This window comes from Passer domesticus, chromosome Z (genome assembly GCF_036417665.1).
Source record: "Passer domesticus isolate bPasDom1 chromosome Z, bPasDom1.hap1, whole genome shotgun sequence".
NCBI lineage: Eukaryota > Metazoa > Chordata > Aves > Passeriformes > Passeridae > Passer > Passer domesticus.
The window spans coordinates 10,893,767-10,965,230 of record NC_087512.1 but is presented as its reverse complement, the minus strand read 5'-3'; the positions used below and the strand labels follow the sequence as shown (position 1 = coordinate 10,965,230).

The window sequence follows — 71,464 nt, the reverse complement described above, 5'->3', positions numbered from 1 at the left end:
AAACCTTTACTTTTGAGTCTTGTCATAATCAGAGGGGTCACTCCCACTGGGTATTAACACAGGTAAGCAGATCACCTACATAAATGACTCTTTAAAAGATGGTCCTGCTGCAAAAGCAGCTGGAATGCATATGCTGTGGGCACACTAGCTCTTTGCTGCACCTGCACTGGCAGTGTCATGTAGAATCTATCGTATCTTGAATAATTTTGTATCTAAGGAAGGTGGTTCAGAATAAATTTCTCTGTGGTATTCCTAGGCATGTCACCCTACCAAGCAAGTGGAACAAACAGACCCTCTTGACTCTCCAGTACTTGGGGCTAATTTCTCTCCTACATGAAGAGTTTGCTTGAACTGGAATAATAACTTTTCAACGTTACCATTTGCCTCCATAGTTTTCAGTTAGAATGGCAATCATTCTCTCCACAGATCCCAAGATAGCCCGGTGAATGATTACTGGTCTTGTCTTGTCATTGCCATCATGGCTGTAAAGAAATGCTTTTGTAAGGCTTTTTTTCTTGACACAACCTTATGTCTGTAAGTGTCACTGAAGTGAGATTACACAGAAACTAAAATCATCAGCCTTTGTGCTTACCTGACAAAGGTGAGGTTAAATCTGACTGGCAGCTGGAAGTCAAGCTGAATTGTAGCACACTGGTGGTAGCGGCCAATGGCATCCTTAATCTGAATGTCGATCTGAAGAACAAAAAGACATGATTTTTACAGTTAAAAGACAAGCATTCCCCTCTGAAAGCAAATTCATTGTTTTGAGATGGTGTCACTCAATGCAGAGGAATTCTACGCAGTTTAAACAGCATCATTTTACTTCAGCCTTCATTAGGCTTTAAGTGATTTGCAGGTTCTGATGCAAAAAATGTTAGAGCTAAAACAGAGTGAGTAACTAGAGAGATAATATATCAGGTGAGAACTACATCTAATGTCTCAGACATTTTGTGAGTTTCAGTCTGGAACTTTCATGGGCCTTTTCACTGAGTTAGTACATCAGAACATAAATGCAGAACTGAACACGTCTCCCCACAAATGAGATTTCTTCAGCCTCAAAGTGGAAAATTTGCATTTCTTTATCATACAGTATTTGAAGACTTTGTAGCTTGTGTTACAAATTCAGAACATGAACAAGGGACAAGAATCTGCTAAATAGTCCACTTACCAGCAGGAGCTCCTATCAATCAGTGACACTTGTTCTGACCTACGAGTCAAGCCTGTTCTTTCTTTAGTATCTAACACTTAAATTCTGAGTACACTTTTGATACAACTCAGACAGAGAAGACTTACAGAAAAGAATAGACTTAGAGTGTCTGACCTTATTTATTTATTACATTGCTCACTTACTCATAATTTTACCATTATATATCAGGCTATATATTAAGGCAGTATGCCTTATTTTAATTTGTGTAATAAATGAAGACATCAGCATTTTAACAACTCAAGATCTAAATGTCTTTCAATCTTGCATCTAGAATTCGGTTTACAGAATTCAGCTAGCCACCAAAGAGCTTCTAATCAAAATACAATATTTACAACCTAATTTAATTTCAAATCCAGACTGTATGAAGAGCAAGCGTAAGATTAATTAATGTTAACAAAGGTTCATGTATATTTGTCTTCCTTCAATCAATATGGAAATTACTAAATATGAGCTGCTATACCACATTTTACCTAAAAAATGACACAAGCAAAACTGATTCAACTGGCATACAAACACAGAAATCAAAACCAGTTTACTAGATGAAAACACAAATATAAATGTAGTGTAGACATATTAGGGAAATATTTAAAAGGCATTTCATAATACTTTGTGTCCTAATGTGCAAGGATAACAACAAAGTTTCTAAAAAGCTCTATTTAATCTGTCTAAACTGAGGAGACTGTTCTTAAGAAACCCAATAAATTCACATGATCAATGCATGGGGATTTTTAGATTAACAAAACCCACCAGTAACTCAAATCAACTTCAAAACTGTGCAGTTAAAGGAATAAAAATTTGTTCAACCAGTAAGTTTACTTCTGATTTTCTCCTGACTTGGATTTACTTACTGCTGAAACAATTATTTCCAATGCAGTTCTCTGCGAAAACAGGTCATACAGTGCCACCTTGTGTTTATGTCACCCACCAGTGAGCTGTTTAAGCAGTAGACAAATAGTTTATTCATGTTAAATTAATTAAATTACTGTTAAAGCAGTTAAAACTATGAAAACCAGGATCACAGAAGATTATTTCTCTCTCAAGTATGTTAGAGTTTATGTATCTGGAAAAACAGCAAATTTCAGTCAGACAGCATCTTAAAAAGGGCTAATATAAAAAAAAATTCCTTCTTCCTCATCCCAGCCTTTTACCTTACCCAAACAGCATTAAAAGCCAAATCCAGCTAGGGGTTAGCAACATACTAACCTTAGGTCCATAGAAAGCTCCATCACCAGGGTTTAACTCCCATTTCTCACCAAAGGCATTGAGGCTGTTTTCAAGTTGCTGGAGATAAAGGACACACACACTCAGTGTGTTTCTTAACACATTATAGTTTCAGCTCAGTCTGCTACTACAAATAGGTAACCCTACCAAATTCTCAGTACTTCTCAGTTACTACTGAAACACATTTATTTTCCTGAAAAAGGGAAGTTTTGGGAGAGCACCAACTTAAAAAAAAAACAAAACAAAACAAAAAAAAAAAAACAACAACCCAAAAAAAAACCCAAACACCCCCAAACCGACCACTGTTTTAATTTAAACACACAGAGGCCAAACAAGCATTAGCTAAAATACAATAACTTTTTATCCTAAATTCAAAGTTTTTAGTTGAGATGTTGAGATGAAATCTGCACTGGTACACCAAATGTCTATTCCTGCCCTATCTTCTCCCCAGCACTGCACCTGCAGTGGCCAATTCCATTCCTTTCAGCCTCAGTTTTGGGAGATGGCTTTAAGTCTTATTACACGGGCTGCCAGAACTGATTATCTTTCTCCTTTATAATTTTCTTAAATTTTTAATTATCAAAAAAAGACAAGGTGAAAGAGGTCATTTGATGCTTGAAGACTGCCTCTGCACTGAGAGCAAACTATTTACAGCAGGCAGACTGAAGGCAGTTATTGAAGTTACATAGCTCATGCCCAGCCCAGCTTCACTGTACCTCCCAGAAGGCAGTAAGCTCTTACAGAAGATGCAGTTTTACATCACAGAAAATAATAAGAATACTGCTTTACCTTTTCAGCTTGATTCCACACTTCAATATCTCCCAGGTACTTTTCAGGACGAGTGGAGAGATTCAGCTTAAACGAAAATCCGAAGACATCATACACGGTACGCAAGAACTCCAGACAGCTCTTTATCTCGTCTTCAATCTGATAACAGAAATCATGTCTCAAATAGGAAATTTCAGTTTACCTGACTTTATACGTAGTTTCATTTAGCAATAGCCCCCACCTGCTCCATAGCACAGAAGATGTGAGCATCGTCCTGCTGGAACCGGCGTACTCGGGTGAGTCCTGTGAGAGCTCCCGACAGCTCGTTGCGATGCAGGACACCAAAATCTGCCAACCGCAACGGCAGCTCGCGCCACGACCTCGGGCGATGGTCAAACATAAGGCTGCAGGAAAAGTTTATTGCTTGAGGCTTATTCAGAACCAAACTTCTTAAAAAACAGTCAGGGAGAAGCAGCCAGGGATGAAGCACATGCCTGTAACGCCATCTTAATGTGTAATATGGACAGAGCCATCAGTCTTGTCCAGATTTGTCAGGAAAACAATCTCCTTCAACAGCTGGCAGGCCTTCCCCTCTTCACAGAAAGGAGATAAAACAGCTCCTAAAACTGGGCTTCAAAAGCTGAATGCCCGAACTGCTACAAAACTGATAATGCCCCAGTAATGATGGGGTCACTTTAATGACATGACATTTCTCAGTGTCTCAAGTGAAGAGAGCATGTACACAGCAAGACATATAATTACATCATTCCTGACAGAATGAATAACTGAAGGTAGCCATCTTTATAACTACCAAGGCAAAGGAAGCAGAGTGGGTTTCGTTTGGGCTTTCTTTTCAATCAGCACAATCTCTGGTATGCTGAATTTGCTATGTATTTACCAGTGTCCTGGACAGTTCATAGGCTTCAGAGCAAAGATTTCTTTCTCCACTTCAAAGGAAAACATATTTTCACTGTAATGCTGCCAGTGTCCTGAAGTCATCCACAGTTTGCTATTGAAAACATTTGGAGTGACAACCTCCTGGAATCCACGTTTTCGATACTCACTCTGGAACAGGCACAGTATATAAAATAAAGAAAGAAAACAAAGGTAAGTACAGGCTTCAATCTGCAGCCAAAAAAATATAAAATTGATGTAAAATTGACGCCATACAAATGTCCCATGACTTAGGAAGGGAATGGAGGAAGAAAGACACAACTTGAAGCTGAACATGCCAGGATACATCCCTTCCACCACCCCAAACAATTTCTCCAGTAGAAAGTAAGCAAGAAGAACAAGTTTCCTCCCTGCAAGCAATGCAGCAGTCTCTAATTACTCCATGACCCCACATATATTTCATTGCAGCCCATATATACAGTAATAACACAGACTTCAATTCTTACAGCAGGAAGATCAGAATTATTTTCCTACATATATTTTCAAAACAAATAGGTCTTCAAGAGCAAATTAAGTATGTTTACCAAAACAAATCAACATGCATCAATGGAACAGCAGCTCTACTATTAGATGTTGAAGAATTCCTATGACAAAGCACCTTTATTGCAGCTTTAACTGCATATATAAAGTACTGATAAAACATAATTTCACAGAGATTGTGACAAGACCAATTCAAAGAAACAAGGTTACTTTAGTCCCATGGCTTATACAACCAAAAGATAAGTTGAAATGAAGGGCTATTAATACTGTTAAACATAGCATGCTGTTATGTATTTTTAAAAATCATGCAATTTCTCCTACAAGATTTCTAAAATTTATTACTTACCCGTATAAATTCAATTAATGTGTTATAAATGTAAGCTCCTTTTGGCAAGAAAAAACAGCTACCAGGGCTGAGCTCATGGAAGAAAAACAGTTCTTGGTCCTGCAGGAAAATAATACTTTAAGAACTCAGTATTTGCACCTTGCCTTTTTCACTTAACATTCACAAATTAATTGCTACTGACTGGTCATCACTAACAAGAGTTTCAAAATTAAAAACATGGGAAAAAAAGCAATATCCAATACACCAGATGCATTTTCACCAGCATTTTCGTGTCTGTCAACAGTTACAGGGGAAGAAATTTTTCAGTGTCCTATTTCACTCATTACTGATGTGCCAAAACTTTACTCTTAACTCCCAACTGTGCCCTCACAGTTCCCTCTACACATTTACTTGTCAATGTTTAGTTCTGCTTCTGCAGCTCTCTAATTATCTGCACATAAACTGAATGTGTGAACTACAGCTGGTTAATGCTGCTACAAACTGTGTATACACCTGCGATCTGCATAAGGGGAATTCTTCAGAATTCTGTCATAATGTACTAGCAGCAGCCACTTCAACCCTGTTCAGAACTATCAGTTAACTGACAGGGCTTTCCATCTCAAAAAACAAACTCAAAAACAGCTAACCAAAACTGTATACTGTAAACTCAGCTGTATACTGCAGATTCTGAAATCATGTAGAAGGAAAAGAACTGCATGAACAGGCTACAGCAAACTGTGTAAGAATGAGCAGTGCCAGCAAACTGGAGCATTCATGGGCTGCAGACTGAAGTCTTAATATGCTGTTCTGATCAATGTGTGCAGTAAGGATGTCACTGTGTTGAAAGCATAAAAAAGTTATTTACTGTAGCATTTTGAGGCTCCTGAGAAAAGCAGTTGATTTCTCAACCTACCTGAAAATAAAACTGTGTCAAACCTTGGTTGGGGCAGCAAGTATAGGCTATCTTCAAGATGCTTTTAATTAAGGGATTATATCCACACAGTGCTTTTGGAATACATTACTAGAAAAGCTGTCTCACCCTCCCAATTTTTCTGTGATCTCTGCTTTTAGCCTCCTCCTGGAATTTCTCCCACTCCTTCAGCATTTTTGTATCTGGGAATGAAATTCCGTAGATCCTCTGGAGGGATTCCATATCAGCCTTGCCTTCCCAATAGGTAGAAGAATTCTGAATGCAGAAAGAAACAAAACATTGAAGAAAGGGAAAAGCCTCTATATTTTACTACTTCTGCCTGCTATGACAAGGCATACAATTATTAATAAATCATTATTGTGGAACAACTAAGTCATAAGGAGATGCATAATGTGAAATTCAGAGCACTGACTGGAAAAATCCCTAAAGGTAAATACAGTAAACAAAAATGGTTTCAGGCTCTTGTCTTTTTTAAAAGCCTATCTGCTTTGTAGCTATCCTATTCCAACTGTTTATTCACAAATAGCTATAATCATCAGCTAGACAAACACTATAAATTCTAATTAACACCGTTCAGCCAAACCTTAAACCAAACTCACACTCCTGTGCTGGAAGTACAGGTCCTGGACATGTGGTTGGGCTTCACACCATGTGAATATCATTCTAGTATACAACCCTTTTACAATCTGTAACATCAAGTTTTTGGCCAGGTTACCCATTTCACAGTACATTCCTGGGTAAGCCTAAAGGTAGGAACACGTCCAAAGTGATGCAGTGAAAACATTTGTCTAAGGCAGATCCTGCACCTACCTTATGAATTTTTATGGTCTTTATCTTGCCAGTATGTCTGACATGAGGCCCTCTGCATAAATCTATCAGGGGACCACACCTAAGAAAAAGAAAGCACTTATTTGGTATATTTAATCCTAGAACCATAAATCCAGTAATATTATGATCCATGCATAATTACCTGTATACTGTAGTAGTTGGGGTATTGACCTTCTCATTCAGGATGCGACACTTGAATTTATTATACTGAGAAGAAAAGTAGCACACATACTTGTTAATTCCTTGTTAAAAAAAGACAAGTGGCCAACAGTTTAAACTACTTGCAAACCTGATGCTATGTTGCATCAGAACAGGCCTGCAAGAGACAGACAGGAATACAGACAATAGTGGAGCAAGGTGCCCTGAGATCAGGGTGTGCAATTTCTGTCCTTAGAGTTTTGAAAGCCCAACTGGACAAGAACAGGAAACTTGACCACAGTGTCCCCATGTCTGACCCCATGTCCTGTGCATGAGACTGGACACCTACAGAGGTACCCTCCAACCTGAATGATGCTATGATTCTCCTGATGTCCTAACAGTGAAAACTCATTAATGTCTACCTCAGGAATGTAAAAAAATTATTTGCAGCTAGATACCAGAGAGAAAGGGTAAGGTTTTAGTGTTGCTTGCACTCTTTTAGAAGTCCTTGTTCTAAAAAATGTTTTATGAAGCTTTCTGAATGCAGCAGCAACATATGCAGTCACAGTATCACCACAGACAAGGTAACACAACATACCTGCATAGATAATATGTTGCAAACTTACATTTCTGTGAAGTTAATAAGTAAATAAAGAATGTGGCTTCACAGAATTTAATTAATTCACTCTGGGGAAGAATGAATATTCTCAGTTTTAGAAAATCAGAACGCCTACTTCCAAAAACCTACAAATTACTTCCTTTTTCTTTTTTTATTTTTTTTGGTTAAACATCACAAATGAGTTTATAAAAATATATCACCTTAAAAAGTTAATTTTATATACTTTCTTCTACCACTAATAATGCATGCCCTGAAGTTACAAATACTTGCATGAGGTTAGAAACAATGTTCTATAACAACCCACCTTAAACATTTCAAGCAGTGTTTCCTTCTTAACTTCCAGTCTTTCAAAGGCTTGTTTTTCCTTCATTATCTTTTTGCATAATGTTTCCAAAGCAGAGAAGTCATTACTTGATACACCCCTAAAATAAACACACACGGAGAAGTGAGTAATTTTTTTTGCAATTTGTGATCCTGGTGCAATGCACCAACCTGTAGTCGGGACGTCCTGCAAAAACACAAAGCCATCTGCAGCAGTACATATGACTCTGTTCTAGGAACAAGCACACAGCAAAAATTTTGCTGTGATTGCCACCCACCCCCAGCTTCTAAATAAAGAAAAATACAAAACCTACCCTTCCTCAAGAAACATGTCATAATAAAATCCATTTTCTATTGGTGGGCCATAGCACAAACAGCCACCATAGATTCGTTCCATAGCTTCACCCATTATGTGAGCACTTGAGTGCCAGTAGACCTAACAGAAGTAAAAAAAGAAGGGATCAGTCTGAATACACATGAAGCATTTCCAATTGTTTAATTTAAAACCTCTTCTGAAACGCCTGCTTTCAAGGATACTTAAGGCACATCCCATGTTAGAGCAGTGTGCAGAACAGAAGTGACCTGGCCAGCAGCACTCCCATCCCCAGCATCAATGTTTCCAAAAAGCAGCATTTCTACTGGAAAACTGTGCAAATGGAAAACTTACATTCCGGTAGCAAACAATTCTTACTTTCAACTGTTGCTGACATGATTTCATTATTATCAAGAAGTCAAAATATTAATTCAGAAAATTTTTTTTCTACGAACTCTAATCAATCAGATCTGCATAACAATCAAAAGATGTGCTTTCAACATTAGGCTGTAGTTCTAATCCAGCAATCTTATGTATAAGAAATTCTGCACACTCCATCTTGTAGAACACCTGATCTTTTAAGAGTTAGTCTGCCATCTTCTAGAACACCTGAGGTTTTGACAAAACCAGATCATTTAAGAGTTAGTCTGCCTTGGTTAGCACAAATTGAAGTCATAAATTGGGAGCTGTCATTTAGCCAATATGAAAACCCTAGGTTTGAATGTAAGACTTCTGTGATGAGTTTGACTGAAAGTTTCTTGTACCGATTTTGTTTCTAAAGAACCTAATCACAAATTTACTGGCTGGGCACATTTATGTGACTGAGTAGCCAAAATAAAACAGTAGATACTTTTGCAAACACAAATAAAAAGCGCAGTCTACTCAATACTTTTATGATTCTACATAGAAAGTATTTTTGTAGTCAATTTTGTTCCCAAAATCAGTGCTGAAGACATCAATTCAAAAGACCTATTTTACATTAACATGAAGGCTGAAAATACAAAATTTTAACAAGAACTACAGCAACAGCAAGCAGACTTGGCCACAAGTATGCAGCAGAATGTAAATTACCTGGAATTCCACAACTCCTCTGGTAAGCTCTGGTAAGGAGCTATGAGGAAATGCAGATGTACCTAAATCACAAACCTGTTTTTTTAATCTTCTGAACACAGTAAATATTTCAATAACTGCAAGAGGTTGAGTTAAATGTAAACCTCAAATAGAAAACGTTTTGGTAAGATACTCACTGCTTGGGCCTCTTCATCCTCGAACTTTAGCAGCTCCAAGGAACAATCCCCCTCCAAAGGACGGTCTAGATCCCAAACCACCTTGTTCACTTTGGCAACAACCGTGTTGTCAGCTAATCCCTGACTACAGAACAAACACACAAGTACAATTGTAAGAAAGTACGCTCTATTTCGAAATCAGCAAGCAGAAGTTCCCAAATTTGCACTCCAGTTTGAATGAGACTTCAGAGTGCTCAGAGTGGATATAATGTCATAAATGAATTCTAAATAAATGACCAGTTTAGCCAGTCCTGAACACTCATGAAAAATCCCACTTCTATTTTAGGAATATGGGAAGAAATTTGTGCTATATACTTAACCTTCACACATATCTGTCTTAGAGACAGCATTCTCCAAGGACAAACCTTCACAATCCTATTGCAATATAAGCAAGAACCACTCTCTTAAAAGCTACCAAATATCACTTTTGACATAGTAGCTTTACTGTTTGTATCCACTAGGCAAAATACTCTTTTCATGATCGCGAATTACAGAAGCAAAGGAGGTTCCAAAAACATAGCACCTTATTATGGACTGGCAAAAAAAAAAAGGCATTTCACCTTTAGGAATCACACAATCTTTGCAATTTTAACTGTCAGGGTGTTCACTGTGTATCATTCAAAAATACTCCACAGCAGTTGTAAGTAACCTGGAGATGTGCAATGCTTTTTTTAACAGATATCTCCCATGCAAATTAAAGTGAAGAATACCCATATTGTTAAATTTCTCTGTAATCAATTGAAACATCATGCAGCAGTCATCTTCCTCAGGTCAATGCAAACTGGTTTGCAGTGCTAACATTCCATCTGGTAATTTATTAGCAAATCAGGTCTTAATGCAACAGCAGTACTTGGATGGAAAAATATGCTATTAGAATGTGTCCAAAATACCTCAGCTTCATTCTTATTTAATGTTAGAAACTGCATCTTTATAAGGCAAAAGAAAACTGCACTCCAAAACTAAAACCCAGCTGGTTACCTTCAGTTCATTTCATCCAAGATGCTTTGAGAAGAACTGAGATAAGTGACAAAATATACATTACCCATCCCCTTAAACTCACTGTTTATGAAAATGATTGTGTGGCATCATAGAACAGAAACATACCTAATTCCACATGCAATTTCATAAGGAGTAGTCTTCCAAGATTCGGCATCAACCTGCTTGCCATCAGGTAATGTAACTTTAATGGGTTTACTGTCATTTGCAGCTCTTTCTGCAAGGAGCGCATCATGTTCAGCTTTAAGTTTGTTGTACATCTCCAAACGCTCATTGATAAAAGCGGGCCAAGGATTTAGCTGTATATAATAAAGACAAAAGAAAATGATTAATCTGATTATTAATCTGACAGCACATCATGTCAAGAATGCCAACACAACAGATACGCTTTTCATAAGCAACTATGTCATATCTTTATGTGTGCTACATGTAACAAATAATCACCATTATTTCAGGTTAGATAGTATTAATTATGTCATAATTTAACACGGCTTCATCTTAATGAAATCTGTATCATTGGACACCTGTTCAATAAACCACATGCTGCCAAACAACTACACAAGGACAAAAGCCAACTAGAAAAAAAAGTAAACTCAATATAAAACAAGACTTTTCTTATTAGGTCAAAAAGCCGAGGGAACACTCTAGTCTGAGCCACCCAGGCAGGAAGCGACTCCAGTTTAAACACGTGTAATGACGTGGGACCATCCGCCCGGGCACAGCCACGCACTTGGCTCAGGACGGCTGCTGACTAGCAGCTGGCCCTCTGCGGACTCAGAGGCATCTGTGTTTACCCACCACGAAGACGAGAGCATCTTAAGCAGGCTTTCTTCACCTCGGCAATCGGCTGCCTGCTTCCCGCTGCAAAGAGGCACAGGGAAAAGCACAACCTAACCCAGAGCTATGGGAATCCGAGCTGTTCTCCTGTTACACCAACGCAACTTAACGTAAAAAAGCCAACAATGGCACTACAAGGCACGCTGTCGGAGGTGCAACTGTAATGCCTGACAGAACACCCCAGAAGGACAAACTGCAGCAATGGCAGCAGCGCACAGCGCAGCAACGAGGACTCCGCATCCCCCCGCCCCCAGGGGCTGCTCACCTCCGACCGCCCTCCATCGCCAGCCCCTTCCTTCATCTTCTTCTTCCCGCACTCTGCTTTCTTCTCTTCCCCAGCGTCCACCTGCGGAGGGCGAGCACCGTTTAGTCACGCCCCGGCAGTCCCTCACACCTGAGGTGCTTTAACTCCCCCGTGCCCCACACACCGCGGAAAAAAACCCGATCTCCTCGCCCCGCACAGCCTGCCTGCCCCCAGCTCCTTTTCTCTGGAGCACACCCCACAGCCCCCCAGAGCCGAGGAAATGCTGGGAAAGAGGCCCGGCTCCCCCCGCCGCCTGCCCGCGGTGCCGGGCCGCGGTGCCCACCTGGCTGTCAGCGCCCGCCATGGCCGCGGAGCCGCCCGGGAAAGGGCGGGCAGGCGCAGGCGCCGCTCGGCCCGCGGCTGATGCAACCGGGGGCGGCCGCGCCGGCCCGGCCCCAGCGGGAGCGGAGCGGGGGAGCCGAGCGGCGTGCTGGGGCTGTGCGGGGCCGCCCTGGGGTGGTGCGAGTGAAGGCGGCCCGGCACAGGGTGCGGCGGCCGGACGTGGCCCATGCTGTGTCCGCGCCCGTGAGGGCGGCGAGCGCGGCCCGGCCCTCGCGCAACCGCTCGCTGCTCGCTGTGGCGGGAAGAATCACAAAGTCAATTAACTTGGAAAAGAACCCCGAGATCAGCAAGTCCGACCTGTGACCGAGCGCCACGTTGTCAAGTAGACCACGGCGCTAAATGCTATGTCCAGTCTTTAACACCTCCAGGGACGGTGACTCCACCACCCCCGGGCAGCCTGGTCCAGTGTCGAATGACCCTTTCTGTGGAGAAATTCCTCCTAATGTCCAGCCTAAACCTTCCATGGCGCAGCTGAGGACGGTCCTCTTGTTCTGTCAGTTGTTGCCTGAAAGCAGAGGCAGATTCCCAATTAGCTACACCCTCCTCCTCCTGTCAGGGAGTTGTAGGGAGTGGTCAGGTTTTCCCCTCTGAGCCTCCTTTTCTCCAAACGCTCCCCGTTCGCGCAGCTGCTCCTCATCGCACTTGTGCTCCAGATCCTTCCCCACTGCCACTGCTCTTCTCTGGACTCACTCCAGAACCTGGGACACCAGCCTGCCATTCCGCCTGACACAGATGTTCAGTCAAGGATGGACCAGTGATTGGGAACACTCTTTGCAAAAGAGAGTAAACAATAAAAATTGAGTTCACCACTGTCTAATTTCCCAGGGGAGGAGAAAAAAAAAAAGTAGAAAAGATTCTGAGGTGGTTGTGTCACACTTGAACTGCAGGAGCCCCTGCAGCTGTCCCAAGGGAACAGCTCAGTGGCTCGGAAGCTACAGACACTTCTAAGGAAAAGATGCGATATTCAGGCATGGCTTTTGTTCTGCAGCCATCTTTCCCTCCTCTCCTACTGTTTTCAGCTAACAATAATAATGACATTTTCACTTAGGAAGGTTACTGTCTTGCAGCACAATCTCATGGTGGCTGGGGACTCCTAGAGTGGCCAGTCTCAAGGCCTTTCATGTGTTTGGTAATTTTAGACATACTAGTATGCCAGTGAACTCGCCCAGCAGCCTGCTTTAAGCAAGATGTTCATTATCCATATAATAATGAACATCTTGCTTTGTCAAATCAGTATCAGATTTCATCTGAAATCCTGGCATAACATCCTTACTTTGAAGATAGTAAATCATGGGTTAGGTCTTGCCTTGGATTTCTGTTGCCAGCAGAGGACCCAACACCACTTCTACCTCCTTCTACCTTCTCTTCATCTGCACCAGTGATTGGGGAATTTAGAATGTCTAAAATGTGCACAGATGGATATTGGGCACCTCAAACTCCATGGACTTAAGTGCTATGAACCAAAGGTTGAGGGAAAAAAAGGATGTTTTATATAGCTTTCAAATACTTGTTATGTAGTGGTGAAGGATGGTTGAGAGAATGTCACTGGGCTATTTGACCACAAGTGTAGGGGCTTAAAAAATAATGAAAATATTTTAATCTATTAGTTAAAATATGAAAATAGGAAGTTGTAGTAAATAAAGACAGAATTAAGCCTAGATTTGGATAGTTCATTTGTTGTCTGAAAATAAAGTATGAACACCATACATATTTACTAAACAGCAAAAACATTTATTAAACAACTGAATTTAAGAATATATGTATGATATTTTGTAGAAATACAATGTTTAGTAATACAAAGGACATTTGTTTTATAATGCTGTTCTTTATATTTGCAAGTCTCCTAAAATCTTTTTCTGTTGGACAAATTACAAGTGGCTAGGAGACAGAACATTGCAAAACTTATCGATAAATGATGTAAGGCCAAAATGGAACAAAAACGTATACTGATGCTGTTCAAGAAAAAAAACTATTAGGTATTTCAAAAGAAATTGGGAACCTGTAGAACTGTCTCTTGTGCCAGAAGATGGCAGCAGAGAAACACGCTGATCTGCTGAGACACAAATTCCGCTTGCTCTTGGCTTTAGGAAGTAGGTTTTATGGCAAAAAGCACAAAACTAAATGAATGTTTTATTGACTTCGCTCTTAAGCAGTGTAATTAAAGATGTGCGACTAAATTCAGCTGTGCTCTAATAGTGTAAATTGATTTCAGTGTGCTTTAATGATTATCAGGAATGAACAGACGTTTCACGTTCATGAGAAGTTTGTTGGGAAAAATGTGGTCAGAAATTTGTAGTGGAATTGCAGGGTTACTTGGCTTATATTTCATTTAGGAAAGCTAAAGATCAAAATGAAATCAAAATGCAAGTAAAAATTTGGAGCCATGAATGTAACACATTTACACCATTTACTTGCACCAGCTGCTCAAGGGAAACCATCTGACTTGTAATACAGCACTAGGCAATCTGTAAAATGTCTGGGTTTGTTTATATTTGTGTACATTAAATCAACTCTATTCACTGCAGAGTATTTACTAATTTCACAAACTCTGAATTGATTTGAAAATAAAATTGCATGAATGCCAACCATTTATGTTGATGGCTCAAAATATATAATTTGAATTCCAGGCCTAGTGGATTTTCGTAAGTCCACTTCAAGCAAAGAGTTATTATCTCAAAATTAAGAAAAAAAACAAATGTGAGAATCTCAGGTTTAAAATTGAAATACTTTTTTATACTTTTCTCTTGTATTAATTTCCTATGGGCTAATGCAACAAAGCAGTAAACTTTTTAGAAATCTAGTATAAAAGCCTTAGAAATGTATATTCAGAAATTGAAAAATATGTGAAGGTAAATAAAAAAATTAATTTGACATTACATTTAAATATTGTGAAAATAACTGAAGCCTTGATTCGAACTGCAACATGCCAAGAAAATGAAATCTAAGCCATGGCTTTTGATATTACTTCAGCTTCTGGTGACTTATTATTAAATACTTACCTTTTTAGCAGCGCAAGAAACAACTGATATTTCACACACACAAAAAAAGAGACAGTTTTGGTTTGGTTCTATGTCCATGGTGGCTTTGTGTACAGCCACCACCGTGTGTAGTCTGGCAATCTTCATGCACCAAGAGGTTTGCCCAAATACTGGGCTTGTTCCTGCCTTTTCCACGAGAGATACATGTTTGTGCATGCTGGGGAGGAAACCCTCACTAACAGCAGAAGTCCCAGACCTTTGTAAACTGAAATCACATGTCACAGAGACAGCCTCATCCCACCTCTGCCCTCAGGATGCAGGTCCTCTCTTTCTCCTCTTAGCCACTGTGTACCTGCAGCAGTGCAGGTAATACGTTCAAATTACTCAGGGTCAGTTTGTTCTCTATGATCAGGCAGGTTTTTTGAGAAGAACGCAATAAGGCTGTGTTTGGTAAAATCCGGGAGACAACCAATTTCATCCTCATATTTACAGATACTGAGATCAGAGGTTACATATTCCAGATGAAACTTCAAACCTAATCTTTATATTTCACTCCATGACATCAGACAGGCATCAGACTTCTACTAGGAATCCATTTAATCCATTTAATCCATTTAAAGGAGGGAGATGCTAGGTGATTTTTTCTTCCCTCCCTCCCTGGCTTTTTCTCCCTTCTGTAAAACAAGATTTGGCTTTCTGCTTCTTCATAACAAACATACTCATGTCTCATTTTCCCTGCATCCCAATTTTACCCCTAGTTCACCTGGTTGAATGTTTTAGCATTTAGCATGTATAGCTGAGCCAGCAATATTTGTTTTGGATACTGATCTCATAAAAAGTAGTAGCATGCATGTAGGTGTGCATGCATCCCAACAAACTCAGCTCTTTCCTGTGTTCTTTTTGTAGAGCTTAGACTTGTAATCTCAGAGGGTGCGTTGTTAATCCATTAATTGATGGATCTAGGATTAAGATACTTTTCTAGACTCCTACCTGCAGGATGAACTGCCCCTGCTTCCTAGCATAACAGCAGATTCCTCCTATTGTATGATTCTGTTTTCCAGTAGGATTTGCACTTAAAACTCTTGCTTTCATTTAAAGCTTTTATTTTGGATACCAATCTCAGAAGAAGATGTGCTGTCTGCAGATGTGACTCCCACTCTGGTCTCCACTCTGTCTTATGTCTGGGCTGTGAGATGTGGATCCCGAGCCCTTGCCTTCCATTTCCTGTTTGTAGGTTATCAAACAGTGAGGCACGAGTCATTTTACAAGGAAAATTAAATGTTAGCTATTTTGTGTAGTGAGGAAGGATGATAAACTAAGAAAAAAAATTAAAATCACATGTCCTTGACTTTCTTTAAATACCACGTTAAAAATCACATTGGTATATTTTTTGCCAAACTTCTGGATCTTGGATGCATTCTTGGTTTTTGTAACTAAGTTAAAACTAGCTTTTACTTTAACTGAGCATCACCAAGATATTGCACTATGTACAACTTTTTTGGTTATATATGTAATTTTTCAGAATACAAACTACTTTATTGTTAACATTTTGTTCTTACCCCCCCAAATTAATATATTATATGTTACATATTCTATGTATATACATATATACATATATAACATATTTTATGTTATATATTATATATTATACATTATATATTATCTATCATATATTATATATCATACATCATATATTATATATTATATATTGTATATTATATATTATATATTATACATTATATATTATATTTTATATATTATATATTATATATTATATATTACATTGCTGTGTACAGTGTATAGTATATAGTATACATTATATATTGTATATATAAAATATTATTCATTCATCAGAATTCAAAGTCTGAGAATGTGGGATTTGACAGATATGTTTGTAATAACGAAATTCCCTTTTTTTTCTTATAGATATCACTGATATTTTTTCCCTCAGACTAATATTTTCTTTTTCTGTAATGGCAGATCATGGATATATTTATGTAATACCTATACAATTAGAAGATACATTTTATAATTTCTAAAATTTAATAAATAATTAGCACCAAAAATAAAGAAAAAAAAAAGAAAAGAAAGAAAAACAAACCAAAAAAAGGCAAAAAACCCCACACCAAGAAAACATTTTCTGATACTCTTACCAGAAAATGCACTGATTTTCACATTACTGAGATTGAGATGCTCCTCCATCTTCTTTGTGGGTGAAGTCCTCCATGCCATGGCATGACATGGCACATGGAGGAATTACTCTGCATGATGCCATTAGAAGCAGGAAATTCTTTTTCCAGTAATTTCCTGGGTACAGTCCATAACCTTTGATTTTCCTGACTCAGTTTCTTATACCAGGCAATATCTGTCACACTTCATAGCACTAGCAATTATCTCCAGATACCAAGGTATAAAAAATGCTTGAATTATCTTGTTCTAATGCTCCATCTGACAATTTTGGGAGGAAATTGCAGACAACAGAGGGAAGTCAAATATTGCATTCTAGGATTTTTTTTTCTCTTTGACCATATTTTTCATTGCAGTAATGTCCTAATTTCACACATTTCCAGAAAAAACTTATTTTATTTGAAAAGTCTGTTCTTAGTTTCTCTTTTTAGCTATGACTCAAATGTTCTGGTGATGTTCTCAATAACATCCCTTTTTAGTGATGTTTCGTGGACACAATCCAGTAACATTGCTTCAAATAAAGGAACACATGAAAGCTGATGAAAAGAGGTACATCATAACTGTGAATTTTGTGTCCTTTTCACTTGGAAGTATTTGGAACATTACTAAAAGTAATACTAAACTGGAAAATTATTTCAAAGTTTTATAACTACAGGGATAGAGGACAGAAGGGACTCTATTCTTAGGTGCTGGTCAGAGGAAAAAGATATTCCAAGGGGACATACAAAGTTTAAATTATTCACAATTCACCTAGAAGGATGGGATGGGATGTCTTGGCAATAGCATGGGACAGAAAATTAACTCATCATATCTTTGAAACATCTGCTCCATATGGAAGGACCACAGCATATCTTTTCAGTCTTTTCTTTCCTAGAAAGAAAAGCAAAATTAAGCAAACTTAATATTTTAAACTGTCTCAGGAAACATAATTCCAGATGGTTCTTCCTTCTCAACTCTCCAGTCTGTGATTTTCTCAAAACAATGGTGCTTAAAACAAGGACAGTATTCCTGCAGAGCAGAGAGGACTATGGCTCAGTCCTGACATAGAGCACTTCATTTGATATTTGAGCTCAGTATTGTGCCCTTGCCTTCAGTTGGTGGCTTTTTAGGATGAGCAGCTCCATTCCATACTGTGTCCTGTTCTTCTGTACATTTCCCTGAAGTGAAAAGCACTGAGCGGTAGCAAATTGTTTCTTTGATTTCAAACTACCTCTCCAGTTCATTGATTTTTGATATGTCATAGATTTTTAACATATACTCTTTCCTCCCTCATTAACAGCTAATGACTTTTTGGGCAAGAACCAAACACAGAGTAAAATCAGGGTAGAACCAGCTTGAGATATCCTTCTAGTTTAACACAGTTTCATTCAATCATGGAAGTGTTCAGTAATTAATACAGCCTATATTAATTCAGACCTTTTTGTCTCAATAAATTCAACTAGTTGCACTTTTCATTGCTCCCATGTCTCCCTGACGTCTCTCCATTAGTTTGGCATGATTCTGGCTCTGTCTTCTTGTTGATTCTCCCTGATAAGGAAAGCACTGCATTATTCATTGTACACAGCCCATGTTGCTACATAAAGCCCTCATTTCACAAACATCATAGGTTCAATCACTCCTTCAAACAATGGCACAGTTTAATATTGACACCAAGGGTTAACCACAGGAGAAGGAAATGTAGTAAAAGATACATATTTTCTACTTTTTTTGTGGATTTTATCATCTGTATCACCTGAGCCTAATATGCCATCCCACGTGCAGCTGCCTTGGGATAAGAAATTTGTTATTGCAGCTCACCTGGAGCTGTTTTCTCCACCAGGAGATTATCACCCCCTCCAGCCTTTTGGCATTTCTTCATGAGGATCTGCTCCCTAGCCCGGTTTTAGTGACCTAGTTTAGCAGAAACACCTTTTGCACTCAAATCAGGCTGACAGAATGAGGGTAAGTAGCAATTACACACACACTTGTCCTGACATATCTGGAAGGGCAGTAAAGTCTGGCAGCAGAAACCAGCCAGAAAGCCCCATTTTTCACATCAGCTATTGCCAGAATGGGCATGGCCTTAAGTCTTTTTTTTTTCCTTTTTATTTTTTTAACTCATGGTAGTCCTATTGATTTTGGCAGTTGTACACAATAACCAAATAGTCCTGCTTCAGCTACAAATTACTTTGGTGTCTTGCTCTTCTCTGTCCTGTGTTGGACCAGCTCCCAGCTGCCTTTGAGAAAATTAAATTGGCCAAACACATCTGCCTAAAAAGATTTATCTGGTGTTAAAAGAAGAAGAATATAACAATTAAGGTTGAAGAAAAAATGAATTTAACCCCAACATTTTCTGTCCTTTTTTAATGTGAAAACTGTTGGGGAAATTTAAGAGGAAAAAGGAAGGGAAGAATTGCTTACTTCTTCTGAAAGATGTCTAATTCCTGCTAACATTTCCACCACTCCATATGTTTGCTGGTTCTGTCTGCTTTGGCAGCAGAAGACATGAGGAAGGTTTTTTTTTTTTACAAATATAAGGTATTCTTATGTCCTTTTGACCTAGTCTACAAGTGTACATACAAGAGAACCAGTGAAATATTTTTGAGCAGGTTTTTTGTGTGTGTGATAAAAACACTTATGCTGTCAGCAAGGGCAAAATATAAAACAAATGGAAAGAACAAGCAGGATCTTAAGAAATACATTGTAAACTGATCATAAAGAATATATCACTTTCCAGAGGTCTCTGTTATCAGAGTGCAAATAGAAGCCACACTTCCAAGAGGCCTTTCTCTCTCTGCATAGAGCATGAGGACACCTCCATTTCTTCCCACTCTGCTTCTGCCAGAAGTGATCACTGCTCAGTTCCTGCCTTTTAGCAGGAACTAGAACCTGTGAAGCACTGTTCACTTTAATTTTTGAGCCCTTATCCATCTTGGTATAATTAAATTATATTGACTGATGTGTGAAATGTCCAGTTTTCCATTAATTGTAAGGTCTCCTTTTCTGATTTGCTTTGTTGTATCTCTTTATTGACTGTTGGCGTCTCACTCTGCTCTGCACTTTGTCTTCCTCCATCAACTCATCTGTTCCTGAAGCTTTTGGCCTCAGTCAGTAATCTCATTTGTTCCCGTTCCTGTGATGTGATGACAAATGACAACTGTTTATTCCACCAAGTCCATACATTAATTTTTTTAAACCACATTAGTGCTTTAATAAACTGGAAATTACAGAACTCATGAAGCACAAGTTTATTTAATATAATTTATTTTTATTTAATTGAATATTTAAAATATCTTTGTATCAGCTCAGTAGAATAAGATCTGTCAATAGGATTAAAAATTGTTTTTTCCATGCATTCTTAATTAAATCATTAACTAACATGAAAGCGAAAAGACATACAGAAATCTCAGTACAAATTTCCTCTAAGGACTTCCTGTCTCTCATCTCTGGCATCTTGCTGCTCTTGCTCTGCTGTGCCAACACAACCACAAACCATATCAATGAGCTGATTTAGTTAAAAAAAATAACCCACATTTTGCCTCAGAATACTTCTAAAGATCAATCAGTTCCTGGGACGATATTACTGTGTAAACTGACACATCCTGCAGAGCTGAATATCCAGACAAAGCATAGATGTCTGGTTTCTTTATGCTGTGAGACTTCTGTTCCTCTTATATGGGAATACATGTGAAGGTAGACTTTGGAATAGTTCCTGTCTTGAGATTACACATAACAGCAATGCATCTCCTTGGTTGTCAGTGGTCTGGGATGTCTGATCCCAACTCTATTTCTGAGGGACACCGTGATAGTATTTCTAACTACTCTTTTACAAGCAATAACCCTACCTATTGTAGGGTTACTTGATCTCAAGCAGAAAAGATCTTTTTCCTCTAAAACCTTTAAAATCCTTGGGACAGAAATGCCATTATATTGGTAAGGTACAACTGGTGTTTGTATTTCACCACTCGCTCTTTATGTCAAACCATGACAGAGCTGTTTGATGGAGGCAGATGCACATGAGGAGCAAAGTGGGCACTATCCAGTGCTGACCTATCTAAGACATGGAAATGAAAGCAAAAGTGAAAATCACAGGAACAGCTTGGATCCAAGCCAGTTCAGTTTAGTTAAATCCAATTTAGTTTAGTTAGCAAAAGAAGTCTGTTCTATACCCAGACATTATCCATATCCAGATATTGTCTCTAAATACAAAAATTGGTTGCCTGAACAAAATGAGTATTTTCTAACATAATCCAGTCAGAAGAAGAAAATTAGTTTAGCAGAGAGGCAGTATGACTCAAGGTATTGTAAAAGGTTACACCGTTAAAAAGAATGCAATAGTTGCATTTTTAATATTACTATCCTGACTACCAGTACTTGCAAAATAGGTAATGTAGGTATACATTTTTTAAAGTGAAAATAATAGCAAAACCATCTTTTTTAGAAATAAAACCTATCTGGAAGGTTGTGATATCAACTTCTCACCATTATGTTCTTTCATAGGCTTCAGTGGAAACACAAGTGTTCTGTAAAAGACTAATGACTAATGCAACTAGTCTTTGCTGTGTATAAAGCTGCATTTTGCCCATGTTGCATTTTGCCCATGTTGCATGTTGTCTGGAGTGGCAGGTAGCAGAAAAGAGGTACTGTTCCCCTTAAACATTCATGACAAGTTTAACCTTTATTATTTATGGAAAAGAATAGAGTGGGGGCTGGTCTTTTTCATCCTAGCATCTCATTAATAAAATAGAAATGACATCTACCTGCCTACCTTTACTTTCTGTTGTGAAGTGGAAGCTGTTCAGATAGCAACAGTAGCAAAGTGTTATTACTATGCATGTATGTGCATATATATATATGTGTGTGTATGTACATTCATGTTTTTTGTGCACTTTTGTGACCTTGTAGCTTTTATATATCCACAGAAGTTGGTGTCATTTACAAGGAAAAAAATTCACATTTCCATCTGTTTTTTTAGCATCAGATTGGCTCATCTTGGGTTTTCATGCTGCAGTATTTTCACCTGAAAACCATGTGGATTTTTTACATAGCAGATGTATATGAAGGTAAGGTCACAGAACACAAAAAGAGACACAAGATACATCATGATGCATTTAGAAATCCTTTAGGTGCCTCCCAAAAGAGTATAGATTCCTGAAAATAAGAAGATAATAGATTTCTTGAAAAACAGGGAAAGAGTTTGCAAGTCTGAGTGGCTGGATATATTTGCAGTATAGGCGCTGTTAAAGCATTTCATCTTTTCAGCCTGTAGGTGGGACTGTGTTTTCAGCGAATCCATCTGTGAAAAAAATTCTGAATTGGCATCAGGCAGCTCCGGCTGCTGCTAATGCTAGCTGGAGCGAGTCAAGTGATTCTTGACTTGTGTTTGAGTTATTTCTGGGGAGAAAATAGCCTGTGTCCGAAATTACTTTAGTCCTTAATGGGCTATTCTGAAACCTCTCTTCTCACTGCAGTCTGTGGGCATTCTGCCTGCTACAAATCTGCAACTGCAGGATTTGTTCCTATTAAAAAGCATTTATGTAGCTGAAAAAAATAATGTCTGTGGAGAAATGTTGAATTGATAGCCATGGAAAATACTGTAAGTGAACTGATGATGGTGTAGTAAGTGACATTTTGAATTGGGATTAACAAGTAAATTCTCATGAATAACTTCTTGGCTCAGAAAAATAAGTCCATCACAGACTGGGATTCTTCTTCACAAAAATACTTAGGGCAAAGGGGAACAGAAATGTTTATAGCACTCTAGGCCTACAGAGACCTGACTCCCATAACATTGAATGCAGTTACTCAGGTGAGCAACAGCCACATACTTTGGGCCAAATGTTTTTATGAAAACACTGAAATTGGACTCTGATGCTACTACTGCTACACAGTACTGGCTAGATGCCTTTTGTTTCTTGTTTTGCCTCATGCTGGCCCTGCTCCTCTGCATCCTCTGCTTCTCCCACTCTTGTTCATTCCCAGCAGTACTTTACCTCACAAGGAGCAGCCCGTGTAAAGGGGCAGCAGCCCTGTGATTTATGGGCTTACTATCTCTTCTGTTGTGTTTACATAGCTTATACTCAAATAAGACAGCTAGGAGAGTATGGAGCTCACATGTAAAATGAAAAAGATATTATGCTGGGGGAAGGAGGAAATCAAGAGAGATTCGACCAGATTTTGGTGCTGTAAACACATCTGTTGGGTCACCATAAAGCAATGACTACAAAGGTCAGCATTTCAAACTGTGTCTTAAGAAAATGTTTTTGCAAGCTTTGTGGTAAAGATGGCTGGTGTGTTGTATATTGTAACATTCTGCTTAATCTCCTCTATGTTATATGGAGTCATTTACAACAAAAAATGCCTGACATAACTTACAGCACAGGAACACACAAAACTAGCTTTGCCAGGGTGGATGTTTATGTAATCTTCAAGAACACTCTGAAGTTTGATTCAGTAATCAAATAAAACTATGAGAGGCACATTTCTGAGAGACACTACCCATCTTTGAATTTCTGAGCTTCTTTATTTTACCGAGCCTTGTTAGATAAATGTTGATGATTATTTCTGTACATCATGTTATCTGCTGTTTTCATTCCACTTCTCGGTTGTAATTGCACAAGCACTTTGAGCTTGCTTTATTTAATTGAGGCATCTTAAAGGTGAGCAGATGGTCACCACAGGAGTGCAGGTTTCCCATTCACAGCCTGCACAGTGAAGGCAGCAACAAAAGTTAAGTTTACACATACTGCCCTGACAACGACCTCTGTGCTGAGCTAAACAAACCCCTTCTGGAAAGCCAGGAGCAGTTCTCTCCCCTTTCAAACAGAAACCTGGCACTCTCTAGCAACCATAAAACATCAAACTGTGCAGCCCTGCTCTGGCTTTCAGGATGCGTGCTGCTACCGGGCACACAAAGCTCCACAGAGCACCATCCTTTAGGATTTGCAGTCAAAAAGCATCAGGTGTTCCAAAGCCTCTTTCACAACACATCTTTCGCATTTCACATCACTTTATTCCAGAAAAGGCTAACAAAATCTAAAGCATAGCAGCTTTAGGCCAGTGAGTAGAACTCAACAGTGATGCTCTTAGGACTAGGCAGTGTTGCCCCAGTAATTCCAAAAGATTTTTTTTTCCCCAGTAAAATAATCTCAAGACCTCTCCTTCACTGACATTAACCTCTGCTGCTTGGGGCACGAAACTGAATCTCTCGATACAGTGGGAAATGACAAAACACGGTATCTACGGGGCACGGGGGGGCTCAGAAAGATCCCAAAGGGACACAGGCAGGGGCCACAGATCCACTGTCAACTTTCCCGCAGACTAATGGTGTGCATGGGCACCTTTCCGGGTGAGGATGGGAGTAGGGCAGCCGGGCTGGTGCCCTGCCGCAGCGAACGTCAGGCTGCATCCCCTGGTGCTGATGCTGCAGCCCCTCCTTCCCCAAATCCCCCAGCCCTGCCGAGCGCCGAATCCCTGAACCCTCGGGGTGCCTCAAAAGCCTTCCTCAAGCAGTAAAGGACATCTTAAGCGGTCTGTAACAACCCCCAAAAAATATTTAAGAAACAAATGGAAGTGCAATAGGATCCTTCACTCCCCGGGCCCGACTGCGGGGACTCGCTTGGCAAGGGAGGGCAGCAGCCGAGCAGGAAGGTAGGCGAAACACAAACAGCAGTGCCAGATGTGCGCGATAAGGACACCCCCCGCGCGGGCGCGGAGGTGTGCGGGGCGGGGGGGCCGCAGGGAGGGGGCGGGCGGAGGGAGCGCCCGGGCCGGCTCCTCCCTGCGCACAAACCCGGCCGCGCCGCGCCGGGCGTGCGGAGACGCCGCCGCCGCTCCCGCGCTACTTAAGCGGGGAGGGCGCAGCCCGGCAGCCCCGCGGGGGGATCCGGCGTGTGGGGGGAAAGTGATCGTAGTAATAGTCGTCCATCTATAAGAGAACGAGAAAAGCAGAGCCGAGATGCTCCGTCCGTGACCCGCCAGCGGGGTGGGGAGGGGCAGGTTGTGAATCCGCCAAACACCTGAGAAATAAAGCACGACCGAACAATTTCGAGGCGGGCGGGGAAGGGGGGGCGAAAAGTTTGCCGGAGCTCGGGCGTCTCCGGGGGGGCGGGCGCGATGCCGCCCTGGCTGCTCGGCAGCCTCTGCTGCGTGCTGGCGGCGCGGGCGGCGCTGGGCGGCGGCCCCGCGGGCGAGGAGGAGGAGGAGGAGAAGCTGATCCGGGTGCTGGTGCTGCTGCCGCAGGACGACGCCTACCTCTTCTCGCTGGGGCGGGTGCGGCCGGCCATCGAGTACGCGGTGCGGAGCCTGCGGGAGAGCGGCGCGGGTCTGCCGCCCGGCTACGCCTTCCAGCTCACCTACGAGGACTCGGCGTGCGGCAACCGCGCCCTGTTCAGCCTGGTGGACATGGTGGCCCTGCAGCGCCGCCGCCCCGACCTGCTGCTGGGGCCGGTGTGCGAGTACGCGGCGGCGCCGGTGGCGCGGCTGGCCGCGCACTGGGACGTGCCCATGCTGTCGGCGGGCGCGCTGGCCGCCGGCTTCGGCGCCAAGGGCGGCGAGTACTCGCACCTCACCCGCGTCGCGCCCGCCTACGCCAAGATGGGAGAGATGCTGCTGGCCCTTTTCCGCCACCACCAGTGGAACCGGGCCACGCTGCTCTACAGCGACAGCAACCCCGAGCGCAGCTGCTACTTCGCCATGGAGGGCGTCCATGTGGTGTTCCAGGAGGAGGCTTTCCACATGGCCGTGCACAGCTTCGACGAGACCAGCCGGCACCTCGACATCGACGACGTCGTCCGCGCCCTCCAGACGGGAGAGAGGGGTGAGTGGCGGCGGGGTGCCCGGCAGGGCTCCTCCGTGGCGTTCGGGGCGGCTGGGGCGGTGGGAATGCCGCGGAGGGAAGGACCTGCGGGAGGGGAAGAGTCACGGCTTGTGGAGAAACCCGCTGCGGTGCTGCGACGGCAGCCCGGAGCCAGGCATCCCCCGACGGATGGGAACAGCAGCCCGGAGTGAAAACTCTGCCCACAGAGGTAGAGTTTTGCCTCCCGACGGCGTAGGGAGCGGCTTGCCCTCGGGGACCACCTTAGGAGGACTTTGTGGCGTTGTAAGAAATCAGCTTTCTGCTGGCGGTCGGGTTTACCCAAATTATCCACGTCTGCGGAGCAGCAAATCTGTTGCTTACTCTCTGAGATTTTTGCAGTGACACTGTGTAAGTTCAGGGACTAAACAAAGATGTTTTCTTCTCACCCCGCTGTGCCTGGCAGCGGGAGACCTTTTCACGGCTTCTGCCCCTCGAACCCCGTCGAGTACCTCGTAAATAATAGATGCATTTAGGGGAAATGGCGATTTCAGAGAATGTGTGCATGCGAAACACCTGAGTGCTTGCCGTGAAATTGTCACCAACAGTTAGCAAGACACCGTGGAGATAAATGGCTTGTAAAACATCTGGGACAGTCATGTCTGGGCCGAATGAACTGGCTTTGCATCACAGAGCAGCAAAGCAAAGTGCTTTGGAACATGCAGTTCTGTAGTTAGATGTGCTTTAAAGTAAGATATTGCCTAGCAATGTGTAGCTATATAGGCTTATCAGAAACATTTATCCTGTTAGAGGGTCTTAACCAGCCACAGACTTCTCCAGTAAGTAATGCAAAAGGAAAATATGTATTCTAGGAGTGAACTGGAGGGTGTAGTTAAAGTCCTTAGGTATTTTCCAAGAAAGCCATGGGTGTACAATGCCCTTTGTACAATTCTTGCATATCTTGTTGTAGAGTGTTAAAATAGCATCAGAATTGGGAAGATAAAGATCGTGCTGTGTGTGGCAGGCAGAACTGGTACTATGGTGCTGTAGGCTGTGGATGGAGCAGCCTTGCACTGCTGGTGTTACGCTGCTGTGAAATCATTAACGTGCTGGAGTGTGTGAGAACTGAGGTCTAACAGTATAGGGCTTTTAATTCCCTATTCACCGAAGCAGGTGCTTTAAATAGAGCTTTCCTTTTAAGTATCATTTGGGGAAATAGAATGAATGGAGAGAAATAAATGTGTCAGTGCTGGAGGAAACCACAGTGTGGGGAAAGATGCTTGTCAAGTGTGTGTGTGTGGCTTTCCTGATGCTGAGAGAATTACAGCATGCTTACGGCAGGAAAAGACAAGTGTTCACCCCAGCCCCACTCTTCACACCATGCTGACAGTCAGACCATGCTTTCAGCCTGGTCTGAAATGCTATGCTGAGTTGAGACATTTGATCTTTCACAATTTTTGCAACTTGCAAATGACTGAACAGAAGCAGCCCTCTTCTTTCTCCCTATTGTGCTCTGTGGGGTCCCTCCTTCCATCTCACCACTTTATTTGTTCTCTGACTCCTGCCGCTCAAGTGGGGCCCTCCAGCTTCCACTTGTGCCTTTCTGACCTTAAAGACTGCAGGACTCACCTGGCAGATTCCTTTGGCCCTGCTGCTCATGGCATCCTTCAGGTTACCACAATATTTTAAGAGTTCTACACCATGTGGAGGGTGCATCAGATGAGGTCTGAAGATCAGTCAAAGTTTTTATTTGTTCTGGAGACTCACTGGAGATCCCCCCAGCAGGACAGCAGGACTTGTGGGCAGCAGCACACTGTCCAGAGCACTTTTTAGAAATATTTTTCCTTGGCTGGTTTCCAGTTTTTAATGACTCCTGTGTCACCTGCTGTGATGCTGTCCTTGGCTCTAAGTCCTGACCTTCTCTGGCTTTCAGAGACTGCTGCTGTTTGGGGTCCCACCTGACAGGTCAGCCTTCTCTGAACTCCCTTACGGGAGTGGGCTTTTGAGCAGATACAGGATTCTTCCTTGAAACTCTCCCACAGCTGGGACAGAAACTGCCCCACCAGCTGTCCTGTGGGAAGCAGGATGGAGGCTGGCCCCAGGGGTTAGGTTGCTGCTGGCTGGGGGTTTGCACTGACCTCTCAGATGCCTGGGAGGAAGAGGCACAGTCAGCCATTCACTCCTGTGTACCAGGGACTGTGTGTTCAGTCCCTGGAGCCATGTGAAATGACTGAAGTCTTGGAGCCACAAAAAATAGTGATGAAAATATTATAATTAAAGTTAAGTGCTTGTCTAAAATTAGTTTGATTAGTAGTTCAGGCTTCTTTATAGGCTCAGGTAAGCCTGCTGCAGAGTTCATGTTGTAGGTCAGGTTTACTGTAAGGTTCACAAATGCAGGCCTGTGCTTAATGTATAAGCACGTAGTCCAAGGTATGTGTGCAGCAATATATACCTTACACTTACTCCTTTAAACTGGAATTAAACTCTAAAGTCTTTTCAGGAAGAGCCAATAATCCTAGTCAATAAATTCAGCATATTAGTATTAGAATTACTTCCTGTGGTCTGTGTGTGTTATAGTGGTGGGAGAACACCTTGTATGGGTTTGCACATACACGCTTGTATGTACACCATGGTAAGGTACAGACGCAAATTAAACACATAATTTGCATTTTTTGAAGATTGTGAGAAACATATCCATAGCCTATTTGCTTCAGAATCTTGAGATATGTAATCTTTCCTGCTGGGTTAGAAACCCCTTCCAAACAGTTAATATTACTTCCCTTACATTCCTTTAAAGGCATACAAAATACGATTTAATGTATGTTAAAGTAGTTCCCCACACACTCTCTTTCTTTTATTCCTTTTGCTCAACGTCTTTTATTGGTGTTGTGGGAATCCCTTTGATTCCATCTACAGATTACAGTTTTATGATAGAAGTGAGTTACAAAGGCAGAGTCAAGGAAGAATTGGGAGGGCATCAAGGAAACATTTCAAAAGGAAATCTCTCACCTATACTGAAATTAAGAACAGTGAGACAAATTCATTCCTGATGTGCATCTGGAAAATATTTGGTCCGAATTTTATTGTAAGAAAATTTTTTTCTTGTTCGTTTTCCTTCATGCTAATATACTTCACAATGATCATGAAATATGTCTTGCTCTGTTGCTCTGGAAATTATTATATTACTCTGCCATAATCAGTAGGACAGAGCTATGCATGGTATAATTCTCCTGAAGCGTGGGGTTGTACTTTAATATGACTCACCCCAGCGGCACATCTGGAGGTTTGTGCCTGTGATGGCATCCAACCAGAAAGGCGATGGGAGAAGATTCATTGTGTGCGAAAAGATTTGGCCTGTTTGGCGTTTTCATTTCTTATAATAGAAAACACTTCCACCCAGAAGAGCTGAATGTGGTTTTGATTAATTTTTATTGTTGGGTTGAAAATATTTGCGTACATTATTGCAGCTTTTGAGTCCTGCCATGCGTGACGGCGTTCTTGGAAACGTGCGTGCAGTTGGTTTTGAATCACCATTCTGACAGGATCTCTTATGTCTCTGCTTTAGGATACGGTCCTGAAGCACACTCTGATAGCAGGATCTTCATACCTGTAGTCTTGTAAACTGGTGTAAAAGCTTGTAGTGTAACTTGCTCCATGTGGGAGTTTTCTCCCCGATGTTGAAGACCTCACCTGTTGGGAATCTCCTTTCCTTTTGCAGAAGGAAGGAGTAGCAAGGGCAGAAGTCCCCCTGCCCAGCAGATCTGGGAAGAGACCTAGCAACCACAATCATCACAGTGGGGGTCACGGTGCCCACACAGGGGAAAACCTGTGGGCTTGTAGGTCTCATCGTAGCAGCAGAGCCTCTGCTTAGCTGTTGGCCCAGGATAAATGGGGCTCTGTGGTGCTTGTACCCACCTTTAATCTTCATACTTATACAATGCAGCTTGGTTTTTCCATTTATTAACATTAGGCATCCCATCACAAGCTGCCTAGGCTTATTGCATGGTCTCTGGAGTGGAAGTCATATTCTGGAAAGATTCATACCATTGTCCCTGCTGCACAGGTGCTGCTCTCCCTTAATTGCAGGGAGGCAGCGAAGTCTAGGCCAGATACCTACATATTAGGTAGCTGAGGTGTAGGAAATTCAGTCTACATCAAACTGTTCAATGGAATGGAAATTGAAAGGGTAAGTCATGGTATCTCCATCTTCATCTTATGTCTGCTTAGAAATAACAACAGAAGCTTGTGCTTGTGGTCTAGTCTACAAGTACATGTAAAGAACTTTGGAGCCAGAACTTACGACATTCTGCAGTGGTAAAAACCCAGATCACACAGAGGATCTATTTAATTATCTTCAGAGGAGACAAGGAAAGAGGAAGCCTTTCTGTGTTCACTACCTGTCTTGCCAGCTCTTTGGGAAATCAGCTTTGTTTGCAATCTGTGTTTTCATGTTTGTTGCAAAACTGTGGGGACAGCTGGGGTCAGTGTCTCTGGCAGCATTCTTGCTTCACAGGCTGTTCTCTGAAGTTCTTGAGCTGCTTCTTATCTGTATTTCTCATTTTCTTCCAGTTGTAATCATGTGTGCCAGTGGTGACACTATCAGGAACATCATGTTGGCTGCTCATCGGCAAGGAATGACCAATGGGGACTATGCTTTCTTCAATATTGAACTCTTCAACAGCTCATCATATGGTAATGTTTTTCTTGCCCAAGTGTGTTGCAAAGTGTTTTGTAAGCGTGGAGGTATTTTTAGATTTGTTAGCCTCAAAACACATAGCACTGAGTCCCAGAAAACACCACTGTCTCTCCCTGTTGTTGCAGTTATCTTCCACTTGGGCTATGGTGTTACAGGAAATAAAACAGACCAAGTGGCTGTAGTTGCTACTGGGTGGGTAACAAGATGCCAAATATGCTACAGTAATTAATTTTTGGGGAAGTAGCACCCGACAGAGACATTGGTTATGGTGTGGGTACCCCATTATGCAGTGTGTTCTCAGGTCTAGGTGACTTACACCATCCCCAGCCTTGTGACTGCTCTCAGGGTAGGGGCATTCCTGGCAGCCTGGTGACCTGTGGGCTGAGCAGATGGCTGGAAGGAGTAATTAGCAGCAGCCACCGTTGTGGCTGCAAGGTTTGGGTCTTCAGAAATCACCTCTGTGCTGGGACACTTACACATCTAATTTATTTATCTTTTTTGATCGCAGACTCTGTCTGCAAAAGTATTCAGACATGCTGTCTTAAAGGGAAGGCACTGGATGGGACACAGGCAGTCCAAATTTTCTAGAGCAGTGTGAATAAAAGTGGCTGTTTACACCCATAAGTAAAAGGAGTCATTTTTGTCAAACTAAAATATGACTTCAAAATGTAAATTAAATGCATTTTCTTTTTGAAATATACCTAATATACCAAAACCTGTGTACCAAAATATAATTGTAACTGCATGTTGCATCAGTGCATGGCAGGGACTATACCTGCTCTCAGCTGGTGCAGCTGTCTCACCTAAATTCAAAGTAATATTGCAGCTATGTGTTTGTTGAGGTCAAACATCAGATGGCTGAAGCGGGGGCAAGTTTTGTTGAAGTATAATGTGGCTCTTAAAAGGAGCAGATTCTTTTGCAGATGTAAAGAAAATAATTTCATCCATGCAGACTGCTTAAACTAATCCACTACAATAACATTTCAAGTTAAAAACTAGTAGAAGCTGAGAAAAAAGGCAAAGTGTGGGGGTTTATATTCTTAAAGCTGCAAAGTCTGTCCAACAGAAACAACTGAATTTAAAAAAGGATAATTTTTTTTTAATTAATCTGTTAACTGGAAGTTCTTTTGCATAAGCTTTCTGTTATTCATCTACTACCCCTGAAATTATTTCGCAGTGAACATCGCTGTGTGACGCACTGTTTAATGAAGGTATGTAACTGTATCAATTCAGAGATCTAGATATGTACAGAAGTACAGATTCTGCTACATATATCAAGACTGGCTAAAGAATGCCAGATTTTGCCAGGTAAGAAGTAAATCACTCAAGTATCTAAAACATGAAGTTGTAGGTCAAGATCACAGCCAATGTGGGAGCCTCATTACTACCCTCCTTTGCATCACAGGTAGTCCAGTGTTCTTGTAGCTTTTCTGAGGGATGAAAAATGTCTGGCTTCTGATGTAGAGTAAAAATGTGGCATTTCCTGAAATTTGGTTTAAACCAATTTTCTGCTTGTGGATATGTTTCCCATGTAGTGTGAAATGACTGTGCACCAGAAGTTGACTTTTGCACACATAGTCATTGCATGTGAAAAGCAAACACAAGAGAAGTGTAGAGAAATGCTCCCAAAAATCCTTTTTCCCAGTGCCTGGTGATACTAGGTTTTGTATTTCATAAAACCTAAGGGTGGGTGTGATTGGGCAATTGGCACTGTGTTTGTGTTCAGATGACTTTATTGCAGTTTGTTGTTGCCCTCTGTTCTGAATATTTCTAATTTTTCAGAAGACCAGGCTTATTAAATGCCAAGACTGCAATAATTGTACACAAGTGTTGTAACAAGATGACCTCCCACAAAATACTCCATGAAGGAATTTAAATATGTAAATTATTCTAGGAACGCTGTTATGCAAGTGAACCTTCCCCAGTCCCAGTCTCGGGATTTAAAGAAGAAAGATGTATAGTGTCCAGGACAGAAAGTTATGTTCTACTGGCACTACCACTTTTTTTATTTATTTATGTATTTTCAATGTCTATAATCTCATGCTTTTTAGCTGTGTCCATTTGCAAATGCAAAGCTATAGCAAAGCCCTCCGTGCTGTAGTCTCTGCTGTACTCCTTGAATCCAGCACCTCCAACATGCAGGTGCCCAGCTGGGGCAGAAGCTGTTCAGCTTTGAGGCTTCTGCAAGGCTTGTACTCTTTTGGGGAAGGTAGCAAGGTGTTCTTGCCTACAACTGCGAGATGTACATTTCCTTCTCTGTGAAAGCAGTGAAGAGGTCAGGTGCAGGCTCTGCAGGGGAGAGAGTGGCCAAACCAGGCAGTGGGATGTTAGCTGCTATCCAGTGTCTCCATTGGGTGTGATGAATATGGTTCTGTGTAAGTGATTTTGACCTTGTGTTGGGAAATAAATACCTCAACCAAGGCATATGTATCTAGAACTCCTTCCTAAAAAAATTATATCACTTAAAAAAGTAGCAAAGTTCCTGCTGTGTCTAAAGATTACAGTCCTAGGTGGTGCTGGGCTGTGGTAAATAAGGCTTTCCAAGGGTGGACAAGAGATGTGGGAAAGGTGCTCCTGTGTCTCCTGCCTTGTGTGGGGACTGACAGGAGCTGTCTTGGACCCAAAAACTGCAGGAGAAAGGGCTTATCCCCCAGAGTAGTGCAGGGCCTTTACTCCTTCCCTTGTGCTCTCTGAGGAAGCAGAGCAAATCACCAGTTAAGTCCCAGCAGCAGTGCTGGGAGGACAAAAAGCAAGCTCTGTTTACCTGCTTCAGGTCCAAGAGTTTGTTCTTGCAGCTGTGTGATGTAGCTGGGAAGCACTGTGCAGGGAGCACCGTGGGTTTTTCACCTGTACTCCATCTCCCATTATGTCTCTACAACTTGCTTTTCCTTGTCCAATGACACAATGACAATATGGTCCTCAATCCAAGCAAAATAACCACATCTTCTCTGATTTCAGGTTCCTGTGTGGCTCTGGGTCACCTTGGGAATTTAGCATTAGTTTTGTCTTGGCTCATTTAGCCATAATGGGGTTTGTTGCTGTTGTTCAAAAAATAAAGGCTGTCTAGCTTTTAATTACTTGTAAACATTTAAAGGCTCACTGCTTAGGGCTACCACTGTTCCCTCTAACCTTTTTTAGTTATCATTAACATCAAATAGCACAAAACCTACTCCAGAACAGCATAAACCTTTTCACTGACCTCCTGAAGTTTTGGATCAGGATCTCAGGGCCTGCTAAGGCCAGGATATGTTTGTAAGAAGGACTTATTTCCTAATAAACAACCAATCAGCTATCCTGCTTTTTAAAAATGTGGTTTCTTTACTGGTGGTCTGAGTTAAATTGTTCCCTTGCTGTGACACAAAACACGTGTAAATACAGCGTGGGTGCAGGATTCCATTTTATTTCTATGTATTCCTTTCCCATTAAAAGCAGGGCTGGTCTGGCAGCCATGGCACACATGGTTTTGTCCTTGACCACAGTGGGAGAGCTGCACCATGTGCCTCCCATTCAGGGTGATGATCATGCTCTTGACTTTACTGGTGCCTTTCTGACCGTCCAGGAGGAGTGGCGTGTAACAAAACTTTGTGCACGAATCCTCCCTCACGTTTTCTAAATTAAATACCTCTGCTTTTTGATCTGGCGTATGTGTTTGGCTCCAAGATGCCATCTCACACTTAGGATTTATTCCACCCTTTTAAAATAAGCAAACACATCATGGGAGTAGAGTTGTCCTTTGGTTTGCACATTTACTTCTTAGTTATTCCTCGCTGCCTGGTTTCCTGCACAGCTTGAGGAGGCATCTGTTCTCCTTTGTACTTTACCATCCCTCTAGTGATCAGAAAAGGGGACTTTTGGGTAGAAAAAGGAATCCCATAATGTACCTAGTTTGGAAATATGCTTGTTTTCCTCTTTAGGAAATGGCTCCTGGAGAAGAGGAGACAAACATGACCTTGAAGCCAAGAAAGCATACTCATACCTCCAAACTGTCACTCTGCTGAGGACTGTGAAGCCTGAGTTTGAGAAGTTTTCCCTGGAGGTGAAAAGTTCTGTTCAGAAGCAAGGTCTTCATGAAGATGACTATGTAAGTATTTGATGACAGTCAAGTCATAGCATCTTGAAAAACATGGTCCTAATTAAAGCAGAAGTGGCAGTGAGACCTTACCAGACAGAATCACCTGGGCTCAGTCGCTCAAATTGTACTGTTGCACATATAATTTTTTTTTTTTGTAAATACTGCAAATTACAAGGATAGGCTTGGTCTAGGTGCACTATATCTGTGCACCGGCATCCATGACCAATTGTCCTATGCTCATCTCTTTGTTCATCAGCAGATAGGTTGGGCAAAGGCAGGTGTCTCTCAAGACTACTACCGGTAAGTCTTTTTAACAGGCAAAGAAATACAGCCTTCTTTTTTGTTTTCTCCTAATAATTAAATTTATTTTTTAGAATCCAGTCTCAGAAAGTCACACTATCTGTATTGCATACAATGATGTGAGTGAGAAAAGTGGTATTATTTCTCAAAAAATAATCTTTAAGTAGTTGCTGGTTTTATTTTGAACTGTCTAGAACATCAACAGTCCTTGAGTTGTTTTAAGCCTTGGGGAATGCCAGTGTCTTCCAGAGGTGGACATGGGAAGCTATGCCTTTTTTTAACCTCTTAAAATGTAGGAGGAAAATGCTTTTGAAAATTACTTTTGAGCTAGTGCTGAGCTAATGCTAAGCTAGTTCATTTGGCATTTTCATAGAAAAGTCATCTGTGGAAGCAAGAATGCATAGCAAATACCTGCAGGGATTTCTTCATGCTGATACAAGTAGTTCCCAGGCAGTCAGCCTTCTCCATAGTGCAGTATCAACTTTCCAAATACTCTTATAGAGAAAAGAGGCTTGAAGAGAGTTTGGTCTCTGTAGGAAATGAGAGCCTGAAACTCAAAAAAGCAACCCAAACCCTTCACTTTCCAGCTTTCACTTAGGTTTCCATCTCATCCCTTTTGCTTTAAGCATAGTGTCCATCTTTAGTTCATCACCTTGTGCTTGAATGTTATGTTAAAGAATTAATAACCTTTCCTGCAGTTTATTGTATAACTTTGACTACCTTTAGAAAACATGTGTTTCTTAGAACTTTATTGTATTTCATTTAAGTATTTTACCTGAAATGTTAAATTTGAATCACAACAGTGGTTTATATTATTCCTGTGATACTTTCAAAATCTAGTCTTAGTCTTTTGTTGGCATGTTTTGTCTTGGGTTAATGGAGAAACCCCACCTCACAGTTTCAAGGTGCTGCTGTGAAGAACCTGCTAAATGAGTTCTGAAGAAGGCCATGGGACTTCAATTTGTGCTGTTGCTCCCTTTTCTCTCCATGTGTCCTTTTGCAAATTTCACTTAGCAAGCTATGCCCTTTGAAAACCTTCTATGTGCCTTTGTGGTTGGTGAGAAATGTGATTTTAAGTACTTTACATCCATTGATCTGCAGTGTTGTGGGTTTTTTTAGTCTGGGCAGTGTGATATCTTCCCAAATAAGAAAAGCTTTATACTGACGAGAGCTCAGGCTACTGTGGGCAGTTTGGAGGCAGGCAAAAGGGTGCTTTTCTCTTCTTTAGGGTGGGGACCTACTGCAAACCCTGGGCAGTATTGATTGAGGCTGCATAAATATAAGCCCTGTTCTGGGCTTGTATCCTGTCAGCCAGGACTGGATCTAGGGGAGAGCAAATTACCCCGTGCCAGCTTGGGGGAGATTTTGCAGGCTGATGTGTTTGCTGGGGAGACTCCCTCACAGCTGCACACCCACTGCCAGAAGTCCTCTGCTGTCTTTCCTCACCACATGGCTGCTGTGTGTGCTGTCACTTCTCCTGGCTGTCCTGGACCAACAATGGGGGCTGGCTCCCTACCATCTCATCCTTGACCTTCTGCCTGGCTCTGAGAGCTGCCTCTCCCTGTGTCCCATTTCCACCTGTGATCTGGAGTCCTTCACCTTTTTCCAAGCATTCCTTCACACAAAACCTTTGCTAGAGCCAGGCAAGCTGCATAGGCCTCCTGCTGCTCCTTCCCCTATTCCTCTTCCTGTTCTTCCTTTCCCACCTGGCTTTCTTCTTGCTTCCCAATCTGTTCTTGATGGGACACAGAGAACATCTTGTGATCTGTGCACACCTACCACAGAATCCTGCCATGTGAAACATCAGCCCTTGGCTCACAGGCAGCCTCCATGGTGAAGGCCAGTGGGAAGTGCAGCTCTCTGTAGAGGAGATACAGGCCATGGCTATGGGGGAAGCAGGTTTGGTTTCAAATGCGGAGTATCCTGCTATTAGGTGGATGTTTAAATAAAATTGACTTCAGCAGAGCCTCCCCTCCCTGCTTTTTCACAGCTTTCTAACTATGGTAAAATAAAATGTCTCTAAGAGAATTAGTTTTCTGGTTGAGTACAGTGAAGAACCCCATAGCTGTGTTCCTTCACTAACAGTGTGTGAACTTTAACTTTCTGGTTTGCTTTGCATTGTTTGTGATGAATTATACATTTCCTCACTTTAGACAGTGGAAAAGGCATGCATCATATTCCCTTAACTGATTGTCCTGCTGCCCTATTCAGAGCAGAAACATTTTGGGGCAGCCTTCAGGATTAAGAAAGAAAAAGCATTCTGAAAACTAGTGGGGAAAAAAAAAAATCTAGACCGAAGGCAAATTCCTTCCCATCTGAAAAATTTCTGGGTAGTGGGCACCCATTAAGTGTGCTTTCTTTGGCAACATGGGAAAAAAGTGTCCTGGGTATGCATTAGGCAAAGCTGTGTCCTCCAAGAGAAGATTGGGAAGGAAAAGTCCTTGAGCTGAGTGAGTGGGAAGTGGCAGAGATGGATTTTGCTCTGTTGGATTCTGCTCCTGAAAACAAAAACTATGTAGAAAGATAATCAATAGTACAGCCCATCTCAAGTCATATCCACGGGTGTTGAAATATAGTCCTCATTCTTTTCTGCAAGCTGTGTCCCAAGAGGAGACGCTTAGGGAGGTTTGGATTTGAAGCATTCAGTGTGTCTGCTTTTCTGTGTAGATTTTTCCAATGTCATGGGAAAATGGGGCCCCAGGCCCATAGTCTAAATTATCTCACAGTGACCCTAACTCAAACAAAAGTCATTAGTGCTGCCATTTTGTCCTGGCCTCTTGCCAGCACTAATCCTAAAGGCATTATTTTCTACCAAAAAAGAATATAATAAAAATGGAAAATAAGCAGATGACAGAAGGAAAGATAAGGGAGACAGAAAGGGCAAAGTCCTAAAGCAGCAGCTGTCCCACTGCCAGATGCAGAACACATACGGCCCTTGGAGGAGTAAGGTCAAAGAGTGTTGGCTGTCTTCATCTCCAGCTGTGAGATCACACAGAAAAGAGAAAAACGTGTTTTGGGTATGTCTTTCCCAGCTCAGAAGTTTCAAATGTTTCTGCATGAATGTTTTGCTTTGGAAATGGGAAAGGTGGGAGAACCTACACCCTGTGAGGAAGCAGGAAAGTGTGGAAAAGACAACTTCTCTAGGAATCTCTCCTGTGAAGTAAGAAGCTTCCTTAAGCAAATTTTAATTAGACAGCATTAGAAACAAGAGTAGCAGAGAGGTTCTGAGAAAGCATCTTAGAAATATTTGGGTTGCACAGCATGGGGCAATGGTGATGTTCCCTGTCTGCAAAGTCCCATTGCAGCAGCCCTGAAGTCATTAGCAAATATTGTTAGTTTGCTAGTTCACCAGTCTCAGTGTGAAAGCAGTTACTGTCATGTTAATGTAACCCAAAGAACTGTGGGCTGAAGCAATAAATCTGCTCAGCCAATATTTCAGCATTCAAGTGTCTCATGTTTTTTCAAGAAACATCCTGTAGTTTTGTAGAATGTCTGACTATTTTATTCTGTGCCTACATGAAGATCGACTTCTCTGATAAAATAAGAAAAAAAAGGAGGAATGTTTTCAAAAATCCACTCAAATTTGGGTTTCAAGCATGCAGTAGAATTGCTTTAATGCTTTTATACAAATGGTGGCAGTTTTTTTACTTTTGTAATGTTAATGCATTAACAAGACATTACCAGCAGGGAGTCCTGCTCTCTATAAACCAACTAACATCCTTGGTTTACTTGCAAAATATGGGGCAAGCTCTTCTTGCAGACCTATAGCCTAGTTGAGGCAGACAGCAGTGGGAATTGCACGCAATTACTTGCAGGAAGAATTTAAAACTGGCTCTAAAGGGGTGTGTGAATAATTCCCAACACATACTGTAGTTAAAAATGTTTATGAATAAACAGTGTTTCAGTTGAAGTATATGCATAAGCCATTTTTATTAAATAATGCTGAACACTTAATGAATTGGTGGTAGGGTGCAGTTTGGAAGTTCTTAATGCACCTTCTGTTCCTGACTCAGGCCTAGGATTCAATAAATGCTTTTTTTATGTCCAACCCAGTATTCTGAGCTCAGATGATTTTACAGCCAGGAATATTTGCTCTTCTGAGGTTACAGACCACCCATGGCTTGTTTTTTCTTCTCATTTAAAAGCTTAAAATGTAACTAATTAAACAAATATTTCTGCTGTGTTAACTACATGACAGCATTGTTCACAAGGTGGATGCATAGGGTTTTTTTCCTACCCACAGCCTTTTTCACCCTGAAAATTAGCATCAGGAGAAAGGAACTGGAGCCTGATTTGCCAGTAAAGTTATCTCAGTGAAAGAATGAGCTGTGTAGATTAATTAGATCAGAAAGATACCACTCCCTGTTAGAAAGGGGAACTCTGTTTTATTTAACATTTTCAGCCCTCTGAAAGGAGAAAAGGTGCACTCAAGAGCAACCTTTTTAGCTCCAACAGTTAACTACAAAAGCTTCATGGGAGGTAGCTGTGCTCGTAAAGTTTATCATCTCATCCATAACATCCGTGCCAGACTCTTCCCTGTGTGTATTCCTTACATCAGCCTTTTAATTAGGATTGCACACCAGCTAAGATAAGGCTGGGAGAAGTGAGCAATTCAGTCTTGTAGCTATGATGCTGAAAATGTAACTTATTCAGCAATGTCCTTCTCACTTGTCTTTTTTCAGGCACAGGCAGGCAAGATTAATGTCAGGCAGTCTTTTGTGTCTCCTGACTGCATAAGGATGGGAGAGAGTTTTGAGGAGATTTAAGGGGGCGGGGGGGGAAAGAACCCCCAAACCCTGCCAGGGAATAATTTGTTCAAATGAATGGTTCTATTCAGCTGCTGGAGTGCTTTGCTAATTGTGTTCAAAAGAATAAAAGCAAACCACAAGCTGCTTTCAGCAGCAGGAAAAAATGGTTTCACATGCCAGCTTATTAACAAGATGAATTATATTAGTAAAACATATTTAGGATTTTCATGACCAACCCTTCACCCCTTGGAATTAATGAGAGTGTCTTTATTTTCTGTAAGAGGAGTATTGACCTGTTGCTAAATTTGGTGAATACAGCAGACACTTTTTTTCCCCCCTAAAGTTAATGCTTTCTCAGTGTATGAAAGACCAGTGTCATCCACGTCAGGGTCTTAGGCAAGACTACAGTGTAATAGAAAGTTATTTGCCAATAACAGATGTCATAAAAGACAGTAAAAGAAAGAAATTATTCTTCTCTCTTCCAGTGCATTTATTTAGGTTTTTCTAGCCTATCTAAGCATATTTTTGAAGCTGTCTTAAACCATGGAGGAGATAGTGTAAAACTGTGTGTATATCTGGAAATAGTAACATCTGAACTTTCTGGGAATGTAAAAGTTTAGAGTTGATCTTCATGGTTATGTTGTATATTTTCCACAGTCTCATGTTTTTAACTTGGATTTCACAGATATTCACATTCCATTTTACTAAACAAGCAGTCAGAAATTTATGGGTAAGGTGCTTTTTGAAGTACTTGCTAGAAATGTACCTTATTTTCCACTAATCAAGTGTGAAAAATGTCTTCCTGTAAAATACATAGCCTGTTTCTAGTTTAAATGCTTCTCCATGCAGTTTGCATTGCCAGTAAACCAAAAGCTATTTTGTCCCATTGAGGTATTGTTTTAATGTAAATTTGTAGGATTTTTGACACTGATGTAGAATGGTTGGGCTCTGAGATGTTTGAATGAAGGAAGACTATTTCATTTTGTATAAAATGTCACTTGAAGAGTGAAATACCTTTGCTTAATACACTTTTTAGCAGTCATCTCCTTTTTCTGAGAGTCTTATTCTCTGGGTCCAGAGAGAATATGAAAATGAAAATATCACTGATTATGAAAATATCACTGAATTGGAAGTTTCCTTATTTACTGAAAGAATATTCAGCTCAACAGGAATGAAGAGGAGGTTTGGGTGGGTCTGTTCTATGTCAGGATGATGGTGCAGCCAGCAGCAGGGTCCTGGGCAGGCGCTTGGAAGCAGTTTTTTGGGAGCGCTTGCTAGATGGCTGATGTGATACTCCAGCCTCAGCACCTTGGGTGCTGTGGAGGGTTCACCTCACCCGTGCTGCTGCCTTCACACTGTGGTCACACAGACTGGGTTAAGAGTCCAGTGTTTGAATGCTCTATGAGCCAAGCAGTTTAATCAGGTTTGATTATGAGGGTGGCAGGAGGTGTGGGGAAGGAGCCATGCTTTGTTTTCTTTAGGGATATAAAGGAAGAACAATTATTCAAGGCAATAAATGTGAATTCCTTGTTTGAGAGCACCAGGGCAGAAGAGTTGTTGTCTCCACACTGAGGTGGTCCAGGAAAGCTTTTTTGCACTCATCTGGGGTATTGATATGGTGTAGGTGGTTCTGAATGACAGCTGGGCAGGGTTGAACTTTGTGATATTCACAAGTGACTAGTCTTCTAAAAAGCCAGTGTAAGTGGCAATCATTAACACCTCAAGTCTGAGATCTCCTGCTGTGTCAGCGCGTTCATTTCTTATGGCTGAGTGCTCGGAGGTTAAGGTGAACCTAGCTCTGGGAAAGGCTCATTCTCCAGAGGGGAAAAAATATTTTAACAGAAAGGCAGGCCAGTCCCGTGGGCGAGTCAGGTCACCCTGGTGTCTGAATGTTGGCAGAGGCAAGATAGGCAGCAGAGCTTGGGTGTGCTCCACTCCATTGGGCTGTAAGAAAAGATCAGTGTACCATGTGCCAGCTCTTATTTTTTTATTTATTTAGCAATTTTGCTAATGCAGAGGGGGTAATGTAGTCATCCTGTGAGAATGGGCTGTGTGAATAGAGGCAGTGGTGTTCTCATGCGGGCAAGGAGGCATAGGAACCTGCAGGAAGACACTCAAAACTTTCCTTCCCTCTTTAGCAGATACTTTTATTCATTAGGAAGAGAAGACTGGGACAAAAAATTAGAAGGTCTATCCCATTCTAAAAAGAACGAATATATCAAAGCGTATTGAAAAGACAAGGAGTGTCTCTGTCCCAGAGCAAATGAATAAGAGGGGTATGAGAAAGGGGCATGGGACAATGGGAGAGGGTAGGTGAGGATGCCTTTGCTCTGTGGCTGGGAACAAGGTGAACAGGATGCAGGATGCATTGTACACACACATTTGATGGGAAATGTGTGTGTACAATGCATCCAGCTGGCCTACAAAATACCTTAGAGAGCAAACCCAAGGAGGATCTCGGGAATCAGACAGTAAATATAGATGCAAAGAGCTACGAGAGTGAGTCTTTAGTTTCCTGGAGTGGCTGCAAATCCTCAGATTCAGAGGTATTAACTACCATGCTGCTGCTGGAGAGTGGGAGGATATGTTTCAGGTGTGCAGCTGGAACCTTACTGCCTGCTGACAGGTACACACAAATATCTGCTGAGACAGCTGCTGTGCCCCTCCTGTGCCAATGGGAACCTCACAGGGATGCCAGCAAAGGGGTGGTTAATCAGCCAGCTGAACACCTTTCATCAGATACTCACTATCTGAAAGAAAATAACATATAGTTAAATTTTAAATTATTTGGAATGGAAGCATGACTAATAGCAGCCTGAGGGTTTGCATTAGTTCCATGTCATTAAAGTTTACAAGTTCATGTGCACATTTACTCTGGTATTTAATAAAAGGATCATTTGTCATGGCAACCACAGCCTCAGGTGGGCTCTCTTAGCAAATTATTTACTCCCAGTCCAGAGGTCCCCCAGGTCTTGGCAGGTCGTGCCTTTCCCCCCAGCACCTGGATTTCAGTTCCAAGAGTGCCTCCACCTCAGGATGCCCTGCAGACAGGGCAGGGGAAAGATGGAATTCAGATTCTCTGAAAGCAGAGATTGGACCCTGAAGTTCTCTCATGCTAACTCAGTAATAGGAGGCTCAGGGCTTTTAGATGAAAGGGGAAGGTAATTTAAAAGGACTGGTGTCCTGTGGGGTTTTGTAAGGTCTTTACTGCAAGTTCATGCAGTGGAGAGAGTGTGTGTGAGAATAAGAGGGTCACACCATCCCTCATTCTCTACCTCCTCTGCTGGCAAGGGTGAGGTGGGATGCTGTTCTTATGAATGCTAGTTTTGTGTCCCTAATTTTTGCCTAGTACTGAATAAGGATCTTAGATTAATCATCCCAGCTCCAAGCATGCTTTTGAGCTAAGCACCACTTTTGGCTGTGTCTGAATCATTTGTGTTTATCCAGAGACTGGATAAGGACAGTAAAGCAAATCTTCTGCTGGGTAATCTTTGCTGCAAAGCAGAAATCAAATGGTCCTTTTCATCAGATGTGGTTTTTACCCCATCCAGGATTTTACTAGCCCACCAGCTAGTATAGCATGGGTAAATTCAGTTAGAACACATGAGTTGTCTCCAAACTGATACAGTGATTTTTCTGAGTTTTGCATGAGAACTGATGTGACCTTGAGAGTTTTTAATACAAAAAATAAAATGTTTTTGATTTTTGTGGTTTGGTGATAATGTTAGTAATCCAGAACTCAAAACAATTGCACATTGTAAAAGGATAAACATTTAACAAAAAAATCCTTCCTTTTTGTCTGATTTCTGCATTAGTTTAAACTAATTTAACTTATTTTAGCAAGTGGAACTGATTTTTTCAGATGAAGAACTGTCACCCTGGAAACTGAGATGTTCCTGCTTGTAAAACGTTCCTGCCCGCTGACATAAAAAAAACTTACTCTCTAATGAAAGGATGGGGGAATGTTGTGAAATGTTGGGGTTTTTTTGCTACTAAGTGTTTATCTGCAATTAAAATGTTCCATTTTAAATGCCAACTTAAAATGTTAGCATTCATTACAACTGTGTAACAGATTATCAGAGTACCAATGGGGATTCTTAGAAAAATCTATTTAAAACAAGCATATTTTAGTTTCTGTATGTCTGTGTGTTTTCAGCTGAAAAGAATAGTTTCTTTAGTATCTCTTGTGTTTCACTACGACAAGATGTATAATTTCTGGACATAGTTTTGGAACTCATCATGTGAATGGCCACATAGTTTGTTAGAAGGCAAGAAATCCTAAAAAAGTAGGAAGGTTAATTTTATAAATGACAGCTGTACCTTTTATGGTTAAGATCTGTTCAGTATTCAGGCAGTCACAGTACAGTGCTATGTGCTAGAAATCCTTTGCATTAGCTGTTTATCTGATGTTGGAGATGTAATATAAACATGGGATATTTCACCTTAGCTGCAGGAGCACAATAATGTGTTCTGTTATTCTATCCTTTTCCTTGATAGGTGACCTGGAGCCCTTTAGAGCTAAATTATTAAGGTGAATAGTGTCTGTGTACATCATACATAGGTGCCCATTTATGTATTTTAGAGGAATTTCTGCTTTATAGGATAAATTCCTCTAAAATGATTGTTTTGTAGGTAGTTGAGTTTGGGTACAAAACAGTTCTGCTCTTTACATACATCACTGGCACCCCTTTTAGTGCAACATTAAAAGGTAATGCAGGAGCCAAAACCACAGAGGGGTAAAGTGGCTGGTAGCAGTTTGCAAAAGCAATCAGTGAACACAATGGACAGAGCCAGAAATAAATCCCACACAGGTTTTCAGGGGGAAAATCTGGTCTAGAAGAGCATCCATCATCCTGTTCCTGGAGCAGGGCAGTTCTCAGCTCAGCCTGCCCCTGCTTTGGCCATGCCAGTGGAAATCTGGGGAGAGTCTGAGAGCCCAGTGATGTAAGGCTGTGGGTTGAGAGCAGCAGTCAGAGCCCCTTGGTGTGAACTGACTGTGGGTAAGGTTCTAACTCTGCTGAGGTGATAGTTCCTCTTTCTTTGTTTAATGGAAGGAGCTCATTTTGGCTGTAGCGGGAAATTTCTGCCCAGCCTGTTAGCAGCAGGCACTCTGGGTTTACAACCATTTTCCAGATAACCTTAGGAGAGTGTTGCAAGCAATAAACAAAGAATAGACAGCTTTTGCAGGCAGTGGGGTGGAAGGTTTTCTCCACACCTTTGTATCCCTGTTGCCACTGTAGCCTGATGTGTTTTAGCTGATATTTCACAGTGCAGCTGCCCTGTAGTCTGGGACTGAATAGATTTTTGCTTCAGTTCACCATCGAGACAATAGAGCAACTTGTGGCTGCCCCAGCCCAATGATTGTGGGTAAATCTACTAGTTGTTCAAGAATGGAATATTAAGAAAAACAAGGAAGAAGGCTTGAAGAATGAGATGAGATACAATAGCAAAGAAACTGGCTTTGTGGTTAGTTTTCTTTCCATAGCAAGAAAATGACCTTCACTGACAAATACCCTTAACTCCCTGGATTTGGCTGGTTTTTTAAGTAAATCAGATACTGCTGTCATTTGTTAATTTACTTTTATTTTCTTCTTGTTAATTTATTTTATTTCAGCAGACCTTTTCGTGGAACAAAGGGCTGGCTTCTGGTCCACAACTGGCTTTAAAGTAGATTGGAGTTTGTCCCCAGTGGTACTTCAATCCTGTTGGAATAAGTATCCTCTTGTCTGAGTGGAACAAAGGCAGCAGTGGTTTGGCATGCCCGGAGTGCACATGAGTTTTTGTACCAGCTGAACAGTGCAGGCAGGCAGAGGCATGGTCACACCCTCGAATAAATGAGTTTAATTGCAGCAGAACATCTTTGTGTCCAAATCAAACAGGAAGTGCAGAAAAAAAAAAGCAGGGGTCTCGCTGTACATCTTATCTCTCAAATGGTGCATGCAGGCTCTTTCATGGTGGAGATGGGCGCCTGCTGAGCTGCCAGCAGTGCTTGTGCCCAAGACTCTAACCGTGGGCTTCAGTTGCAAATTCCTCATGCAAGGGACATTTCTCAGTGTGCAGAGTGCTTGGGTAGAGCACACACCTCATCTCCCCTGCTCTCAGCATCACTGCTGCTCCAGCAAATGCTGTCAAGGAAATGAACACAAGCAGGCAGCCTTGTTGGAAGAAGCCTCCTTAAAGGGAAGTGAGGACTTGTTCGACTGCAGTGCTGAATTTTTCAGCTATAAATTTTAGAGCAAGTATAACCCTCAGCCTGCAGAATTCCACTAATACAGTCATGTGCTCCCCTATAAGAAAAATGTCTCATGGGTTTCCACATAAACACTGTTTCCCTGTGAAACATGAAATTGATGCAACAGTACTTGAATAAATCTCTCTTAGATATGTGCAGGGTTTTATTATTATTCTCTTCCTCTTTTCCTAGAGTGACATGTGAGTTCCAGCCCCAAATATTAAAGTGGGTTTGGATATATCTTTAGAAAACCAAGTCCTGAGCCCTGGCCTCATGTTCTTGAGCAGGTGCCCATTTATGTATTTATAGAGATTGGATATCAGTGAATACAGTGTGACGCTCTCCTTGGCTACAGCTGTGTTGCCCAGAGTTTGGTGTAATACCATATATTTTTTCGTTTTTAATTAACTATTGTGGAAATCGCCATCTTGGAAGAAAGCATGTGTTTCTATTATTTTTTCCTTTTCCTTACTGTTTGTTTGAGGCACTCTGGTCCAGTAAGGGAGCACTATGGCTGCCCAAGCAAACAGTCTGTATTTTTCATTTTAGGCATCTAAACATTCAGATTTGATTAACTGTCTTTTAGCTTTATTCTCCTTTCCAGTTCCTGCTTTGTTTCCACAGTGATGCATCTCTTATCTGTAGGCACCCCAAGACATGCTGTTTATGACAGCTGACTAGGCATATCCCATGGCTTTGCATTTGGTGTGCTTGGGAGTCCTTGAAATCCCAGTCCCAGTGCATGTCAGCATTAAACAGTTGTTATCCATAGATTATTATTATTATTATTCAGGAGCTCCGTGAGTTTCTGTTACAGAATCAGATGAAGAAATCCTGTGAGGATCTGAGGAGATGGATGGTTGGGTTAGTGAAAACTTTGATAATCCTGTTAGGGTGGTAGTTCCTCAGTTCCTCCCAGAGTTTCTCACTGGGATTATGTAAACTAGAAGTTTAACACAAAATCAATGTGTAATAATGATATATTATATTTTAAAAAATTAAACATGAATAATTTCTATATTTTGATCATCTATTGTATGAGAATCATGAGCACCTTTTTCTCGATTTGTGCTGCTCAGAGCAAGGTGTAGCAACTCATCAAAGAACTACTCAAGGCCTCTGACCATCTCAGGACCATAAATAAACACTTAAAACAGCATGATCTCTGGCAGTGTCCTGAATGGGAATATGCAACATCAACAAATGGTATTAAAGAAAGAAATCCCTGCTGTAGAGTTAAGTGGATAGTGAGTCAGCAGAAGACAAATTTTTGTCAAGATGCATGTGAGAGAAGTTAGTTATGTCAGGACTTCTTAGGAAAGCTCATAAAGAAGGGACTATAATTATAATTGGCTTGGTGAAAGAGGACTAAAAGGGGAGAACTGACAGTTAAATTGCAGCTGCTTAGAAAAATACTTCTCTTTAGATACAGTGTGACAGAGTGAGAAGTAGGAGCATTACTATCAGATACACAAAAGATTTTTGCAAAATGTCTGGGTGCAGCCCTCTGCAGTTCCCCAGGGTCTTTGCTGAAACCATAGTTTGACAACTTGACTATCACTATGGATGTACTGGAAAGGAGATGCAGAGACCAAGTGTGGGAGATGTTGTTTGCCTTTTCAATATAAAAAAGTGATGGTGACGATGCTCCCTGTAAGCATGGAAGTGGTATGAATTGCTGTAACTGCGGTGATTCAGAGCTGGGCAGTTCCAGATGCAGGAGAATAATCTTATTTTACAGTCAGTAGGCAGGATATGGAAAATTATGGGCCCTGCATAGCTGTATCTTGGCTGTCTTCCACATCGGTAGTATTTTGCATTGCTGTGTGTGCTGTTAACACCTTGGTATATATGAGCGGTGTGGTCACAATATTGCTGCTTGGGGAACTATAACTTCGAACTGGGTAAAATTTATGCATGTGATTTCCACTGAGAGGGGTTGTTGGGTTTTGGTTGTTTTCTTTTTTCTGATAGAAGATGATTAATTAGAGTAGAAAGGCAGGAAGATAAAAGGGGTATATGTCTTACTCACCTATGCAGTTGGCATACTTGCTTTTTAGGTGTGTGGTATTAGAATAGAATGTGAAAGTAATACAGAAGATAGCTGAGAGAGAGGTTTCCACACATTTGTACTGCAGCCTCCAAAGATGTTCAGCAAACCTGGCAGCTTCTCTGCTGCCAGTGGCATTGCTGCCACATTGAGGGGGTGGCCTTGGACACCAATGATTCAGTAGCTCTGACATGCAAATTGTGATCACAGCATTTGGATCTCTGCTCACACCTGTAATTGAAAGGCAGCTTGAAGCAGCTTGAATGAAAATGGAAAACACTACAATAAAAACAGGCTGCTCAACTAAAAGAACTTTTAATTACCTATAAGATAAATGGGCCTTTAATAGATTTTATACTCTGTTCAGTTTTTATCCTGCAGGTGTCTAAGGTTGAACTAACATATTATTAATTACCATGGACACCATCAAGCAGCCTGTGAAGACATCTTCACAGTCACTCTCATTCCTATTTGAAGCATTCCTGGAATATAAATTTATAGTCTAGCCCTTTTTAATGCTTTTCCTGCAGCAAAGAGCAAACCCTTCAAAAATTTTTGCAGCAGTTACTTCACATTTTACTATTCCTCTGTCCTACACATCATGCAGCCTGTGGTCTGTGTGGAATTGTGGTAACTTACGAGTGATTGAACAAGATGATATGCAGGAAAACCTTATTCCCTTCATGGAATCCTGTATCACCTTTCAAGAACTGCTGCTTAAATGTGTTCCTGGATTAATGTGAAAAGTCTCAGGTGTGTCCAGCATATGGTTTGGCTGGGGAGTGAAAGTGCAATCCCATCTGCAAACAGTAATTACAACTCTGTCAGAAGATTTTAAATGGCATAAATTGTCCATAGTTTCAGCTTCCTTGACAACATGAGCTAAAATGCTGCGCTGTGAGCAACTGAGCAGTGGCATAAATGACTTTCTGATGATTTTCTAATGTGATTTTTCACATGTAATAGAAGGGGTTTTGGCCAAGTAGAGCTTTGGCAAGACACTGTGGCAGTAACCTTCCAAACTGCCAAATGAGTTTTGACAGGGCTTATCTGGCAAATCTACAGTGTCTTTTCAGGCTGGTGGCATGAGTAGATTTCAGGTTGAGCAAATTAGCTGACAAAATGGATTTTGAAGGTTGCTGTGTTACACTGAGAGGTCTCTGTGGTGGACAAAAGAAGTGACAAAGCCTTCCTTGAAAAGAAGTGACAAGCCTTCCTTGAAACAAATGCCAGCCACAAACTGTAAATCAGCCAGCAGGGAGGTATAGCTACTGGAGAGTCTAATTTCTCTCCTGAGAGAAAGAATGTCACATTAAGAAAGCTGAAGTTTGATCTTCCACAGGCCACTTGGACTCTAACGTTGGCACACGAAGCAGTTGTCGAGCTTTGTGGTTTCTTGGTTTGGTTGGGTTTTTTTAAATTCTGAAAAGTTAAAGCCCCTGCTGGCAAAGCCTGTCCTAATGTGCACTTTGTCCAGGAGCTCTTTTTATTCCATCAAATGCCTGACTTTCACCTCTTCTTTCAGGCTTTCTCTTTAGTTCAGAATAACTGCAGCTGCCCTTTAGTCAGTGACTGTCAGAGTGAGCTGAACTGTTCTGCCCCTCCTGTAGCACCTTGGGCTCTTCCCTGTGATGAATGTGATGCATTCAACTGTAGCATAGGTTGGAGTTACTGAAAGTCCACTTTTAAATGTCAGAGCAATGTAAACTGTTAAATTTTCAGTAAAATTCTCCTTACTGTTGGCAGCTGCTTTGAGAGTGAAGGAATGTCTTGGATGTAATTACACTATCAGGGTTTGATTAGTTCAGCTTAGCCAATCAACTATGTAATACTTCTTATCTGTGGAACAGTTATTTAGTTAACTGGCCACATGTTTTTTCTTGTAACTTTTTGAATGTCCAGCTAAACCTGTGAGAGTTAGAGTAGCACTTCATTTACTGGCATTTAAAATTGTTTAGATACACTGAAGCAGAAGATAAGCTAAATGTTACTTCTGTCCAGGAGAATATTTGTAGAGATGAGTGGTTCACTGGAAGTGGCAGTAAGAGACCCATAAAGGTGTAACCATAATGTGGTTAACACCTTTCCTGGGATACAAGGAGTTTTTTTTTTTGCAGTGAAACTCTGAGTGGATGGGAACATCTTTCTTGCAGCTGAAAAGATAATTAGCTCTGAATTACTATGCTTTTAGTAAGTACATTGCACTGCTGAAATGTGAGTTGCTGCCTGCAGAAGAGGAACGCCTGTGCTGCTCTGGTCATTCTGCATCAGCTTCTGCTGATGGGTCTGAACTCCATTCCTGAAATAATTATTGCTTCACCACTGAAGCACGTCATGCTCCTGAGAGAAAATTTGTGATGTTTATGCAGCACTTGGGTTTTAACTGTTTATGTAACTCACAGACCAAAAACTGTAGGTTGCCTATGAAGGTTCATTGGCAGCAATCTTCTTTTGTGTTAGGGTTGTAAAGCAGGGTTAGGGTTATTAGGGTTATTTCATTTGTTTCATGTAACTTACTGAGAAAGCTATAAAGGACAGGAAAAGATTCTTCTGGCAGTTCCAGAGAACACATTACTGGGGATGGTAAGTAGTTTTCTCCATTGCTTATTTGCTAGTGGAGAGATGCTTGGCTGAACAAGGGCCAGAAGTGGAAGTAGTAATCATTAAACAAGCAAATCCACCAGTCCAAAAAAAATCATGAGAGAACATATTTCCCAGTCCTGAGAGGTGCCAAGTCCCCTGTGCAGAGGGCGGGGGTTATACTTACTGCTGTGGGATGAGGGTGCTCAGCACCTAACAGAATCTCACATAGTCAAGTGCAGAATTTGTGCCTCTGGGCATGGGAACTGGGATTTGTGAATTTTGCTCCTATCTGAGAACTATTCAGACACAACATTATGAATGTCCAGAAGAGCAGATAGTGGTTAACTGTTTTTAAAAATGGGTCAGAAGTTCCCATTGTTCCCCTGAGGTTTTTTTGAGACATATTCCTTTCTGTTCCAGCAGCTGAGAAAGTAACTCTCCAGATTAGTCACTTTGGTTAATTTGTAGATTCTCTCTAGTCAATCAATTACCTAGGAAAGAAAAATTTTGTTATGTGTCAATTGCCATTGGTTTTTTTTTTCTTCTTTCTTTTTAGGTGAACATGTTTGTGGAAGGATTCCATGATGCTATTCTTCTTTATGCTCTAGCTTTACAGGAAGTCCTGAAGATTGGTTTCAGTAAGAAAGATGGGGAAAAAATTGTTCAGCAAACACGGAACAGAACATATGAAGGTAAGAGTTAGTATGGAATTCCAGCTTTCAGGGTCAAAAAACTTCAGGTCTTTGTTCTGTGCAAAGTAAGGACCCATGCTTATTTCACTCCTAAGAGAGAGGAAGGCAGACATATGAAACCATGTGCATCTTAAAGGCTGGTTCACAAATCTCACCAGTCTTTTTTTTGCATCAACTGTCAAGGTCTTGACTCAGTTCAAAAAACTCTTAACAATTTCATGACCTTCACTGATGTTTTAAAGAAATACCAATAATTTTCTCAGGCTCCTTTTTTGTTTTTGAAAAGATTACAGCTGCTCGCTTTGCTCATGTTCATCTATCAGCTCTCAGATTGCCTCATTTTTTCCATTTCACTTTTTTATCTTGAAAGCCTGGGAATGGATAGAAGCAAGCAGGTGCCAGGGTTGGGGCTATTTTGTGTTTCTCAATGGGATTCCTTTGGGCCCTAGAAGGATTTCCCCCAGCCTCCTTTCAGGAGCTATGTGTATTGTCTCAGAGGCAGCAGCTGAACACTACTGTGCCTTTCTGTGCCTAATCCTCAAGGCTGCAATTCTGCAGTGCAGCTGGCACTTGTGTGTCACCTTGCTGATGCAAGGCAATGCAGATGCTTTTGCCAGGTAAGAATTGTAATAGAGAAACTGAAGAGTATTGGTTTCATCTGTCATCTCTTAAAATACTTCCATCCATCTCGTATGATAGTCCAATCATTTGATGTAGGACTGGCAAGATTTCTTCTGGAAATGCCTGAGAGAAGGATACATTTTCCCTAGATAAAAAGTGAATGATTCATCTGAATGTGTAAGAAAAACCCCAGAAGCCAGGTTCTCAGATCTAAGAACATATTGGACGTAGTAGGGAGGCAAGAAGGGCAGAAGCTCCAAACCAATTTTCTGTTCTCAAATTGTGATGTGAACATGAGGCAAAAGAATACTCAGGGCAGCTTAAGGGAGCACTTAAGCGCTTTAAAACAAGGGATTGCTTTAAATTATGCTGATTGCAATCGTCCCATAAGCAGCCCTGCACCATCTGTAGGTTGTGGTTGGCATCCTACTATATCTCTTCATGTCTGTGGCTCTCCAAAACGCTCTGTTTTAAAAGGGAGGGAGTCTGGTGTCTAAGGATTTGCCTCTTTGTTTGTGCTGTGCAGGAGCAGATGCCCCAGATCAGCCTGTGTTTGCTCCTGTTCCTGTGCTCCATAAAACCACCAACAACCATACATCCTTTGTAGTACCATGTGCTCCACCTGGGCTACATGGTTGATTCTCACACCTTGCTTGTAAAACCTGGCAGGAGGAAACAATGTTCTCTTTCCCCATTTGTGAAAACCAGAGTGTTGCTGGTAGCTGACCTGTTCCACCTATTCTGAAAATGTAGCTGAGTTGGGCTACAGCTGAGGGTGCAGCTGGTAAAAAATTCTTGTAAGTCATATGCCTTTTCCTCACTGTGGCAGTACTTTGCTGGACAATAAAATTTATGTTGAAAGAGGCCTTTAACTCACTGTCTTGCAATCCAGTTCCTTAATGAAGATCCCATCACTTTATTCTGCCTGTGAGCCCCTCTTTGCAGTGGATGCAGCATCACAGAGTATGGCTCATGGACACCCATAAGGTTCTGCTGCAGGACTGAAGCTTCATAATTCCTTTTGACTTTTGCAGGCCTTGATAATGAGAACTCCAGTTTCACTGATGACATTCTTTTAACTTCTGACATATTTAACCTTGGTACCTCATTTTACAGACTTCTCTGATTTATCAGGACTCCCAACAGAATGTAGATGCTGCTTCCTGCAGAATTCCATCTGCCTGTCACAGCTGCACAGACATTATGGGCTTAGGAAAGGATAAGGATGGGGTGATCAAAGGATTTCTTAGTGATTGGGTTGCTAAAGAGAGCATGGTACAGCTTCAGGTCACATCTGGTGGAGAATATTTGCTATTCATGGGCATTTCCTCTGAAAAAGTAGCAAAATTTTTTGTATGTAGCTATCTCACATAAAAAAACTCCAGAAAGTTGAGATAAAATAATCCCACCTTCATGCAAATGCAATTCTTAATTAAGGTAGTTTCAAAATTTCCTACCTCCATTTCTTAAGGAAATCACAGGAAATGGCAACTTTTAAAATTCATATTTCTGATTGAGATGAAAAATTGAGAAATTAATCTTTTATGACTGAAAAAAAATCCCGTAGGAACTCTAGGTTTCAATTTTGATACCTCTTCGCAAAAACTGAATTATGGTTGTCTTAGGTCACAAAAGCATCTGTTCCAGTTAGTGCCTCCTGTCAGATCCAGAATCCAAATTGATGTGTAAGCAGGGACATCACAGTTCTTCAGTGGCCTCTTCTTTCAAGGTCTCACAGCCAAGTGCTTGTTACACCCATTTGATTTCCCTGCGGTAGTTGAATTGACAGCGGCTTGGTTACTGTGTTGCTGTAATGAAATAGGTGTTTGGCAATAATCTTTGATTACCACTACATGTTTTGAAAACCACAGCGAGCTGAAATACTGCTGTCATCACTAAATCTGAACAGATACAGGATAAATGGAGGTGTGTTAAGTCTGTTGCACACTCACTATCACTAGGCATGTTGGGAGAAATTTATACTCTGAATATCTGACCTCTCTTTTCTGATTGACTGTCACTGAGAGCCTGAATCTCCAGGGCTTTCTGCCTGGTCTAGGCATGTGGTTGGTGTAACATGAATGTACAATGATGCCTGTTTGCCTTGCATGGGTGTAATTGGCTGTGTTTGGTGTCAGGCAGTGGAGGATCATTTGAGAGTATCTGAGGTGAAAAAGTGCATCAGCAGTCTTAAGATGTCTTCACCATAGTTAATTAGTATTGTGTGGTAGATTTTAAGAACCTGTTTGACATATACCTTGAGAATTTGAAGCCAAGTTTTTTGCACACAAGGACAGACATATGTTTAAAAAGAAGTTTAGATTGAATCCAAGGATGTGTTAATTTCCCATGACAGATCAAACAAGTTTCCCCAGTGAGGCTGTACAGTGTCCATCTTTGGAGATTTTGCAGAGCAGATAAAACCTTGAGCATTATCCTGGGTGACTCTGCTCTGAGCTGGAGGTTGGGCTCAAGATCTTCAAAGGCCCTTCAAACTCGACATATCCTATGAATCAACGAGTCCCAGTTTCACCAAAGTTTTCTAGAAATTGTAAAACAGGGAAGTGGAATGGGGCTCTAAGAATATAAACCAAACTGCACGTATTATGTAGTTAATCTTAAGTATATGAATGCAGGGCTTAATGCATTTGTAGTGCACGTGATGCCCCTTGTCCATGCCATCTCCAGTATTCCATTGGGTGGAATCAGCATTGGACTGGTTATATGGGTGCAGCAGGCCTTTCAGCCTATATCTCTGCCTCTGTGTCCACATGAACTGGACTCTCTTTAATGAGGCGTCATCAGATATTTCAGGATTAGGCTCTCTGTAAATAATTCACATTAAATGTATCTGTGTTTTAGTCTTACATGTTCATTTTTGCATTAGATTTTTCGCACATATTCACCAGTTTCACACGTTTAATATTTAAAAAGGAGAAATGTTAAGAATTCAGGAATGCAGACACTGAGATGAAATTACAATTTCTTCTGGAATGCCAACAAAAATGCAGGGAGACTGATGAGATTTCCTGTCCTATCGGTCTGCAAAAACCTGTCCACTGTTTTCATGTTTTGCTTGGAACGGCTCAGTATTTTAACTAATTAATCTTCTGATTCCTCACATGCCATTCTTTAGGCATTGCAGGGCAGGTGTCCATTGATGCCAATGGAGACAGATATGGGGATTTCTCTGTGATTGGAATGACGGACCCGGAGGCAGGCACACAGGAGGTAAGGAAACAAACATGATTGCAATTGGCCACTGATGAATTAGTAATTCAGTGTAAAGTAACATGATATCATCTCTTTACTTGGAGGTTTAATCTTATCAACTTAAAGACCAAATCCTTTCTGTAAAATAGCTATCTTGAAGTAGTTATAACAAGTTTTTTAAACTTCCTTCTTTTCTTTAACAATACAGCTTCACATGATGCTAGGCTTTAACTAAAGAGTGAATTTTCACAAGCTGGCTAAGCACCGCTAATTTTGAAAAGGGAAATTATTGTTTAAAAATGAGCAAGACTTTTTATTCATTGTTGGAAAGAAAGATTAATCTTACAGCAACAGTGATGCACAAATTGTCCTGGTGTATTAACACAGAAGTACAGGTATTTGGATCTTACTCTGTGGTCGGCCACAAGCAGGAGTGCAGACTTTGCCTGGCCTTGTTTGTCAGGCAGACATTCCTGACTTGCCTTCTTTTCAGTGTTTAAGAAACATTTTAATCAGATGGCTCCATATGTACTAGATAGGTTTTTCCACTAAATGTAGAGGGATTGGAAGAGATGGACTGTGAAAAAGTCTGTGAGAAACAGCACCAGCTGCACACAGAGAATAGCATGTCTGGGCTGAGTTTATTAATACATGCAGTGCCCTAAGTCCAGCTGCAGAGGATGCTTTTGTTAGTTGCAAAATCAGCATCAGTCTCAGCTTTGCTGGTCTACCTAATTTCAACAAGCTCAAACAAAACGTAGCAATATCTGAGCTGAACATTTCAATGTGTGGTTTTGAGTCCAGTGAGATTATATTGTTCTTGGTACTGCAGCAGAGAAAAAAATCAAGGAGCCCTTTTAAAAGTCTGAGGATGTCTTGGGTGTTGTAATGTGTAAAAGTGATATAAAAACTACACTGCAGGCACTGCAGTAAACTGCAGACACTCCCAGGGGCAGTAGGAGTACAAAATGGTTGGGATAATTTGGTATGAACAATTTGTGTTCTGTTTGTTCAGCCCGGTAGCTTTTTATCACATTTATCAATTTAATTTCCCTCTCTTACCATTCCTTTTGTTGCTCTTTCACTTGCAATTTAAAGTATTTTTTTTTTAATGTTCCATTTATTCTTTTAGCTTATTGTGGAATTTCCCTCTGCTGTATTAGGTACATAAATATATATGCAATTAACATTTTACACATGATTGCTTACTACTTTTGTCTGCCATATAATTTCTACCTTCATGCCTCACTCTAAAAATATTGTTTCTTTGACAACTTGTTCTATTCACCTGGATGATTTTTTTCTGTGTATGAGAATGTTTCTCAGCTGAACTGTGACAGACAGATGGGTGTTTGGGCAGAGCTGTTTTCCCAGGTCTATTCACAGAGTTTAAAGCTAGAGGAAAACCTGGATTTCCTTGTTTGACCTATGCTATATTAGACAAGGGCAGGTTTCTTAACCTTTATGGAGCCCTGTAGTTTACATGTGACTAAAGCTCATGTTGTAACAGGCATTTATTTTCGGTTTGGAGACACTGCAAGGACAGGGACTTTGTTGCTGGTGCCCTCAGTATTTGTTCCACAGATCAACCACTCCTGCTCTTCAAAAATCTGTATCCTACTTCTGATCTGAATCCATGTGGCTTCTGCTTACAGCTTTTTGTTCTGAACCCGTTCTGCTTATTTTCTTATTCAGTAAGTTGTGCTCGTAGAGGACTTACTCACTCCTGCTTGATAAATTAAACAATCTCTTAATAAATAATCTGGTGCCTGTGAATAGTCTCTATTTTTTCCAGTTTACTCGATTTGCCTTAATTTTTGGACAAATGTTGAACACATTCATTCTTCAAAAGATTTATATCCCAGTTTCAACTGCGAGAGAAAGAAGTGTCTTTATTTAGACTAAAATATACCTTTGTGTATTTAACCAGAGGAAACATTCTTTAAAGTCATTGGCTTCAAAATGAAATTCAGGTGAAAGATTTGAAGAGGGTATGCATGAATTTTAAACCTAGTGTATTAATATCTGGGTTTTATCTGTGGGAGGACAAATAGATCTATTGATGTGGTTCTGCTATTGCTTCTGACCACTTCACTGTCACAGTATATGGTCCTGCTGCTGTACATAGGTGTTTTCAGGCATATTGCTACAGTAGATTCCACATAAGTTATCTTTAAACTGCTGAAGACAGGACTGAAATTCTGAAGTGCTTTTATTAATTGGTATGAAAAAATCCAGCCTCTCACCCACTAGCACCCGCAAGTCCTTCTGGGCAGGGCTGCTCTGGGTCTGTTCATGCCCAGTCAGGATTCTGGGCTGAAGCTGGGTGACAATCCTGAGCACTCAACTCACTATGGAGCAAATTAACAAAAGTCCAGGGAGAGTAGAAGAAATATTCAGAAGGTTAAAAAGCTAATGTAAACTGGATTTATATAGAAGAGAAGCCTGAGGGCAGAATCAGATAAAAGCCTGTGATTATGAAAAGCAGTGTTTCAGAAAGGAAGGGTTTCTATGACCACTGACAATTTGGTAACAAGTGATGGATAATTACAAAAAAAAGAATTTTATTTTACATGCTGAGGAAAACAACTGACAGTAAGGCTAGCTAAGTTCCAGAATAATTGGTGCAGAAATTGTCAAGTCTCCATCTTTGAAGGCTTTCATGAACAGATTAGATAAACATCTGTCAGGAATGCTTTTGTTCAGCTGATTCTGCCCGAGGGCAGGGCACGAACTACATAACCTCCCACAGACCCCTTCAGCCCTCTTCTCTGACATTCAACATCATGCCGCAGCAGTCGAGTGAGTGATGCTTCTCTCCTGTTTGTTTCAAATTGATAGGAAAATCTTTTCATCCCTTTCTTGTTTTGCATAGGTGATCGGGGACTACTATGGAAAGCAGGGGCGGTTTGAAATCCGATCGAATGTGAAATACCCGTGGAACCACGGCAGGCTGCGCCTAGATGAAAGCAGAGTTTCAGAGCACACGAACAATACACCGTGTAAATCATGTAAGTTTAGTGACTTAATGCCTCTGCACCAGCTCCAAAGAGGAGAATCCATGAGTTTCTGCAACTTAATGGGCCATATTAAATTGTTCAGCACAGTTGTCCAACTGAGACATGGTGACTGGCTCTCTCTCTCTCCCAACTGCTTGGGAGGTTAAGGTCTGACAGCCGTGGGTAGTACATGGTCTGAATCACTTCCCTGAATTTAAACATAACAGTAATCATGCACAGGCCAGAGCCCTGTAGGCCTTAGGTCTTTGCAGGAGCCTTTTAGCCAGAAAGAGGGATGTAACTGAAACCCCAGCAGAGAATAATCACACTGATAATTGGCAGCTGTGCCAGTGGGAGCAGCGTTCTCCCAGTGCAGAATGATTTTCAGTGGTATGAGAAGGCACTGTGAGGGGCTCAGTAGGCTGAGGAGAAGTGATGACAGTTGAATGAGGTGACATCTGTGAATTCAGAAGGCTGAGACTACTCTCCAAAGGGCAGGTGTCCATTCTTTCCAGCACCCTTGACATCACAGACCGTGTTGTAGTGAGTAGGACACCGCAGGAAGATTGGGGTAGGAGGATACTGATGCTTCAGTGACAAAAGGTGGTCTTAACTTTTCACAGGAGACAAATTTCTAGTCCTGCAGTGAAAAGGTAACTCCAGCCTGATAATTCTTGAACCCTTGAAAAACTGGTGTGAATGCAGACTATCTGCTTCAGTGTGGTGTAGCTGTGCACCTTCCTCCTTTTGTACAGACAGAATCCCCTCAAGGGGTCAAGGATGAAGGAAAAGGAGGGAGCAGTTTGATTCCCTTCTCTGTTCCTTTCCACAAACCCAGGTGGGAATGGAAGTGGGAGTAGACTACATGCACATGAAAATGCCATTGTTCTTCCCTGAACTTCCCAGAGACAGTCCCTTTTTGGGCTCCCCTTCAGCCACTGTATCTCTGTTCTGTCTCTGTTGAGGTTTGAAGCCAGTCAAAAGTCATATGGCTTTAACTTGAAACAACATATCTTCAGGAAATTAGAAAAAATTGAGGACCTGTTGGATAATCATAGTCATTTTAATAAACCTGGGTGATTGGGGGTTATGATTCTAATCTAGGTAAAATGAGCTTGTTTCTGTTACAGTGACTTCAAGGCGTATTCAGTGCTGATGCCCATTATGTGCATCATGTAACCATGGTCAATGTTATGATTCAAACCAAGCTGTCCTAGCCAGTTACCTAACAATATTCCCTTGTATCACATCTCCAGAATTGTGCCTTCATCTGGTACTGATTTGGGGACTTTTTCAGCCCCAAGGAAAGCAAGGACAAAAAGTAAACATGCAGACAGTGGAACAGGTTCCCATGGAGTTCTGAGCTCTAAAAGGCTTTAGTTATTATCTAGTGTTTGTCACTAATTTCCTAATTGTGTGTGTTTTCCAATACATGAGTGCAGATAGTTCTTAATATAAACCCTGATTGTTTCTTTTTCCCCTTTTCAAGCAGGTGGTCTAGGAGAATCAGCAGTTACAGGAATAGTTGTGGGCGCCTTGCTTGGAGCAGGATTGCTAATGGCTTTTTACTTCTTCAGGTTAGTCCAATTCATTGAAAGTTCTGTAAACTTTTTATTTGTCATCCAGACTTGTCAGCTTCTGGAGAACATCCTTGATGTGAGACACAGAGACATCATAATAGTGTGTGGTAACATTTTCACCAGAGACACTGAACGCACTTTGATTGTCATTTTGTGTTTATTCAAATAATTTTACTGACTTGGGTATTCATCCTGTAACTACTTACACCCTAAGTGATGTTACTCATGGAAGTAATTCCAGTGAGTTCCAGACATTCACAGTTGCTTTAGTAAAGTGCCCTGGCCTTGAAAGCTGCCTTTGTTTGCTGCTCCATGCCAGCACAGTTGTGCAGGCTGTGATCTGCAAGAGATTTATATCATTTGCCTGGTATTGAAAGGAATTGTACTGCAGAACAGAAAGAGATTTCTGTTTTGGTGTAAGAGAGCATTTGGATTCCAGAGCTGTGCATTTAACTTAATAGGCTGAGGTCAGTGCAGGGTGATCAGTGTTTTATTCGTGTTTAAGTTAAATAATTCTTACACTGTTAGTCAGCAAATGTAAAGTCTTGATAAATTGATCCTCTACTGACGGAATAAATTAGTTATACATTTTCAGCACCTTATGTATACAGTAATTTATCCTCCTACTGTTGAAAAGCCAGATAGGAGAATAGAATTAACTCTGCATACAAGAATCAAATAATTCTGTCAATTAAAAAACAACTGTTTATAAAAAATGTTAACAAAATAAAACAAGCAAATCTTGCTTCAATTCATCAGGACATTTCAGGGTTTCAAAGAACCAAGCTTATTAATCAGGTACTTGCAACTGAAATTCTGCAGGGTGATTTTATTCTTGTGTATGTTCAGTGTGTTTTTTGGATTTTGATATACAATTAAGTTGTCTTAGACTGAATAAAGACTACCTTTAAAAGAAAAAGAGAATAAAAATCTCTCTTTATATTTTATGTCATCAGAGATTCTTGCATCTTACACAGATTCTCAACCAGAGAGGACAGTTGTTAGGTGTGGGTTGTAGCATTGCTGATATTGGGAAGGAATTGGTGTGTAAGGACAAGAAATAAAAGAATAAATATCCTGGTGTGGTATAAAGCTATGAAAAATATCACTGTAAGAACAGAATTTAAACTCCTTAAACTCATCTGACACAAAGATTTGGATTGGAAATCCATGTGACCAAAGGTGGATATCTGTAGAAGTAGATGTAATACACCTGAGCTCAACACCCATTCTTTTTATGTATGGTCAGAGGGGAGAAATGAGCACTTTTCATCTGTGCAGTTCATGTCATCTTCATGTAAAAGCTAAACCAGGTCTCTTAGAAGAGGCCTGTTTCTGTGTTTTCTGAAGCAACCTGCAGGTGCTGTCAGATGGATATGTTGGAGATGTCTGTAGACCTGTGGGTGAATTTCACTCTGGAGATCTCATTGCAATTGCTCAAAGCAGGAGCAGGGACAACCTCCTTATTCCACCACGAGAATAAATATTTGAAACCTAACAAATCAGGGTGCATGGGTCAGATTTTCAGAAAATGTTCGTTTAGCATTTATGTGTCTGAAGTAATTTGTACTTGCAGCTTCTGTAGCTTTTAAACTGTAAATACACCCTTACAATTGCCTTTCATTTGGATATGTAATTGTCACAAATGAGTATACAAATACAGTTTTGAGTGTGCATGCAAACAGTTAAAGGGTCTGGGGAGTAGTTCTGATCCATAACTTTGACCAGATTTTAATTTAAACACCTGTATATCTAAAGTCTGGACTGGTCCTTGTGCAAGAGCTACTGCTGTGCATGCTCTGACCCATGTAAGCGTCTGACTCCAAAAGACATAAAAAAATTGACACAGCTATTTCAAGTTATTTTGGAGCTTACTGATACAGACACAAGTACTGAGGGAGTATTTTCAGAACTTCTAGATTGCCACTTTCTATTCAGCCATGTTGCTTGAATCAAAACCTTGGTGTTGTAAAAATCTTTCTTCCACTGCTGCATACCTACATGTGACTCCTGCTACCTGTGCTGGTGGAACAGGGCTTTCCTTGGCATACAAGGTTTTTGCCATGCATCTCCTCCAGCAAGCACTTGGGGCTGGACTAATGCCTTTCTGAAAAATTTGTCCTGAAACTGAGGAGAAGCCGAAACGTATAAAAAGTAAATGTGAATCATCTGATGGTTTTTGCGGGGAGATTTGGGTACTAAAGGGAAAGCTAAAAGGCAGTCAGAGGGTTTGACATACAAAGTACAGCAGAATTCTTCAAAAGGCCCTAGAGGAAGACACACAGGAAGAGCTGTGTCTGATACACGAGCATTTGTGTTTATTTCTTATCTGTCTTCTACATCCCTCTTCTTAATTCATCATGTTACCTCCTCTGACATTACAAACATAGTCGCTTTCTCAGAGGAAAATGGGAAGATTAGTTAGTTAATACATAGTTTCAGTGAGAAACGCAGCTGAATAGTCAGAGCTGTTGTTTGAACTCTGCAGAAAGTTCCCCCCCACCCAGCATACTGAAAAGAAAATTGGCTTTGATCAATATAAAGCAGTGAAGTAACACAGTTCACATGACACTTCACAAAAACTCCTAATCACTTAGATCAGAAATTTTCAAAGAAGCAAATGTCCGTGCCTTAGTGCTTTGAGACTGCCATGTAGAAATTAACAGGCATTCTTGAGCCTGGGTAAAATGTTCTGAGGCAAACTACTTTAATCTTTGACCAGGGTTTCACATTCTGCCACGTTTCATTTTTCAAATGGCACCCAGCTGTCCCCTACAGGCATTCTTCATAGGGGAAGTCTGTTAGCCTGTAGTTGGAGAGGCATTTCTCATTCTGTTCCTCTCCTTTCATGCAGAAAGAAATACAGAATAACTATTGAGAGACGAACTCAACAGGAGGACTGTAACATGGGGAAACATCGGCAGTTACGTGAAGACTCCATTAGATCTCATTTTTCTGCTGCATAAAGAAGAAGATGAAAAGGAATCCCATTCTTCCTAGGGAAAAGAAAGAATTAGAGAAAAGGACACAACCAAAGACATCAGTGTAAAAAGAAGAAGCTCTTGAAGAACTCACTCTTTAAGCAGTAATTTTGTCTTAATTTCTTTCAGAAGCTCAGGAATGATTTACTAATCGCGTTATGCCGCATGGCCTTTCATCTCATGAGAAAAGAAAATTATGCAGTTTGATGTTATAGGATGTACTTAATATGTAAAAACAGTATTTCCTAAGGCATATATTAAGGCTAGCAGATGTTGGTTTAGTTGATGGGGAATGCCTCATTTTGTTCCTTTTTTGTTTTTGTTTTTTTTTTAGCTTCTACCACCTCCTTCCATATTTGTATCTCACCCATGGGTATCAAATATGGTTTCAGAGACACAGGTGCTGGTTGCTGTCAAAAGGAAAAAAGGGATTGGTTTGGGGTATGATCCTACATCACTGAATCACTGACATTGATAACAGGGGATATGAAAGTTGGTGTACGGGCCTTAGTTCTGGGAGAGAACTGGCACTTGGTTCTAATTAATTCCTCTGAGAAAGTCAGGCAGGTGGAAACACACAAACCATTCTTTCCTTGTTTGTGTGGTGTCACAATCCAAAGCACTTTTTCTCCCTCTTAGCTGGTGGGACTTAGGAAAAACTCCAGTGAAGGATGAGGATGAGGAGTTTCACACATGTGAAATAGAGACAGAGAAGACAATCAGATCTCTGGAGAGGACTGATTAATTCCTCAGTCTTATATGTGCTTTGCCACACTCTTCTTTCCACTGCCATGACTTTTCAGAGGGGCAGATGTAGTCCGTGTCAAGCCTGCTCCTGTTTCTAATGAAGTCAATGGCAAAATCCCATTAACTTCAGTGAGCACAGGACTGCATCCATAACTGTAAATATGAAAGTGTTTGTATAGCTGATGCAATTCAAAAGGGGATTTTTTTTGTGTATAAAAATGACATTCCATGCAGCCATTTTATTTTTTAGGATATTTTTAATCTTGTATTTTTCTATTAAAGTATCTATTTTTGCTTTGGTAGGATTAAAAATTAAGGAAGAGGATGTTTTGAAGACATATTTTGTATGATAGGAGTAATATGCAGGGAAAGTCAACAGCTGTAAATACATTTCAGAACCAGTATTTAGGGGAGGAGAAATGACTTTGTGGATGGTAATAGAATTTTTGCCCTACTTTTTTCTCCAGTCATGTGCAACATTCAAATAGTTACTTAAACAACACAAATGCAGTTATTGAATTGTCTCTGTGATGATCACCCTGATGCTGTAAATAATGCATTTTTCACATGTTAAGGAGTCCTACAGAAGTCAGTGAGAGTTAACCATCCATGTGTATACAATTAAACACCCATGGAACTACCTTCAGGAATCATGTGTTAAAACACTCTTTGAGGCTGACTTTAATCCTGCTGCCATCAGTACCCTGGAAATTCTGCCATTTATTGTACCAGGAGAAAAACTGAATCTGTGTTGAATTAGCTACTGACAGGTTATTTTATACTAGACAAAGGAGAGCTTTGCACTTTCTAGTCAACAAATGGAAATTAACTGTACTTGCTGCAAATGTGGTGAAGAAGATCCATAAAAGTATTGTCAGTGGGAAAACAGAGCTATGACTCTGATTCTAAGAGTCTGTTAAATATTTTGGTTTATTCTATTCTGATTTCATAAGCAGAGCTTTCTGGTCTCAGCAGTTCTAGCCAAACTTGAAAGTTAATCTCAAATCTGGCTCTGAAGCCTGATTTATACAAAACTTCTAGGCCCTGAAAGTCAGTTGGCCAGGCTACCAACTCTGAGAAACCACTTTGGGATACCTGGGAGTGAATAGCAAGAACTCGCTGTGTCTGCTTTCTGCCACCTTTTATTTGTTGTTGGACATGGGTTTTCCCCTTACATTTAAATTTATTCCTAGCATATGGAGGGTTCATCACCTGCCCTTGTGATATACTGTCCTATGTCCCGGGTAACCAGAGAGCAAAGCTTCCTGACTGTCAGGGCAGCTCCACTACAGGAAATGGATTTCCAGCATCCATTTCCCAGTCTGGGCCTGTGTGACCTCTACAAAGGTGTTTTAGCCAAAGCAGCACTGATCAGTGGACAGTTTTCTGAAGTATTCTCCTTATTTCATGGGCACCAGAAGTAGTCTAGAGCAGCATTCTTACTGATATGGACTTGGGGAGGAAAAATGACTTCCTGATTAGTTTCCAGATTTTTTTTCCCCCCAAGCAGTTGAGTTCCCCCCTCCCTGGGCATGTTGAAAGTTTGGGATTTTTTTGAGATACTTTTGTTCTACTTCTGGTTTTGCAAATATGCCTTTCAGTATTTTGATCTTTTACCCTTTTGACTACTCTTTCTTTTTCTTTCTTTGCCACAATAAAAAAGTGGAGGAAAAATTTTAGATGTGTAGAGAAAACAGGGTATGATTGAAGCATAAGACTTTTTTGGAAATTATTTTTGTTGTGACTTGCTTTGCAGTATGAAGTAGTACTCAAACAGTGGCTAGGTTGGAATCAAGACAGTTGTGTAAATGTGCATTCTTCCTGTGCCATGCACAGTTGAGTCACACCAGAAGACAGGAGATCTGGCTGGGACAATAAATTCTTATGACAGTGTATTTATTATGTCATTTTATGATACCTATAAAAAAAGTGTAGTGAAAGGTCACTTTAAAAAAGAATATTAATTCTAATGCTTTAAAACCTTTATGTAGGGTTTTAAATCATGACCTCAGGAAGTGTTTCTATGAGGTGTCTGTTGTGGGGTGCTGACCTAGGCTTTGCCAGAATCTCAGCACCTCCCAAGAAAGGTGAACCTTCTGTGCACCTTAGAGCATTTTAGATCAATGGGCTTTAATGTTTGCAAATTGATGCTTACACATGTATGTGTTTTTCCCATGGAAGTGTGGAGATAATTTAAGACATTTCACATAAGTAGATTCCTTCATAGCATAAATAAACTTGCTCTTCTTAGCTGCCTTTCACAGGCCTCTTGCTAATAGTTCCCAGGTCTTCCATGGAGCATAGATCAGAAGCTGTCTTGAGTTTAGATTATTCAGCAGAGAGAGTCTTTACTGGCTAATGCACTTTTCCTTTCTGGTTCATCTGCATTAGCTCAATGCCACAATGTTTAGGCTCCGAACTCTGTAAGGGAATGTTTAATCAAAATAATAATAATTGATCCTCAAAAGAGGTTTCAAAACCTACATTTTTGGCTTCAACAAATTGCTCGTATTACAAACATACATCTGTATTACAGAGAAGCACAAGGAGACCCTTGACTCAGCTCAGCACTTCAGAATACACTTAAAATATGCTCAACTTCAGCTTCTAAGTGCTTTGCTCACTTGGGACCAAAGGGTATGATCCTGGCTGTGGCTGAACCAAAGGGAGATTTGCCATGTGTTTGAATTTAAGAAAGGCTGGCTGTGTAGCCATATTTATTGCTAATTCTTACAGTTGTGCCTGTTAAATTGAAATTGAACTAGTGGCTTCACACTCTGTTTGTTAAAGTTTGACAAATTCTCCTAATTTTGTATTTATTAAAATAACTAAGTGGTGATCAGCTTAATATCTGATTCATCTCAGAATCCTCTTGCTGAGAGTTCTATGGGCAGTTTTCCTGCCTTTTTACCTTCATAACTTCAACTCCCAGGCTTTACTGCAAGGGACAAAGATGAAGCAGAACTTCAAAAGTATCTGTTATTTAGTTTCCTGAAACCCACAGCTTCAGAGTCAGATGTCTAGGTGCTTTGTCCTGGGCCACTGGTAGTTCTGAGACTTTTGTTTATGGACAGTTTGTGTGTTCTCAGTTGTCTGTGACTACCCCCAACACCAGTTCCTGCTCTAGTGTGCTTCATTGAAGACCACACCTAGCTGAGCTCTGGAAACATTCAGTCTTTGCTAAAACTTGTGACTGAGTGTGATTGAGAGCACTTTGGAAGATTGTGACCAGAATTCAGTTTATTAAAGAGTTGTATTAATTAATTTCTGAAAATAAACCATGTTGATCTATTTTCAGTTTGTTCTTAAGCAATGTGCCATCGCATTATTGGAAATATTTTGTTGAAGTTTTTTGGTGGAGAGTTATTAAGGTGTAGCTAATGCTTTGAAAACATTTCTGCTGGACAAAATAAAGAGTGTTCTCCCTGACAACATGTTTTACTGGGAGGTTGGTCTCTGATTCATTTTTTGGCTTAGAAATACAATCACACATTAAACTGACAAAAAACCCCTCTTACTGATTCAGTGGAAGTAAATTCAGGACATCAGTGAGTGTCTGCAGGCTTGAAGCAGTTCAGAGTGTCTCAGCTCTGCAGTGGAGCAGGCTGCATCAGCCTTAGCTGACCTTGGCTCCAGTGATGTTTTCACCTCATGAATGCTATAATGCTCCTGGAGAGCCAAGAATAGACATCAAAGACAGGAAGCAAATAGCCCTGGTCATAAATTTCTTTGGCAATTCAGTCCACCTTTTCCGGAGCTCAAGACAGTTCCACATCCTTCACTGCCCTCCTCCATGCTTCAGAGTGTAGCCATGTGGGCATTCTGGTTCTTTCAGTAAAGCAGTTAAGGTTATTTTTCCTCATTTTCTCCAAGAGTCGAGTGAACAATCTTTAATTACTTTTTTTTTTCCCACTGTCTTTTGTCTAGGTTCAGAAGTACTTTGAAAAGAAGACAGCCATTTTCTATCATTTAGTCAGAAATACTCCTTCCCACTGAGAGTGTTGGCTTTCATGTAATTTCAGACATGGTTCGTTGCTGAGCACTGCTCAGCTGTCAGCACACCTTGTGGTGTCAACACACCATGGCCACACCAGCCACTATCAGAGTTGTAGACCTAGAATTACCTGTTGGGGTTTTTTAAGTCCTTATTGTTATTGCTATAAAATGATGTCAAGTCTAGGAACCACCTTCCCCATGGCAGGGCACATGGCAACAGAAATGTCAGTTTCTAATGGTACATTACGTTTTCTGTTGATTAGCAACATGCAATAGTAACTCACCTCACAACAGTGAGCTGTAAAGGGACAAATTTCAAAGTGCATGTTTTGTAAGAGTCAGTTTTAGCCCTTTTTAGAAACAAAGAAACACAGGCGTTGCTCTTGGAATGTACTTTTCAGGACATGCTGGGAAAAGTTCTGCTTTCAGATATGTTGTATGTGTGTCACCTCTCCTCCCCCCCTTTCCTTCTCACTGTTGAAAGCACAAAAAGATTTGTGTGTGTGTGAAAACTTTCAAGTGGAAGAAATGGAAGAGTTTGCACTGTGCATATCCCTGCTTAGAGGCAGAAATTAATTCAGATGGCTTGAGGGCTGAATTGTTTTCCATTCTCAGATACCTTTTATCATCTGAGCTCTGAGACTGATGAAAAATGATTGTTGAAATTCAAACAAATAGCTGTTTGTGAGAGACGTCAGACCTGGCTGTCTGCAGGGTCAGCAAGCTGTGCAGTAGACATTAATAGTGTCTGTTCTCATCTAAAGAATAAAAACAGAAAGCCTGAGCACTGTGGTTTGCTCCAGTGAGGCCTTAAGTCTGTCATAAGTGCAGCTCCCCCTTTATCTCATGCAAAGAGGAAGAAAGGAAAAAGGTTAGTGTTGGACTTTTTGTGGAGTTACTGCTGGTTTTGATCAAGAAGATAAGGCTGCTGCAGTTTTGAGTCTTTCTTGGGTTAATGTTCCAGTTAATGTTCCTTTCTTGTGTCCAGTATGTCACTATATAGACTTTTATTTTGCAATTACTTATCCCATAATTTACCTTTTAGAAGGTCCCAACTGACATAAAACAAATTTACAGCATAAAATACTTGCAAAAAGGAGAGACTTACAGTTCCCTCAAAATCTCTCACTAGCTACTAAATTAATATTCTGCATCAAAGACAAATTACTCTGAATAATCTGACACTGTTACAGTTTGTATGTTAAGCTATATTCAGAAATGTTAGGTGGATTCATTAGATGAACAATCTTGGAAAGGTTAAAATCCACTCTGTGTGAACTGTTCCTCAGTTTTTCTGTCACATGAATATTTCTAGAGGACACTGAGCAACAAAAAGGTACCAAAATTGGTATTAAAAAAAAATAAATCTTATTTTAGGGGTTTCTTTTGTAATGTCAACTGGTCTGCACAGGGAACACACAATTCTGCCCCCCATGCCCTATCTACAGAGTTTTCTCTGATGTTGTGCATTAGCAGCAGGCACAAGGAGCACAGCTGTGTTGTTTTCTTCCTGGGGATGGTCTGGACTTCTCTTTCTCTCAGAAAAGAGAGTCTGTACTGGCCAGGTCTGAAAGTGCTGAGAAATTGGGACAGGCAGGATGAAGGCAATGGGTAGAATTTGCTGTGTTTCTTGTGCATAAGTTGTAACAATCAAAAACTAACCGGACTCAGGATAGACACTTCCTGGACAGGAACTTTGTCCCCTTTTTTAAGGTGATGCTGTTCCCTATTAATGGAAAAATACTGGATGAAGAGAAACCTAGTGCCAACTGAGCAGAAAACAAACTGAAAGCTGTGCAGTATATTGTACTGATGTAAGTAGAACTATCTGCATATAATGTGACTTTATTTATTGTTGTTTTTGTGTAGAGGAGAGTGCGTATTCATGACTGTGGATATAACCTTTGTTATTTGTGTAATGTATTTTATTTCTTCTATGATTTGGTTGTTTAAAATATCTGCATTCACTGGTGTCCTTTGACTTTTTATTCTGTGCATTTTCTTTCACACGTTTTAAAAATGCAAGAATCTTACATAACCTAAATTGTAATAATATGTTTCCATTAAAGACATAGGAATATGTTATCACCCGTTTCTATGGTGTCTTTTGTCATCTATTTACATCCTTGGTCTGTTCCACATAGCAGGGTCTCAGATGGGTACTGTCAAATGGCACAGAGTCAATAACAGGAGGGTTATTCTTGGTCTAAGAAACTCTATAAACCACTGATTTTAATAATGCTTAGCAACTGATTAAATCAGGAATCAATCTAACCTTTTCTTGGGAAAAAATCTCGCCCACTGCATTTTAAGATCTGGTAAAGGTTTTAGTCAGTGAACTCCAAATGAACTTTGAATATTTTTGTATTTATTCTCAATTGTCTAGAAATGCAAGCAATTATGAACCAAACTATTGAAATGCATTGAAACCTTAACTAGCAAGCATTAACTTTTATAGCCTGCAGAGGGGCAAAACTTATATATTTCACTGAGCTACAATTTCATTTCTTAGCAGCAATCTTATCAAATTTGGGGAATTTTGATTTCCTGTGTTATTAAATACAGTCTTCACATTATCCTGTTTTGTCTAGCCTTCTGCTTTCTGTATGCATGTGTCTGTTGGAGCAATGTTGCCAGATTTAAAATCTGTGCTTGAGAGTATGCCAGACCTTTATAACCTCAAATAACGGGAAATTAGTGTGAGGAAGAAGTATCTGGTCACACTTGTATCAAAACTACTCAAAGTATTGAGAATTCACTGGAGAGTTGATGAAGAGATAAAAACATCCTCTGGGTTAACTATGGACCTTTCTACAGCGCAGATTTGGAGAGGCCCATTCAGTTAGGGGAGGGTTGAACTAATATCCTAGCAGCATTGCCTTTCACTGGTAAATCTCTAAATATGTCACTACATTTAATTAACTCAATACTGTAAAAAAATATGCCAGTTTGTATAGCTGATTAAAAGTCTAAAGATACTAATCTTCTGAAAATGTAGAAGATACTCCAAATATTTGTTACAATCTAGCTTATTTTAACTCTGTCTCCTTATAGATATGACTACAAAAAATTGTTATTTCTCTTGCTTTTACTTGATGGTTATGTTTTTATATCTTCATCCCATTACAGACAGGAATCCTCTGGAAATACCTAGAAATTTTCCAGTATTTCTGTATAAAGCATTGTAGAAAAATTGTACATTTAGCCTTTTGTGTTCTAGATAACTGGAGTAACCATTAAAGGTGTTTTGGGAACACAAGTGGATATTTTACATGAAATATTGCCAGTCTCTTCTAGCAATTTAAGATTTAGGTCAGGGTAAGCTAAAGATTAGTTTACCAATATTTGATAATTTTCTAAATTTTCCAGAATTGAGAGTAGTTAATGTTTTAACCCTGCTATGTCATAGGGACACATCTTCAGGGCAGACAGCAGGCAGACAGACTTTTGACATTTTGCCTTCATTGACAGCAATTGAAAAATGTCTCATCAGATTTTCTAAAATGAAGTTTTCACTCAGACTTGGGAATATTTTCACTCAGGCATGAGAGTTCACTGACTGTATTTATATTCAGTGTATGACCCTCAGGCCAACATGTCACAGTGACAGGACTGTCTTCCACTGTCACTAGATGGGTAATTTTTTTTTTTAATAGGTTATCCTTCAAAATAAATGCTTGAGATAGGTGTGATGAATTGTGTAGAGGTATACATACATCAAAGTTTATGAAACTGTTCATCCAAATGTGTCAGAGATCCCTTTGTCAGACAGCCTCAGCCAGTCTGACAGGTAAAAATGTAATTTAAGAAATTACTTAAGGCAATTGATCTTCAGTGGTAGCAACTTCTGGATATCATTTTAGATATCCTGAAACCTAGCTGGACACATTTTTGTGGCTTCCTTAGGAAACTATTTCTTGAGGAACATTCATCACATTTCTGAAAAATTGTGGTGGCATTTGAGCCAAATCTTGGTCTTGAACCTCAGCCAATGTTTTCTTGAGTTGAAAGAGCACTGCCAATAAAAAGTAATTGTACAACTGACAGAACCTCTTTTCTTTCCTCCTAGGAATAACCGTAATTTACAGTCTGTAAAGCCTGTATGAGCCAAAAAGGGTCTCCCTGCATACATATGCTACTCTTGGT

The 71,464-nt window shown here is 40.7% G+C and overlaps 2 protein-coding genes across 6 annotated transcripts in view; one reads left to right on the top strand and one right to left on the bottom strand.

The window, feature by feature from the left end:
• TARS1 (threonyl-tRNA synthetase 1) overlaps window positions 1-12,331 on the bottom strand; it is a 15,439-nt gene extending 3,108 nt beyond the window's left edge. Inside the window, exons 1-16 of one of the 4 annotated variants that reach the window (XM_064403438.1) lie at window positions 12,168-12,331; window positions 11,490-11,570; window positions 10,496-10,686; window positions 9,353-9,476; window positions 8,107-8,228; window positions 7,776-7,893; window positions 6,857-6,921; window positions 6,697-6,775; window positions 5,995-6,141; window positions 4,977-5,075; window positions 4,095-4,261; window positions 3,438-3,600; window positions 3,218-3,355; window positions 2,411-2,488; window positions 593-693; window positions 378-482 (exon numbers count right to left, since the gene is read on the bottom strand). In XM_064403438.1, coding sequence (XP_064259508.1) covers window positions 378-482; window positions 593-693; window positions 2,411-2,488; window positions 3,218-3,355; window positions 3,438-3,600; window positions 4,095-4,261; window positions 4,977-5,075; window positions 5,995-6,141; window positions 6,697-6,775; window positions 6,857-6,921; window positions 7,776-7,893; window positions 8,107-8,228; window positions 9,353-9,476; window positions 10,496-10,686; window positions 11,490-11,525 — 1,733 coding nt within the window. In that variant the 5' untranslated portion in view covers window positions 11,526-11,570; window positions 12,168-12,331. Of the gene's footprint in view, window positions 1-377; window positions 483-592; window positions 694-2,410; window positions 2,489-3,217; window positions 3,356-3,437; window positions 3,601-4,094; window positions 4,262-4,976; window positions 5,076-5,994; window positions 6,142-6,696; window positions 6,776-6,856; window positions 6,922-7,775; window positions 7,894-8,106; window positions 8,229-9,352; window positions 9,477-10,495; window positions 10,687-11,185; window positions 11,337-11,489; window positions 11,571-11,652; window positions 11,677-11,811; window positions 11,887-12,167 lie in introns of those variants that run through there. The other 3 variants (XM_064403437.1, XM_064403439.1, XM_064403440.1) reach the window with 3 other exon arrangements.
• Window positions 12,332-24,005: 11,674 nt separating this feature from the next.
• On the top strand, window positions 24,006-69,403 carry NPR3 (natriuretic peptide receptor 3). Of its 2 annotated transcripts, none has more exons than XM_064403384.1 (8): window positions 24,006-25,832; window positions 30,378-30,500; window positions 34,419-34,585; window positions 51,046-51,181; window positions 54,939-55,033; window positions 57,891-58,026; window positions 59,507-59,591; window positions 62,449-69,403. In XM_064403384.1, the coding sequence occupies exons 1-8, from the start codon at window positions 25,130-25,132 to the stop codon at window positions 62,558-62,560; spliced, it is 1,557 nt and encodes a 518-aa protein (XP_064259454.1). In that variant the 5' UTR covers window positions 24,006-25,129; the 3' UTR covers window positions 62,561-69,403. The 2 variants fall into 2 exon arrangements, with proteins under 2 accessions (XP_064259454.1, XP_064259453.1); XM_064403383.1 differs by having other exon boundaries at window positions 24,007-25,832; window positions 59,504-59,591.
• The last annotated feature ends 2,061 nt before the right edge of the window (window positions 69,404-71,464 follow it).

What these genes read in the sequence shown, in the direction of transcription:
- NPR3 (XM_064403383.1), top strand. Translation starts at nt 25,130, where the DNA reads ATGCCGCCCTGGCTGCTCGGCAGCCTCTGCTGCGTGCTGGCGGCGCGG. An exon ending in CCTCCAGACGGGAGAGAGGG is followed by an intron (nt 25,833 to 30,377) that starts GTGAGTGGCGGC and finishes ATTTTCTTCCAG; the next exon opens with TTGTAATCATGTGTGCCAGT. An exon ending in GTCTTCATGAAGATGACTAT is followed by an intron (nt 34,586 to 51,045) that starts GTAAGTATTTGA and finishes CTTTCTTTTTAG; the next exon opens with GTGAACATGTTTGTGGAAGG.